The sequence below is a fragment of the Lupinus angustifolius genome, unplaced genomic scaffold (genome assembly GCF_001865875.1).
Source record: "Lupinus angustifolius cultivar Tanjil unplaced genomic scaffold, LupAngTanjil_v1.0 Scaffold_3_52, whole genome shotgun sequence".
NCBI classification, from domain to species: Eukaryota; Viridiplantae; Streptophyta; class Magnoliopsida; order Fabales; family Fabaceae; genus Lupinus; species Lupinus angustifolius.
The window spans coordinates 1-62,788 of NW_017716868.1; the positions used below are offsets into that span (position 1 = coordinate 1).

Consider the following 62,788-nt stretch of genomic DNA (forward strand, 5'->3'; position numbering starts at 1 on the left):
CATATGATTCATTCTATTAGGCAATTCTTTGTGGTTTGACATAACCCTATACTATACTAGAATTGAATCTTGAAAGAGGTGTAAATTGTAAAATAGTAAAGTGTTATCGATAAATTTATTTGTTGAAAACGCCTTTTAATATACAAAAGTGATGAAACTAACTTACTAACTTTTATTTATTGTTATTTACTTTCCGCATTTTATTTATTCTTTAATACCAACCTTCCTTAGGAAGAAGTTTGGTTTGTTAATAAAATGAACCCGAAAGGGAGTAAATAAATAAAAGGTCACTAAATTTATTATTCTTTTGTTCTTTATTTATTTATTTGTATCTAACAACTAACTATTCATCACTTTTATATATTAGAATACCATTAAAACCGATGTTGGAATTTATTCCACAAAATCGAGATGGTATTCAAAGGTACTTGATAATTATGTAAAAGGTAATTACTTCGATACCATTACCGGCGTCAGAATTTATTCTAACAAAGCCGAGATGGGGCAAAGAATGAATGACTTATTCATATGATTATTAAGAAAGTAAGTTGTAACTGGAATATTCTTGAAACCATTATATCAGCGTTAGAATTTATTTCAACAAAGCCGAGATGGCGAACAAAGAATAAAACTGAGTTCTCTGACTTACAAAGGGAACATAACGAAAATGAGAGTATTAACCTTTCAACAAATTGACATTGCTGTCAGGATGATTTGTTGAGAGAAGAAAACTCCCAACTAAAAAAAACATCGAACTACCCTTTCAACATAACGCTCACTTGAATGATTTATGTCTAACAGCGCATTTGATAGAAAGCGTTATTGATGTTAATATATGCAACAACGCGTACTTAAGGAAGCGTTGTTGAAGATGACATAGTAATCATGCTTACTTAATTATGCGTTGTTGATGTTTTACGACTTTTTAAGCGTCCACGATATTAATGGAGGAGTGGTTATGTGTCTCTTTGTTTGTTGAAATATCAATGGTTGAGTGGTTATGCGTCTCTTGACTGTTGAAATATTAATGGTTGAGTGGTTATGCGTCTCTTCGTTTGTTGAAATATTAAAAGTTGCTCATATATAAATATTGTGGTTCACTCAATGTTCTATTTCATCAGTAAGAGTATATGTCTCTATAAGAATATGTTCATGAAGATATGAGGAAGAAAATACAAAGTAGTAAAAAAAGGGCAATACTGCAGAGAGTGAAAAAAATAAAATGTGATTAATTAACATTATGTTTTTTCCTGATTTGTCAATTTGCCCTAATAGAAAAGGAGGCAAACCAGGATAGTCGCATAATACTTGACAAGGCACTGAGACTGCCTATCTACCCTGGTCGTATCCGAGGTGCAGAATTTGGGGTTAGCCAGCAAACATTTGTACCCATCCAAAGTGTGCAACCAAAGCTCAAATGAGTCAGGTTCAAAATCAACTAGATGGCCTCATGCAATGGTTCAACGAATTTGAGCAATCGATGAAGGTGAAGGAAGCTGAGTGGCAACGACTAGCTAGTAATGTTGGCACTGTTCCTTCAACCGTCAATTAGAGTTGCACACCTGCATCTTACGATATTCTCATTCTGATTCTCATTCCTGAGGTAATTTAGTTAACTTATTTTAATGTAGTTAACTTATTTTAATTTAGTCGTTAACTAATTACATGTTTTAACTTACATACAAGGAATCAGTTCTTGCAAACTTTTCCTGAATACCCTAACGATCTGAGTAGTGGGTGTTGGGAAAGTGCACAAGTCGGCCGATGCTAGGCTGCATAATGCATGTATCCCACGCCATCATGTGAAGGTTTCGATTGACATTGCAATCGGTGATAATGTGTTGCTGCCATTTCCTCTCGATGAGCATATCTTCACAGTTGGATGGGCTATAGGCACTTTTGTGGCTTGGCCACTAGATCTTGTTCAAGTAAATCCTCCTAAGTTATAATTTTTCACCTTATACTCACTCATATTATATATATATTGATCTATAATTGATTTTTTTTATTGAATATTTCAGGAAAATGTACATTTCACCCCTAGTAGCACCCAAAAGTCTAAGCCATCTTCGGGGAATGTGAGCTCAAAGCCATCTACCCGGGATGTGAGCTCCAAGAAAACTACCAACTACTATACTCAGTTGTTGGAGCATGTACACAAGTTGGGAGATGATATGATAATTATATCAATTCCAAACGAAGTCTTTGGGGATAATATTGATTAATACGTAGGCATCAATGAAGTCCAGGATGTATATAAACGTGATTGTATAGGTGCAACTGCTGTATGTATATATGAGGTAAATTATGTTTTCTTAACTTCTCACTTTTGCATGGCGGTGTGTTATAATTAACTAACATTTGTGTTACATATATTAGGTACTTGTATGAAAATTTTATTAAGGTAAATAAAAAAGGTTATGTTCATATCCCCACACCTTACCGCTTTCGTGTCGGGTGACAAAAATGAGATTGGGGCAAAACAGAACAAATTGTAGATAATCTCCTCCATCATAAAGAAGATGCAGATTTATTTCTTGCACATTTTAATATCGGGTGAGCATTTTTTAATTGTCTTTTATATTTCTTTCTTTAGTATGTTTGTTGTGTTTAACATTTCCTAACCATGTATATATGTTTTGTTAGGCATCATTGGGTTTTGGTTATCATCAATCGGGTCAATGAAGAAATATACTATTTTGACTCATTGGCACACGGTGATATGAACAACTATCCCACTATGAAAGAGATGTTTTCCAGGTAAATGGACTACTTATTTAAACTTTTAGTTACACTTTCACTTTCCTAGTTGTTTACTAATTAAGTACATTTTCTATTGTTTAGTGCGATGAGAGTTTACGGAAACTGTAATCGTGCCAGAAACAAGTTACCAAATCCCAAAATCAAGTGGACTCGTATAAAGGTATTGGCACAAATCATCTCAAACAATTTTATGTGTAATGACCAACTAATGTTATACTTATACGTTTGCTTCATTTTAATTGTAAACCACGTATCAAACAAACGAGGTAGATTGCGGCTATTACGTGCTGAAATTCATGAAGGAGGTCATTCAGCAATGGCCAACTAATGCAATCAAGACTGTTAGAAAATCATATATAGATGACGAAGTCAACCAGATTAGAGAACAATGGTCAAACTTTGTACTTATTCATGTTGGCAAATCATAGCTAAATGTATAGTAAATTAGTTTTGCGCAGATTGTAGCTTAGGGAATTCAATGTAATGTATATGATTTGGTCTTATTATTATACATGTTTATGTAAACATTACAATGTAATTAATAATCAATATATAAATTCAGTTATGTTCATATATTCATTTTATTGTTATGTTTTGTTTATGTATGCATTTGGGTTATTTTCTGTTGTGTGCGTAACTGTGTAGAATTAGAAGTAATGGTCTTCAGCAGAGCTTTTTTTGTGAATGCGTGGTCGTTATAACCATACAACAGCGTTTTTTTAACAATGCGTTGTTGATTACGTTGCATTCAATAGCGCATTCACACAACAAAACGTTGTTGAATATTTATCTCTCATTTATTCTCTTTTAGCTATAGAACAGCGCATTTGGTAAGAAGCGTTGTCGATATGATCAACAAAACTATTTCCTCTACACTTAATCACTTAATACAATGCTTAATCGATTAATTGTTTGAATGTTATTTATTGTCATTATTAATTGTTCTATATATTTAATTAATTGTCATTAATCGAATGTCATAATGTAATTACTAATTTGAATTTCATTAAAAAAATGAATTAGTAAAAAAATTATTATATCTTCCACAGCGTTTCCTTAAGATTGCGCTTTGGAACACTTACCTTCTTTATATTTGAATGGGAAGTTCTTCCACCGCGTTTCCTTAAGGTTGCACTGTCGATTAGGTATCATTGACAGCGTCATCTTCTCTATGTGTTGTTGATTATGTATCATTGACAGTGTCATTGTCATTATGCGTTGTTTAAGATATTATTATACCCTAAAAAATTAAAATGTTCCCGCATTTTCACACATTCATCAGCAATCCCAACACTCATTCACTCAGTAGTGAAACACATTTACTCTCAAAATCGACCTTGAAAATCATTCAACCTCAAAATCATTCACTCATTCAACACCGAAAATCATTCACTCATTTTACCTCATTTAGCTTATATTATGAGTTAGGGTTCCAATCATAATAATGTATTTGCTCTGCTTTGTGAGCTTAACTCCAAGCTTTAGGGATTTATGTTCATTGCTTTTTTTTTGTTAATAGAAAATGGATCAAAAATGGATGAGTGTCAATCGATTAACGAAGGAGTATGAAGAAGGAGTGAAATCATTTGTTAGGTTTGCAATTGAGAATGTTTAAAACCCTAATATAATTGTATGGCATTGCTTAAGATATTGTTACTCAAACCGAATTACTTCAAATGGGTTAAAAGTTAATTTAGTGTGTCACGGTATTGATCAAAGTTACACATGTTGGACAAGACATGGTGAGACGAGAGACGTTATGGATTGTGATGATGAGATGCATATGAAAGACAACTATACAAATTCATATGAAGACGATCTTTTCGAGGGAATGACAAACGTTGTCGAAGAGGATCTTCAGGATTGTCTTGAGATGTTTTAGCGGTTGATAAGTGATGTTGTAATGCATCACGATATAAGAAGGAAGACTCAATTCCTAAAAAGCTTGTATACTATTTTCTCATCAAAGCAAAATTCAAGCGTATGTTTAGCAATGCCAAAGATGCAAAGAAGTTGACATGGCATGATGAAGAAAGGATTAAAGATGGCAAGCTTCGGCATCCTGCAGATTCTCCTCAATGGAGAAAAATTGATCACGACTATCCTAGTTTTGGTCAAGAATCAAGAAATTTACGCCTTGCATTGTCAACGGATGGAATTAACCCACATAGTATTCAAAGTTGCTCCCACAAAACATGACCACTAATGTTAGTGATATACAACCTACCTCCTTCTCCATGCATGAAGCGCAAATATGTGATGTTATCTCTGTTAATTTCTGGACCTTAAAAACTAGGAAATGACATAGACATATATTTGGCTCCATTAATTGAAGACTTGAAGCAAATGTGGGAGACATGCATAAATGTATATGATGTGTATATGGAAGAAAGCTTCAACTTGAGGGCTTTGTTGTTTGGCATAATTAGTGATTTCCCTGCATATGGTAATCTGTCTGGATATAGTACCAAAGGACATTTTGCATGTCCTATATGTGATGACAATAATCATTCAATGAGGTTGGAACACTATAAGAATAATGTCTTCCTTGGTCATCGTAGATTTTTGCCTTCAGATCATCACTATCAACAATGGAGAAATTTGATGGAAACAATGAAGAAGGTCATGCTCATTTGCCATTAATATGTGACCAATTATTTCAAAAGCTAAAGGGTTTGAATACTAATTTTGGTATGGAAGAAAGCTTCAACTTGAGGGCTTTGTTGTTTGGCATAATTAGTGATTTCCCTGCATATGGTAATCTGTCTGGATATAGTACCAAAGGACATTTTGCATGTCCTATATGTGATGACAATAATCATTCAATGAGGTTGGAACACTATAAGAATAATGTCTTCCTTGGTCATCGTAGATTTTTGCCTTCAGATCATCACTATCAACAATGGAGAAATTTGATGGAAACAATGAAGAAGGTCATGCTCATTTGCCATTAATATGTGACCAATTATTTCAAAAGCTAAAGGGTTTGAATACTAATTTTGGTAAACCTTTTGCAAAAGAAATTGTCACAAGTGGGTCAAATAAAAGTTCAATCTTCTTTGAATTGCCATATTGGAGTTTATTATATGTAAGATATTTCCTCAATGTTATGCATATTGGAAAAAAATGTGTTTGAAAATCTCCTTGGTACCTTACTCAATGTTCCTGGTGAGACCAAAGATGGCTTGAATGCAAGTTTGGACTTGGTTAGTATGGGAATAAGAAAGGAATTGAGGCCGATAATGAAGGGAAAATGTACATGTCTACCTCCACAAGCTTATACTTTGTCGAGGAAGGAGAAAATGGAATTTTGTAAATTTATTCATGGTGTTAAAGTTCCAGAAGGGTACTCTTCCAACATTCAAAACCTCGTATCAATGAAAGACCTAAAGTTAAAGGATCTTAAGTCTCATGATTGTCATGTACTTATGGAGCATTTCTTACCAATAGGAATATAGTCAATTCTACCTAAAAAAGTTTGAGGAACCATAACTAGGTTATGCTTCTTCTTCAAGGCAATTTGTTGCAAAGTGATTGACCCTAAGAAATTACCTGCATTGCAAAGACAAACTATTTTGACTTTGTGTGAGCTTGAAATGTATTTCACACCTTCTTTTTTTGACATTCATCTTGTTCGAGAGACACAACTATGTGGTCCTTCCTATATGAGATGGATGAACCCCTTTGAGCGTTATATGAAGACATTAAAATGGTATGTGAAGAACCGATCAAGATCAGAGGGTTGTATTGTCTATGTTGTTGAAGAAGCTCTTGATTTTTGTATCGGATACCTTACCGATGGTGATTTCATGGGCATTCCAAAGCCTCGATATGTGAATATGTCATACTTTGGAGTGATTGAACACCTATGGGAATTGGATTACACAATGTTTCATATACCGGTTTTTTATTGTACGTGGGTTGATAACAACAATGCCTTCTGAGTTGATCAGTTAGAGTTCATGCAAGTGGATCTTAATAGGCCACGATATAAAGATGAGCCATTTCTTCTAGCATCACAAGCTCAACAAGTATTCTATATTAGTGACCCAACTGATATGAAATGGTCCATTGTTCTTTTAACTAACAAAATAATCGTCAATAATATTGATGACCAAGAATATGAAGATAATGATGAAGATGATCCTTTTTTGGGACATATCAATCACGTGAGAGCGGGCCAACTACGGATGATGATTTATATACAAGAGATGATCACGATGAAGGGCATTGGGTAAATCAATATGCTCCTCCAAACAAGGATGACCCTACAAGACAAAAAAAATCAAAGAAAAGGAAAAAGTAAATGCAAGTAGTCTTTGTATAATTATAGCTTAATTTTGATTGTTTATAATTTGTATAATATTGTTTCTTTGTAATTTGTGTTATTTTTTTATTTATAATTATGTACTCTGTCAAAACATAATTGGCATGATATTCATTGTTTGTATTTTGTATTGTATTGATGTTTAATAAAACAAAATTTTGGCATGTATTAATGTGTATGTGTTATTCAGAATGTATAAATGTTTGTGCTGTTGAGAATGCATGTTCTGCTAATAAATGTATATGCAAGTATTAATTTATACAAATCAACAATGAATTCTAGAGGAAGCTCTAGCATGTTCTATTGTAAAGGATAACTACAACAACACTTTTTATAGAAAGCATTGTTGTACATTATTAATACAACACCGCTATGTGTGTGATGTATTGTTGTATTTAGGTATTGTTTGAGAAAATTTATGAATAATACAACAACGCTTTTCTATTATTGTGTTGTTAAATATATGAACTTCAATAGCGCAACAATAAGCATTGTTAATAAGACCTATCAAATGTGTTGTTTATGTAAGACCTATATGACATCGTTTTGTGGACGATGCGTTGTTGTATTGATGCACTATATGATAGCGCTTTTTGTGTGTTGCGTTGTTGTATATAATCAATACAACAGCGTTTGTGAAGCATTGTTAATGATGACCATATACTACTATGGTCAAACAGAAAGCGTTGTTATACATCTAAAATAAACGTTGTTGAATGGCAACTCTAGCATAGTGGATGTATGCTACAAGAAACATGGTTTTCCTCCCCATTATAAGATAAACAACACTATGAACAATGTTACTAACACCATTGAATTAGAACATCCATTGAACGAAGATAGCTTTGGATGTTTCACTGTTAATCAACATAAGGCCATATTGGCAATGATCAAAGAGTCAGCCAATCACCATGAGGACAATCACCAAATCAATCAATTAACTAACTAGATAACTAGTATGGAATCACTAAGTTCAGGTATTATCAATTCCTTCCATCTTATGACATAGATATTTTTCACTATTATTGATGACAAATCAAGACACACTTGGTTGTTCTTCATGAAGGCAAAATCGGAAGCATTTATGCTTGTTAAGTCATTTATGAGTATGGCAGAAACACAATTTGATACTAAAGTTAAATATATTAGATCTGATAATGGGCCTGGATTCAAAATGATTGATTGTTTTTAATTATAAAGGTATTATTCATCAAATTAGTTGTGTTGGAACTCCTCAACAAAATGGAATTGTTGAGAGGAAACATCAACACATCTTAGGGGTTACTAGAGCTTTAATGCATCAATCTACACTTCCCAAATGCTTCTGGAATTATGGAGCTACTCATGCAATCTACTTAATCAATAGACAACCCTCCATATATCTTGGTAATCAATCACCTTATCACATCATTTACAATCATGAACCTGATCTTTTGAATCTTAGTTTTTGGATGCCTATGTTTTGCTTCTAATTTAACTAATGATAGAAAGAAACTTGATCCAAGGGCCAGGAAATATGTATCTCTTGAATACAAGCATAGTGTCAAAGGATATATAATGTTTGATTGTTTGAATAAGAAAACCTTTTTATCAAGAAATGTCAACTTTTATTAAATTGTTTTTCCTTTTGCTAATCATGAGGGGATCACTAATGACAGTTCAAACATATCTCTTCCTAATTCTTCCTTCAATGTTAAGGATCACTATTTAGATTAAACTCTTGATCATAGTAGTCATCCTAATTTCAGTAGCAGAATCCCTAACATTATTGAAAATAATCAAGCAGACTCATCTGAGTCGAATAATGAATATTCTGATATAAATGAGCATGATGAGTCCATTGATTACAATAACAATACTCATGGAAATTTAAGAAGATCCACCATGGAAAGAAATGCTTCTAATTATCGTAAGGACTACCATTGTTCCTTGGGAGCAAATAGCTCATATAAGGGTAAGAAAAACATTAGATACCCCTTATCTCAAGTTTTATCTTATGAAAGGTTTTCCTGCAAACAGAAGAACTGTATTATTGTTGTTAGTACCAATATAGAGCCTAAAAGTTATAATGAGGCTATTCAGTATCAAAACAAGATTGATGACATTAATACTGAATTAAAGTCCCTTGAAAGGAACAATACTTGGACTCTTACAAACCTACCTAAAGACAAAAGGGTCATAGACTGCAAATGAGTTTTGAAAGTAAAACACCATGCAGATGGCAATGTAGAAAGACACAAAGCAAGGCTTGTGGCAAAAGGTTATAATCAAACTACGGGGATTGATTATTTAGATACTTTTAGCTCTTTAATCAAAATAGCTACTATTAAAATCATATTAGCCATTGCGTCCATAAAAGGATGGCATCTACATCAATTGGATGTTAATACAACCTTCCTACATGGTGATCTAATTGAAGAGGTCTATATGAAACCTCCCTCTATACTTGATATTTCTAATAAAAGCCTTGTATGCAAATTACAAAAATCTCTCTACGGTTTGAAATAGGCAGGTAGACAATGGAATGTCAAGCTAAGTGTTGTTCTAATCCAATCTAGTTAAACTAAATCTAAGGCTGAGTATTCTCTTTTTACTAAGATCAATAAAGATAGCTATATTGTTATTCTTGTATATGTGGATAATCTTGTTATTGCAAGCAATAATCTTGATGAGATACAGATCATTAAATCACTTCTTGATAGGAAATTCAGTATCAAAGATCTCGGTACACTTAAATGCTTTCTTGGTATTGAAGTTGCCAGAAACAAAGAAGGTATAAACTTTTGCCATAGGAAATATGCTCTCGACTTGCTACAAGACTCAAGGCTCTTAGGCTGTAAACCATGTTCTAGTCCTATGGATAGTAATGCCAAGCTTCATAGCAAATCTGGTAACTTATATTCTGATGTAACCTCCTATAGAAGACTAATTGGTAGGTTGGTTTATTTAACACATACTAGGCCAGATATATTCTTTTTTGTTGGTCATTTGAGCCAGTTCTTAGCTGCTCCAACCATTGATCATTTTAAGGCTACCTTGAGAGTTTTGAGATATGTAAAGGGATTTCATTCTAAAAATAATATAGTCTTAAAAGGTTTTAGTGATTCTAACTAAGCCTCTTGTGTTGACACAAGAAAATCAGTTATTGGCTTCTATTTCTTTCTTGGAGAATCCTTGATCTCTTAGAAAATTAAAAGGCAAAGAATTGTATCTAGATCCTCTATTAAGGCAGAATATAGAGCTTTGGCTCTAGCAAGTTGTGAGACTCAAGGGTTACTATATCTTTTTGATGATTTGCAACTAAGTCATGTTAATCATGTGGTTTTGTGTGACAATTAATATGCATTACACATAGCTGCTAATCTTGTTTTTCATGAAAGGACTAAACACATTAAAATGGAATGACACTATATCAGAGAGAATGTGGTAGAAGGAGTGGTGCATCTTCTGCCTATTCCTAGTAATCAACAAATTGCTGGCATTTTCATTAAAGCGCAAGCCCCTGGCACCTTCGTCAATAATGCATCCAAGCTTGGATTGTGTAGTATACACATTCCAGCTTGTGGGGGATGCTAAATTTAGTAAACTCTTATTCTAATAGTGTTCTTAATCATGGCACGTTAATGAATGAAGTTGTAGATGAAGATGCAGAGATTAAGTCATCTAATCATTTTGAGTCAGCAGCATTGGCCGTGGTTCAATGCACTCCTATTAGATCGGTTCAGCTAATTCACCAAGCCTCGGATAAATTGGTGTGGTCATTGCACCAAGTTACACCTTATGCATCTGTTAGAAGACCAAAGAATCAGACTCGGAATATAATACATCAAATGCACATACTTACCTCAATCAAAACTTCTTATCTAGGCCTTGATTTCACTAAGCCTTATGTCTGCATTGGGCTTATCTTCTCGGTCAACCAACTGGCATATTGATCCATATTTCCAAGCTTTGCCCAATTATCAATTACTTAAGTCTCAAGCAATGCTTTTGTACGTTATATTGTTACTGATTCTTTTTTGTAATCTTTCTATTCTTGTAATCTTCCATTATTAGTAATTAGTTAAGAATTAGTTAGGATTTAGTTTCCCTTTACTGCTATGTATAGCAGTGCCTTCTTTTGTAATGTATGAACTTACTTTACCCTTTCAATTGAATACAAAAGTTTCTCTTTTCAGATTCATCATTCTCTTTTCTCTTTCAATATCAAGAGTTCTAATTCATGGTGGTACCATTTCTAAGATACTCTTCACATTAGGTACGTAAAACATCTATTTTATTTAATATTTAATCATTCACTTACCATTTAATCATCACCTTCGTCCCTTGGCCTTTTGACTCACTGCCTTCACTCAACCACCATATCTACCACTTTTGGTGGAGGTGACAAATGGTATCGTCATATTGATCATTACCTCATTTTTTTTAAATGTTTTTTTTAAACTAATTGAGAAGTCGATTAGAACTACTAGTGGAATCAATCCATATTACTTGTCAAGAGTCTATTACTTGGCCAAAAAAACTTATGAAGCTTAATTGACAGATTTATTTAATTATATTATATATTAATATTTATATAATACTATTTTAATATAGCTAAATTATTATATGCAATTTTCATACATAATATATACAAAATATATTTAAATTGTTTGAGTTAGATATGTCTATTTAAAAGCTTTTAAATTGACTTACAAGTCATGCTAAACTTTTAAATAGGTTATGTTTAGTTCATAAATTCTTTTTAAACAAACAAAACTCTTATATATTATACAGATTGAGTATGCTTTAAGACACTTTTACTAAAAAGAAACTAATATCCATTTGGAAGCCAAATTGACTTTTAACACCCCTTTTAAAAATTAATAATGGCGATTATTTAAAACCCTTTTCAGAAGTCAATCAAAACTGACTCCTAAATGACTTATTTATTTTTAAACTTTTAAAAGAAACAATCTATTTTTTAAAACCTAGTTATGAAATCGGTTTTGGGTCAAACTGACTTCTAAATGAGCCATCTATTATTTTAAAACTAAGTTGAGAAGTCCATTTGTGCCGAATCAGCTTCTAATTGACCCATCTAGCTTTTCACAACAAAAAAAACCTGAAGTCATATTTTCTCGAGCAAAATATGTCTATTAATGTTATTTTAGCAATATTATGTATGATTTAAAGTCACCACTTATAACATGATGATTGGACTTGTGTGATCTGGTAACATAAATCTGCCAATGTGAAAGCTTCAGAGATATGGTAACATAAATCGTTTATTATGAGAATTTTGGAGACGACAAATTTTCTCAAAAGGGGATAATTGCACATGGAATGGTGGTTTGATAGTTTTGTATATCATGTTTGAGTGAAGACATTGTCTCATTAAAAGAGGAGTATGTATAGTAGTGATTGGTGGTGAACAAAGGATGAGGGTTGATGGATAGTAAAATTGGGGTTACGATCCTCTCCAGTAATTGAAAGATGAAAGATAGTATACCTATAAAATAATATGAAAAAATAGAATTATATGATATTTTTATCATTTAAATATAATGATATAACATTTTTACTCTTAAATACAAATATAAAATCAGTAACTTATTTCTCGAGAAGGTTATTTTCCATAGAAGTGGCAAAGGATTAAATTATCATTTGAATGACTAAAATGAAATGAGTTAGATAATGGCAATTTGATCTCTATCATTGATATTTTAAACAATAAATGGCTCTTAATCCTTTAACAATAACGATACTCTAAACTTAAATAAGAGTAAATTAGCTATAGCCCTATTTTTATTATTATCAAACTTAAACTTGGACCTTCCTAAAAGGAAACAAATTCTTATAACTTGTACTAGTTGTTATGTGAATAAGTATTGATCACCTAAAAAGGTTAAGAGCATTTTTAATAGCATATATGGTTGCTACATAATCAGTTTCCTTAACATATTTCTTTATCCAAGTCAATATATACTTTAATATTTGGTACATTTTATCACACGTTAAGATGAATCCGCAATCAATCACGATATTTATAATTTATTCAATAAAAAGTTTGATTATTAAAATATACAATATCTATATAATAAAGTTTTTTATACTCACAGTACATTATCTACTATTAGTTTGTATTACTTTTGTTTAAGAGTCAATAATAATTAATATATAAATAGTAAATAATATATCAATAATATAAACAACTGTTACATTGTTATGTTATGGTATATATTAGATCCGATTGAACTTATCTCTGACACACTATGCTAATATGCCAAGGTTTTAGCCCACCTTGCTTGCTACTGAGATAAAGGTGAAAGCCAATAAAATATAATGAAAAAACAATGTATGATCATTAATTTTTATTGCTTGTTATGGAGATCGTTAATTTTTATTGCTTTTTATGGAGATCATTAATTTTTAAGTTTTAAATACCATTATTTAATATTTCTTTGAACTTTTATCATTCAACATCATCTTCAATCATTATTAATTTTCAAATATAAATAAACATGGAATAATATAATATCTACATATAGATTTTCATGCTAACAGTGCACATTATTACCCTCAAATACAATGTCATACTTTTTAGAGAAAATAACATATGTATTGATATTATATGAGTCTTATAGATTATCATTGTTTCATTCAACATTATCTTTAATTATTATTAACTTTTCAGAAAAGATAAATAATATATTGAGTATGTATAAATCTTTAATGTGACATTGTATAGATATTAGATACATTTTTTTATTTGAAATGTCAATGTCCTTACTTTAAAATTTGGATTTAAAAAATTATGCTGAGCAGTTCTATATAGACACGTAGAAAACGTAATGATTTCGTTCACTTTTGTTCGTTTTCAGTTTAAAGGTAACAAGAATACAAAATGTTTATTTAAAAAGTTTGTATAGGAAAAAGGGCATTGATTTAATGGTGTAAGACTTTACTAAATTATTAAGATCGAGAGTTTGATTTCTGTAAGCGACATTTGTTTAGAGAAATAGCTAAAAATTCAAAAAAAATTAATTTCTTACCCAAAAAGATAATAGAATACAAGAATGGTTTACAACAAAAAGAGTTTGTATAAGCAACTAAACAATGGAAGTGAATCTTGAATCTTCATGGATTTAATTTTAAAAAAAAGAAGTCCTTATTTAAATAATAATAAAAATAAACTGAAATTTTTGAATTGGTAATCATATGCCAAACAAGTAATATTAATCTATACTTACTATTAATATGGGAGTACCAATTGGATAATGTATATTAGTGTATCTCTATTTCAAACATTATTAATAATTTATATTTTTAATCTATATATCTAAAATTAAATTTTATTATTTTTTAAGTTTTACTATATAATTTTTTATGAATGAAAATATATAATATTAAATTAGTTAATTAATTAAAAATTAGTGCTAACCAGCACAACAATAGATGTCAAAGTCCAAATAACAGTAATGATGATATTAATAAGTGTTATAAGAAATTGTTGAAGGAAGAAAAATTAAAGTTTATCTAAAAAATGATTTTTCATACTTTCATTATAAAATTAATCTATTTTGGAGTATGGTTGTTCTTCAATTAGGGATAGTAAAAACCTTGATCTTTGGATGAAAAATATCCACAATTAATATATGCAATAATAGTTTATGAGTTAGAATAAGTTTTATAATGTACCTATTGTGGATACATACATATTTTATAAATTTATTTTTAATTAAATATGTGATATATATTATAAAATTTATTATTATTTTAAGATTATATGTTCTCTACTTTATTATAAATTTTATTGATCGAATTATAATCATAAATTTATCATATGAAAATAAAGTATCTTTTGATACAACTAGATAAGTTATCTCCATCAGCCAATAAAATTATGACATGTATTTTATTTAATTATTTTCTACAAAAATATTTTAAAAACTAAATAAAGCATACACATGTCATACTTTTACTGACTGAAAGAAATAATTTATCTAATGATATGAAAATACTTTATTCACTTATCATTTCTGTATATCTTATTATTATTAATGTAATAATTATTTTTGTATATTGATTATTGCACAATATATAAATATATAATTGGTTTTCCAATACTAGTTTTTTCTTTAAATTTTTAATAGTGTAAAGATTTACGTTCAATAAATAATAAATAATATAATAATAATAATAATGTATAAACTTTTCTCTCACCAAATGTTACTTTTCTTACCCTAGCAGTAATCTAAAAGTTACCCTTTGAACATTTATTATTTTATATGTTGTCTTCTTTTTTTTGTTATTGTTGAAAAACAATAAATTCATAAATTTTAAAAAGGTTAAACAAATTAAAATAATAATATTATTAAAAAAAATCTAAAATCAACAAAAACAACCCGATTATACGTGGATAATATAAATTTAAAATATTTTCTAAAAGAATCAACAAGATGTTAGTCTAATTGTATAAGAGCCCACTAAATCCTAAGATCAAAAATTTGATCCCTAAAAATGATATTTATTAAGATAGATAACCAAAAATCTCTAAATAGATTAGCTTCTTACAAAATAAAAACAAAAAAAAACACTTTCTAAAAAAGGACGTGAATAGCACCAATTTTTTTGAAAGATAGAACAAACATAAACGTTGTTGTGAAAAAGAAGTTAAAGAAACAAAGACAAAGCTAAACGTGTCTCCGCATATCATTACCTCATTCTTCAACACCCCAACGTTTCTTCATTTCCATTTTCATTTTCATTTTCAATTGTTGATTATCATATATTTCCCAATTCTCCTTCTCCCTAAGCCTTGTCTTCTTTGGCAGGCTTAGAGGGAAGGTTTTCTTACCCCTTTCTATTCTTTTTCCTTTTCTGCAATCATATTCTATATAATATTCATATTCTAGTCTTACCCTTTTCATATGTTTCATCTGGGTCTCTAATCTTGTTGCAAAAAAAATTATCTTTTTCCGATTTGGAATAGAAGATTTGATTTGATTTCTGGGTCTTGATTCAAAATCTTGTCTTTTTCATTCCTTTCAGACGTTTGCACCATCTGGGTTTCGAGCTAAACCTTTTGATTTCAACACTTATATACTCCTATGTTGTTGTTGCTGTTTTGATTTAATTTCTCTTTAGTTTGGTCCTTGTTTTCTCAATTATTCATTAATTTATACATTTAAATTTGGAGTGAAACATATAACTATAAGTTATTCATTGTATGATATCTCACTGTAAATTCAATTCCTTTATATGATTTTATTTTAGTCTACAAGACTAACCCATTTGCCAAAAATCCATCTTTTCTTGTATTAAGTCTTGTAGATTACATAACCTCTTTTGAATTTTCACTTGTGAGAAGAGAAATATTTACTTTGTGTTTGATCAAGGCATGGATCATATAAGTAATGAGGCCCGTGTTGATCATTTTCCGATCGGCCCTTCAGGCATTCTTGGAAGAACAATTGCTTTCAGGGTTCTGTTTTGTAAGTCTATCTCACATTTGAGGCATCAGATATTTCTTGTGTTATTGGATATCTTGCATAAGTTTAAGAGAGTTTGGGCACCCGTTATATCATGGTTGAATCCAAGAAACCCGCAGGGGATATTAGCAATGATTACAATAGTTTTTTTCTTGTTGAAACGGTCCAAGGGTGTAAAGGTAAAGGCTGAGATGGCATATAGGAGGAAATTTTGGAGAAATTTGATGAGAAGTGCATTGACGTACGAGGAATGGGCTCATGCAGCTAAGATGCTTGATAAAGAGAGACCGAAGATGAACGAAGCAGACCTTTATGATGTGGAATTAGTGAGGAACAAACTTCAAGAGCTTCGCCACCGAAGGGAAGAGGGATCTATTAGAGATATAATATTTTGTATGCGTGCTGATCTTGTTCGAAATTTAGGTAATATGTGTAACCCTGAGCTTCACAAGGATAGGCTTCATGCTCCCAGGCTAATCAAGGAGTACATCGATGAGGTATCAACTCAGTTGAGAATGGTTTGTGACTCTGATTCAGAAGATCTTGCATTGGAAGAAAAACATGCTTTCATGCACGAAACTAGACATGCTTTTGGGAGAACAGCTTTGCTGTTAAGTGGGGGTGCTTCACTTGGAGCTTTTCATGTCGGTGTAGTTAAAACACTGGTAGAACATAAACTTCTGCCTAGGATAATTGCTGGTTCAAGTGTAGGATCTCTTATGTGCGCCATTGTTGCCACTAGGTCTTGGCCTGAGCTTCAAAGCTTTTTTGAGGATTCCTTGCAGTCGTTGCAGTTTTTCGATCAAATGGGTGGGATTTATACGGTTGTAAAGAGGGTCACAACGTTTGGTGCAGTTCACGAGATCAGACAGTTGCAAATGTTGTTGAGGCATCTAACAAGCAATCTTACATTTCAAGAAGCGTATGATATGACTGGCCGGATTCTTGGGATCACAGTTTGCTCCCCAAGAAAGCATGAACCTCCGAGATGCCTTAACTACTTGACTTCACCCCATGTTGTTATATGGAGTGCAGTCACTGCTTCTTGTGCTTTTCCTGGCCTTTTTGAGGCTCAGGAACTGATGGCTAAGAATAGAAGTGGAGAAATTGTTCCTTACCATCCTCCATTTAATTTGGGTCCTGAAGAAAGCTCTACACCGGTGCGCCGATGGAGGGATGGTAGCTTGGAGATGGATTTACCTATGATCCAGTTGAAGGAGCTGTTTAATGTCAATCACTTTATAGTTAGTCAGGCCAATCCTCATATTGCACCACTGTTGAGATTGAAAGAAATTATACGAGCTTACGGAGGTAACTTTGCTGCCAAGGTATGCCATGGGTTTGGACCTTTACTGAAGCACAATAATACATACATATGGATGTGCCTATTTACTTCCATTTTATGCATTTGTTTCTTAAATGAAGTTTCACATTTATATGTATTCATTTCCATTTCTTATATCTTCTTAAGCTTCTAGATTTCTATGATTACTGATGGATGTGATAATGTGTATAGTTGTATGTCTGCTTCTCTGAGTCATGAGATAGCATGCACTATATACTTATTATATGTTGGACAAAACTGTGTGGACGTTATTGCCTGTCATGTTCCACTCCCCACCAACTTCTAGAGTATATTCATGTCGCGAAATGTGGATGACTAAAAGAAAAGAGATCTTTGCCGTATTATTCGTATTAGCATACAACATAAACATGTCCTTGTTAGTGGTTTAATTCTATAGGCAGGTGGTTCTTTAGTTTCTTAGTGCCATTGCTTTTACTAGAATTAGTGGGTAGAGTAACAAGTTCACTCTTTGGAATAAGCTATGTGTTGCAATATTGGTAAGTTTTTCAGGAATATGCATTTGTTTGTAAACTAAGCATGGGCATGCCTTCCAATCTGAATATTAGCTGCATATAATACGTGTTACCTGTTGGATGTCGTAAGCTCCTGCCATCATGTTCTTAATATGCAATGATATTACGATAATATTTAATGTGGTATTTGATCCTGTAGCTTGCTCATCTTGTGGAGATGGAGGTCAAGCATAGATGTAATCAAGTACTCGAACTCGGCTTTCCATTAGGTGGACTTGCCAAGCTGTTTGCTCAAGACTGGGAGGGTGATGTAACAGTTGTTATGCCTGCAACTCTTGCTCAGGTATGAGCCGAATCACGTTTAGATAAACTAGTTTTTATTTGTAGAAAAAAACTTCAACTAGATATTAATTTGAAGAAAAAAGTGTTGGTGATTATTGAAAGTTTCAGTGTACCTCACAAACAAATTGGAACAATTTGATATGTTCTATATCTTAAAATCGGAAAAAAAGTTTCGGAGAAAAAAATGTTACGAAAGGGTTAGGAATATATTTATGCATCACTTATTCATTTATTTGGGATGATTGAGTAGAATAGTGATTAACTTGTGTATATTGTCTTTTCTTCCTGTATCGTGCACCAGTACTCAAGAATTATACAGAACCCTTCTTATGTAGAGCTGCAAAAGGCGACTAACCAAGGGAGAAGATGCACCTGGGAGAAGCTTTCGGCCATAAAAGCAAATTGTGGAATTGAGATTGTTCTTGATGAGTGTGTTGCAATTCTCAATCATAGGAGGAGACTTAAAAGAAGTTCCGAAAGAGCTGTGGCTGCCACTTCTCATGGTCTGCCCAGTGCTGTTAAATTCAGTGCTATAAGAAGAATACCTTCGTGGAATGTCATTGCTCGAGAGAATTCGTCAGGCTCCCTTGATGACTTCATTGCGGATGCTTCTTCCACATTGCATCAAAGTGTCAATGGTTACGGAGCCGCAAGTAAAAACTGGAAGTCCCACCGTAGCGTACACGATGTAAGTGACAGTGAATCCGAAAGTGCAGAGTTGAATAATTGGACCAGATCGGGTGGGCCTTTGATGAGGACTGCTTCCGCAGATACATTCATTGACTTTGTCCATAACTTGCAACTTGATACTGAACTAAATACTGGCACGGTGGATGATGCTAACCCTCATGATTTTCAGTACCGTAATCCCAGGCTCACAACACCAGATAGGAGATCCGAGAGCGCAGAATCTGTTAATAAGGAAAATGGCAACAGTGTTGTGACGAATGGATCTAGCATAATGTTAACCGAAGGTGACCTTTTGCAGCCCGAAATGATCCATAATGGAATTGTGTTTAATGTTGTCAAGAAAGAAGAATTGACATCTTCATATAGGAGTAATGATTATGATAGTTATAACAATGAAGTTGCTGAGTCTGTCCAAATTGACTGTCCAGGGAAGGAGTTCGACGCAGCTAGCTCAGCTTCTGAAACTGGAGATGACGATTCCACAACGGCTAAGTCCTTAACTGAAACATCCGACTATAATGCCACAGATCATCATAGCGAATAATCGGATAAGGGTCAGAGCCTTTCTGAGAGTTAGCTCCAAACTCGAAAGATCTTTTTCCCCCTTGGTAACTTCAATACTTGGTGCTATAGCTATCCAGATTGTTAATAGTATGAAATATTGTATTGTTCTCTGTACATTTTCTGTGGGAATATAACCCATAATTTGGGTTACTCAGAAATGGAAGGATTAAAAAGAGGGTTCATTTACATGCATTACACTACTAATGGACTATTGCAGCAACCATACCATTGCATCGAGACCTACCTTTAACCGTAATAATCGATTAATACAGGAAAATGTAGCCGGAATTGTAGTCACAATACTATTGCCTAGACTATCAAAAGCAATTGCGGACCCATCATCATCTTCTTCTATAAGTTACAATTACCTCGCTTATAAAATAGAAAATTACAATTACCTCATTTTTCTAGGAAATTAGTGTGATTCATATCATTCTTTAAAAATAGATAAGTAAAATGATAATATAAACCTTAAAGAAAGTATGTATAATTTTTATAAAAAAGAGAGGTGACGAATATAATTAATCAAAATTTTAAAGGGGTGTCGCTAGATCTTTTTCCCTTCATAAATCAATGATTTTAGTAACATGACATGGGAAGGGTTAGTTTTTGGCTAACAATGTATGAACAAAATAAATAATTGATATATGGTACTCATTAATCTTTGGAGTGACCAAGCAACACTAGTATTTTACTTCAACATAATCACCTTCAGAACATCATGCACTTTTGGTGCTATAAATTTAATGTTAGAAAGAGATGTTTCTTAAATAAGTCATGGAGAGTAAATAATAATTAAATATAAATGATAGATGATACAATAACAGTATATAGAACTTAAACATTATCAGTAAATATATGTTTTTCTCAAAAACAATTCCATTTGCAGCATGGTCTCATCTTATACCTTAGTATACACTCCAATTTCATTTTTCTTAACAAATCACCAATCTCTTGTTAAAGAGGAGAAATTACAAATCACCAATTCCATTTTTCTTTTCCACCGAAGGTTACGTCCAGTACTCTTGCAACACAAGAGATTTTCCACTAAATATTATGAGTAGTAATTACAAAGTCTCACCCGAGATCTCTAAGTACCTTATCCACTCATTAATATTTATATCATTGGAAAATACTTTTCCAAGTTACTCTATCCCCTTTCTATTCACACCTTGTGAAAGAAAGTTTATTGCAATGAATGAAGAATTTCAATAATGACTTTGGATTGCCTTTACAAGTATGAAATATTATAACACTTGCAATCCAATCAACTCTCTTTTTATACTTAGTAATAATGTTCAATAGATTTGTAAAACTTTGAATCAATTACTTTAAGTAACTCAGAAAAATTCTCTTTTTGAAATTTTAAAAACTTAGTGCAAAAGTGCAAAAAAATAGTGAGAGAATTTTTCAGAGCAGTATGAGTGTTATAAAAAAGTTGTGTATTTATGTTGTGAGAGTTAGAGTCTTTATATAGACTTTCCAAACTCCCATGGTGCCTTTCTAAAAGTGTAGGAGTTGTTTGAAGTGAAGAGATTTCATTTGGAGTGAAAACATTTCGTTTTGAAATCTGAAATCTCATGTAACAATCTTCAGTAATCGATTACTTACATTGGGTAATCGATTACCCAAACATATTATTTAAAAACGAATTAGAGTAATCGATTACACCATTTGGGTAATTGGTTACTCAACTTTTGTAAAACTGGTAATCTGTTACTCAAAGGCAGTAATGGATTACTTTGAACAGTTTTAAGTTGGATAACTCTTTTTCTCTCACATGTAATTTGTTACTTGAATGAAGTAACCTGTTACACATTATTTCAAAAAATGTTTCAAGTATTTTTAAAGTGTTTCATTATTCTTTAAAAATGGTTTGAGCATTGCTACTTTGCATAACAAGAAGTTTTAGGATAGAAGTACCTATAGAGATTTAATCTAATTTTTCTTGAAGCTTTATTCTTCTTTGTCTTCATAAGTATTCTTCCTTTTCTTCTTTTTGGTGATGTTGATGTCTTCATTAAAACCGTGTCAAGGTCAGGAACAAAGATCTTCTTCACATAGGTCTCTCTCTTTAAGATGTTTCATGCCATTGCCCAAAATATGCAAGTAGACTATCAATCACTCCGTCTCTAGGATAAAGAACTCAATTCTATATTATCGAATACTTACTGCACTATAAGAATCGATCTGAATACACTTACCACAATATGACTAATAATGTCAATTCTCGAAATACTCAAAGTATAACTACTCGTGTCAATTCTCGAAATGCCCATGGTATGGCTGTCTGTGTCAATTCTATTTTCTCACAATCTGACTACTAGTGTCAGTTCTTGAAATTCTCATAATTTGGTTGCATGTGCCAATTCTTAGTGTCATGGAAAGAAAAATATAGAGGTTTGCCAGAACTGAGTCGACAAAGTTTATGAGGGACAAAGAAGAAGTAGAGTAAAACTGTACTCAACTTGGGACAACAAATTATGAAGGGAGAAGACCTAGATTTATAGCATAAGGCCTCTAGCGACCACCTTCATCTGATGACCTAGATGGGAGATGCATCTCCAACAACCACATGATCCACATCACCAACGGTCATGTCCCCAACGAGAATATCCTTTACTCTCCATAACTCCTACAACTAATGTGAGACTTCGATAATTTTTCATTTTACACCCCTCAAAGCTCTCAATTAATGGCCACATTAATATGCATTAAAACCATGAAATTTCCAACAATTTGTTTGTGTGTGCCATAATGTGAGGTACTAACTTATGGTTTTACACTGTCATGAAATGTTATTCAATAATTATATTTGTATGCATGTAAGTACTTGCAATAAATTGTTAACTGTTTTATGTGCTCAATGTTTGTGGTAAGATTGTAATTTGGAAATATCTCAATTGTAATAGTCATACGGGTGATTGTTGTATTGATATGGAAAATACATAAGTTGATTGTTATATTGAGATGAGAAATATATAAGTTTGAAATTGGGGTTTGAGTGGACTTGAGAAAGTCATAAGTTAGTTTTGAGAGAGGTATGATAAACTTTATATAGAGATTAATAATAAATATTAAGTGTGAGAATGAAAAATCAATTAATATATAGGATTAAGAAAATTAGTGACTAGTATGTGAGGAGTACAAAGAAGAGCAGAGTGAGAGTTAGTATTTTGAGAAAATAAGAAACTATATTCTTGTGTTTGTGTGTAACTAGAGATAAGAGCTCTAAAACATTTTGCTAGATAAAAGATAAATGTCCTTAAGTTCTCTTGGTAGTTAATGATGGACAATGGAGTTGGTTGAGAGTCTATGTCTAATCACACACTTAAAAGTAAAGTAATATTTGGGGCTTCGCCTCTTGATATTGGATCACTAAGTTAGTGTCTTGAGCTTGTCCTAAGGACATGACCTAGTAAAAATGCATTGGGACTGAGACAACTAACTTAGGTGATGTTCTTTGAAATATTGGACTTGTTGAGAGCTTATAGCTAATCACTCACTTGAAAATGTAGTGATATTTGAGGCTTTGCCCATTTATTTTGGATCACTAAGTAGCGTATTGAGCTCGTCCTGAGGACATGGCACAATAAAAATGCATTAGGGCTGAGACGACTAACTTAGGTGATATTTTTTGAAATAAAATAAGAGAGAAAACTTTGACTAAAGTACTTAATATTCTAACTTTGGTTAGCGTACATACATTGCATTCCTGTAGTTGGAGTTAGAGAACATGAAGAGATAAGATGATAGAAATATCATTGTAGATTTGGATAGTGGCGATAACACCAATGATTCGTCAAGAAGCCTTGAAGGAATTCTTAGGTGGAATGGTCCACCGAGGGTGTAGTCTTATAAACCATATGATCAAGATAGTTCTACATACAAACTAAGCGATTTCTTATACCCTTGCGCGTTTCATGATTGTTAGAGAGGATTCTTGAAATGGACCGAGATTGTATTGAAAACAATTAATATTGTTACTTGTTATTGTTAAGAAAATATGTATTCTTGGTTGCTTCCCTCTCGGATCTTTGTCTTCGGACATTATGATGGAGATTGGTTGGTTGACTTGCATAAGCATTGCATTAAAGACTTATTAATTAGGATTTGAATATCCTATCATATAAGACATCATTTCATGTATCATTTGCATATATTTGACATTGGTTGATTATATTTGTGTTATATGTTGTCTTACTTTAATGTTATTATCTACCTAATTCCACGATACGAACACTGTAGTTGCTTATTGGTTATACTTTCATAATTTAAAAAACATAATTAGTAAACATACCACTTCATCCTATGGTAATGAATTAATATCTTTTAAGGTGTATATTGTTAATCGTAGGGATCGAACATCCACTTTTATTTTCATAGGGACCAACTCCCTATTGATGAATAATTTTCATTTAATAATTTTAGACTATAAATGGAGGAAAACAATAGCCATGATATATAATTTATAGTTTTGTAATCTTTAAATGACCATAATTACTGAAATAAAGGTTTGATTATTGTTGTTATATAATCCTTATATGACTCATTTAAAGTTATGTTTTTTACATGGAGAAAAAATAGTTTCAACTTTATTTAATAATTAAGAAGTTAAATTCATCAATTTATAATTTCTTCGTATGTTATCGATTTATATTAGCCCAAAAAATGAGGGGTGTGGAATTAAAATTAACTATTTGGAGAAATCATGTAATTAAATTAGATAAAATGATATATAAGTAAAAGCAATAAAAATATATGATTATGAGTTTAATATCTATGAAATATTGGTGTAAGTTTTTCACACAATTAATATATCGTTGGAAATAACTATAGAACCAGATCATATACACTTATCTTACAATTGACATCATTTTTATTGTCATATTTCAAAACACTACCCCATCATGTAAACAAATCCCCCTTGTCATCCTTCCATCACCATTTTCACATAATAAAGATTAAACCAAATTCCAATGGAGAAAAATTGTCTTTACCAACTTCAAAAAAACCAAAACTAAACCTCTTGACCTCCCTCCAAACTCCATAGCCACCACCAAACAACATGAACACCATAACTTTCCATGTACCACCATTCCAGAGTCATTAGCCTTAGGCCTCTGTCACTAATAATTGTACTTGTTGATGTCACTCCACCTCCTTCATCCATGTGCGCAATTGCACATGCTTCCTTCTCAGTTCGTGATCGTGTCATAGTCAACCTTCTTAAGCATCATGGACCTAGATATGTTGCCTTCAAGTAGCTTGCCATCGTGTGACTAGTGACATTGTATTTCTGTGGTCGAAGTTTCTTCTCCTTCCACATGGACTTGTCTAATATTAAATTGGTTGTCAAAATTAACTTACATAGGCGGTGAAAGGAGTATTTGAATATTTGTTTAATGAAATTTGTAGAAAAGTACATATGAAATAATAATGAATATAATGACATTAATCTTAAGATTAGACTTGAATATTCACCCTTTAAAAATCCTATATTTTCTAACTTTTAAGAAAATGACTAAACATATGAATTTCTTAAAACTGGTTCTATCTGTTGGGTCCTACAGGGCTCTATAACTCATCACCTAGAGGGGATGAATAGGTGATACGGTACACAATTAATGTTGCTCGATAAACAAATAGATTATGCAAATTCACTCACTATTTGATCGATTAATACTAGCTATAATCGATTAACTAGTTCTGTAGATAATCAATTAACTAAACAACCTAATCGACTATTTAGTTCTTGTTCTAAGAAAAATAGTTTTCTTTGATTTCTAAGATTATCAAGATTCAACTAAACTTATATGCGCTTCTTATAGATGATTAAGAACAGTAAATGCATAGAACAAAATATGCAAATAACTCAAAATGATATGCATGTCAAGTTAAGTAAATCATGTAATACGAAAATATAAAGAGTTAAGGGTTGAGAAGAATGAGACACGACTTTTATCATGGTTCATTTGTGGGTCCACTCGTAAACTACATTCAGGCCTCCCTTATGATCTTGGGAGATTTTTCTTCACTATGAAAATTATTTGTTCTTTTACAAATAAACTTCCAATACAAGAAAAGAACACATTGAAAATTTCTTCACTTTGGTTTGACTACTCAACTTGCTTACTCAGATACTCACACATTTCGTGACACTAGCCCCAACCTCTGTTTCGCTTGAACCAAGACCTCTCACTCCCGTGAATGCACCTACCTAACTACAACTAGGATTTTCCCAAACCAATTCTCTTTCAATGCTGATACTAAACACACCAAGATAATGTGTTGTTGCCTTGCCTAAAATCTTTCAAGTTATTGATGCACCTATATGTGCAGAATAATCACTCTTCTAGAATCTAAGAACACCTCTACAAATCTCACAAAACAGATTATAGAAAACGTGAGATGCAAGGTTTCTTTTTACAAAAGATTTTACAATGAAGCTCTTTGGAGATCTTTCTAAAGACTCTCCATTTTCTCTTTTTCAAAAGAACACTTTGAAAATCTCTCTAAAGATATGAAAGTGAAAGAGCAATGATTTTCAGAATAATGTGAAATTTGTTTGTCGTGTGTGTTCTAACTTCTATGAATGCATGTTCATGTATATTATGAAGCAATATGAAAAACTTGGGTTAATATACAATTCTGTTTTCTTCAGCAGTTAATCGATTATCACTAAATTTAATCGATTAATGACTCTTTAAAATACAAGAAACCAGAAATTGTAACAACTTTTAATCAATTAAACTCATACTTAATCGATTAACAGGTTCCCAAGAATTTAATGCTTAATCGATTAGAATATCTCTTAATCGGTTATTGGTTTTACAAAAAGATTTTTCAATGTTATATGAACATCCTACATGATTTGTAAAAGTATGACGCATGACTTTGAATGATGTATGATTTAAAACTCTTTTTAAATGCATCAAAAACATATGATCATGTATGTATGCATGTGCATGTAAATCATGTATATATGCATGTAAGTATCATTTTGGTTATAATTGATTTTATCTTGTGAGTCTTCCATTTGGGGTTCCTCCTAGCCTAGACTATTTCTAAACAAGCATCTTAAGACCTAATAAAGATAAAAAAACACTTAGCCTCTAGATCTTCTTGAATAATTTATATTGTGTGAATCTTGAGTCTTGACTTTGTTGTTTGTTGAATTATTCATCCCTTGAAGCTTGTCCTTGATATACAATCTTGATTGTCGAACATTGTCTTTATCAAAACCTTTATCAACTTTTATCTTTTTCAAAATCTATATAATACATACTTGCATACACAATCTGCCCATTCATACATGCTTGCATCTTCACTATCTATCAATGACTAAATAAAGAGATCAACAACATAGCTAATTACTATCAATGCCTTGAATTATTAATCATTAAATCATAATAAATTTAGCTATTTAAGACTAGTTCAACTAACTCTATTCTTAGAATTAATATCCCCGGAACCAATTCATTCAACTCATTAAAATTGTTATATTGAATTAATATTATCAATGCCTTAAACCAATCTGTTACGCATTCAAACTTAAAATCATAATTTAGTTGATTATTATAAACAAGCGCTAAATAAAATAGCAATCATGAAAACAATGAAATAACAATGAATTTATATAAAATAGTTATATTGGATTCATCATGTTCAAATAGTTACATTTAATATCAAAGATAAAGAATTTAGCTCATTATCCTCATGGGAACCAATGGGTTGAACATGAAGATATTAATGAGACAATAACAATGAAAACTCTAACAGAATATATACAGTGGATAATAATTGCTCAAACTTGCTAAAATTTATGAGGAGCAATAACAAAAATGTAATAACTAAGAATACATAAGGGACACCAAATTTTCTAACGTGAAAAACCTTCCCAATGTGAGAAGTAAAAACCATGAGCACAAATCAGTTAATCAAACCCCACTATGATCAAAATAAGAATACAAGTGTATCTCCAAAGTACAACACAAAACGTGCTTAAAAATAGGGCATATAACAAAACAACAAGCTTGAAAATGAGAACACAAAGTTGCAGAAAAAACTAGAAAACAACCACTATTATAGCTCATTTTCTATCACCTCAAATGACTTCTCACCGATCCACCGTTCAGAATGAAGTACCAGAAGATGTGAACATGCTGTCCAAATTTCAGCCCGATCCAACAGTGATCCGAGACGAAGTCACAAATTTTGCACAATTGCTATGAGTTCTTGTAGATTGAGTTCTTTCCTCTTCTCTCTCACTTTTCTATTGTCTCCTTTTGCCTAAATTAATTTCACACACTTACCTTATCTGACCCATATCCATTAGATTAAGTGAACAAGTGAGCTTTGCCCAATTGGGTCTTTCTCCACATAGGAAGGGAGCCCAAACCCAACATATACTTCTTCTCATCTCTTGTGCCATATAAAGAAGATTGTTTTGATTTTCCAACATATACTTTTAGATGTCATATCTATAACGATTCAGCTTTAATTGACTTTGGATTTTTGTTTTGAGTTTGAATTTTTCACTCATCTTAGTGAGCCTAGTTATTGAATTGTTAGTTGTATTTGAAATGACTTATAAACAATATAATAAGGATTATTCAACTATTTAAAATAATATGAATAAGTCATAAAATACTTAATTAACTCCATGATTTAAGTTTAATTCCACATTTAACACATTATAAGAATCATTCATGACAAAGTTGAATAAGACAAACATTGATAAGTAAAGTGAAATTTTCATAATTAAAGAGTAACTAACATATCCCTACAAAGTCATTGAACTACTTATTTAATAATGATTTTGTCTTCTTGTAGCAAAGCCAACGCAACAAGCACATAGCCCTAATTTTATTTGTGACATAAGGCGGGAAAATTCAAATTGAACAGAACCTCACCAACAACAATGAAATCTCACTCCAATTTTCCAACAATACTTTGATTCACGTTTTCTCTGTTCTTTGATGGAGAGGATTCACGTAACCGTTCGTGCAAGGCCACTTTCTCTAGAAGATGCTAAGACTAGTCCATGGAGGATCTCATCCAATTCCATTTCCATTCCAAATCATTCTTCTAAGTTTGAATTTGGTATCTATTCTTACTTTCTTTCGATATTCGCTTTGTTTTTTCTCTTTCTTTTTTCTTATTAGTTTGGAATTTATGTTACGCAGATAAAATATTCAGTGAGAATTGTAAGACCGCGGAAGTCTATGAAGCTCGCACTAAAATTATTGTCTCCGCCGCAGTTCGCGGATTCAACGGTTAGTTTTGTGCTGCTTTGATTTAGTGAAATTCAATTCAGTCTCTGAGATATTAAAAGTCACAATTTTATGTCTGTGGATCTGTCTGTTTGCTGGCCGAGTTTTAGAGGTTAAGGAATGAAAATGGAAAACTTCATAGCTATATCACAAATGTATTGCATAGCTTCTGAATCTTTCCATTCTCTCAATTACTCTCTAAAAATCAACTCGCAAACGGATCTGTAATGGTAGTTCATTGTGAGCCCTTTAAGTTTGTTATTCCAGAGAAAGGAAATGCACGAGTCAAAAAAATATCTATATGACTCTCAAGCCTTCCATTTTCCTTATTTCCCCTCTAAAAATTAACTTGCACGCAAAATTCTATTTGCAAGTTGAATTTTGGAGGAGAAAGAAAGAAAACAGAGGACTTCAAAGTCATCTCATAAGTGTATTTCATGTCTCTCAAGCTTTTCCATTCCTTCCATTACCCTTGAAATACCAACTGACAAACAGACCCTAAAGGATGGATTTGGGTATTGACTCTTTATGTTTTGTGAACTGAAGGTACTGTTTTTGCTTACGGGCAGACTAATAGTGGGAAGACTCATACAATGCGAGGCTCAAAATCGGAGCCGGGAATAATTCCTCGTGCAGTGCATGATTTGTTTCAAATTATTCAACAAGTAAGCATTCTATCCTTAATCTTGTGTAGTGTGGTTGGCTAGGATATTTTAAACATGATGATGATATTAGTGACTGTTTTCAGTGCTGTAATGATGTAAAGTGTAAGCTATGTGAATTTTCAAGCTTTGATGCTTGGTATGATATTTCATATATTGGACTGAGGCTGAATTTGATGAATTGTTGGATATTGGTTAACTTAGTTGTAGAACCTTGCCTTAAATGATTCAGGCATGTGTGGAGAAGACATGCGGAAATTCTTGTAAAGAGAGTAGATCATATGAAAGCTAAACCAATCACTAGAACTATAGGCGAAACCATTGAGAAGAATTTAAATGTACATTGATTGTTTATAGACATGATGCATAATAGAACATTGTGCTGCTATTTGATACATGTAGGAAATCAAACCTAGTGGGAAAATGCTTGGTTGTTGCAGTTGTTGTAGTAGTGGTAATTGTTCTTAACTGCGTTTTATTTTAGTGTTAATCAAACAAACAAACATCCTTATAATTGAAACCTTCTGTAGTTTTCGGGCATGTACCTTGACTTGCAACAACTAGTTGGAGAATGATTGGCTTTCATAACTATGTTCTACTTATGAATAAAAGCAGCCTAGTGCATGAGGCTACAAGCTAATGGGGGATAACTATATTTTACTCAAGAATAGAAACAAACACTATATTTAATCTTAATGCCGCCGGGTTGTTTGAGTATCTGGAGATGATTCTGAAATCTATGCTCCTAAGTTGTTACATCATGATATTCCCAAATTTAATGAATTTTTCAATGTCTGTCTTCCTTATTGAGTATCGACTCTCATAATACCTATAATATTGTCATTCTTTTAATGTTAGGATGTGGACAGAGAGTTTCTTCTCAGAATGTCATACATGGAGATTTATAATGAAGAGATAAATGATTTATTGGCTCCTGAACATCGAAAACTGCAGATTCATGAAAGTCCAGAGGTTATTCATTTTTAACATTCTTATATTCATATACACACATTTATATATATTTATATACTTGTGAAGTCTGCTCATGTCTGGTATTATATATGTATTCCCTGATATTTCATATCATTTTTTCTAATCTCACAGCGGGGAATATATGTGGCGGGGTTGCGAGAAGAAATTGTTGCTTCTCCTGAGCAAGTCCTTGATCTCATGGAGTTTGGAGAATGTAATTTATTCTTTGCACTTTTCTTATGGTTATTCTATACCCCTTTATGAGTTTTTTCCGTGGCTTACATATATCCATTCATGTATAATTGGAGTGCAATCACGGCATACTGAAAGTTGAAATGAAAATGAGTACCAATCTGAAGTTGATTTCTGTATCCTTCTGTTTGTCTAGTTAGTATCTGTATATTTACATTTGTGACGTATTCTTTAGCCTATTACTTCATTCCCCTCTCCCGAACTGAGCATACTCGCCTGCAAGTTGATTGCTTCTAAGAACAGTACTGTGATGCATTTAATACTAGTTTTATCTGCCAACTAATATTTTCCTATGTCTCTGCATGTGAATCAGCTCATAGACATATTGGAGAGACAAATATGAATTTGTACAGTAGTAGGTCCCACACTATTTTTCGAATGGTAATCACTTTTCTTTTTCCTGTTTACTTTCTTTAAGGTAAAAAGTTATTATGCTTGTCTCTCCATTAATACCTTTGATTGAATAGATAATTGAGAGTAGGGATAGAAGTGAAGATGAAGGCAATGACAACTCTATTGATGCTGTGCGTGTATCAGTTCTAGTATGTCACTACTCTGCATAACAACTAATCTCTTCTGTATCACTAATTTTGTGTATGGGCATCCACACAAATGTATCTTCTCTTTTAGAAATGAATACCTTGGTGTAAATTTTCAAATTTGTAATAATATTTTCTTATTTACAGAATTTGGTGGATCTTGCTGGTTCAGAACGCGCTGCAAAAACTGGAGCAGAAGGTGTTCGGCTCAAAGAGGGTTCTCACATAAACAAAAGCTTAATGACTTTGGGAACTGTGATTAAAAAATTGAGTGAAGATGCTGAGAATCAAGGGTAAGTATAAATTATTATATTTAGCTTTTCAGTTTTCAATGTTCAAAATGAAAATGTAATATTTCATGCAGAGGTCATGTTCCTTATCGAGATAGCAAGCTTACACGAATTTTGCAGCCTGCATTAGGAGGAAATGCTAACACAGCTATAATATGTAACATAACCCTTGCACAGGTGAGATATCCCTTCAATGTTTTATGCCTTGTCACAAAGTTTATCATCAACTTGTGAATTACTTTCTACTTATTTGCAAAATCTCTTTTTTTTGGGTAATAAATTATATCATTTTAGATTACTGAATATAACGTACTAGTTGGTGTCCCCTTTATCTACCATGAGTTTGGTCTTGGTAGTACCAATTGCCCAAAAGATATCCTCTCATGACACCTTGAAAATATAAAAAGTGCTAATTTCAAACATTAAGCTATCCCTATTCTATACATCCCAGTTTAAAATGGTTGGTTGTTTCACAGGCTTGGAGCTATCATTGGTCATACAAGATCAATTTCTTTTCCAAATCACAGTCAACTTCATGATTGCTATTTTTGTGAATGAATCTCATAGTTCTTCACTAATATTCTTTGTTGTTATGTTGCAGATTCATGCAGATGAAACTAAAAGTAGCCTCCAATTTGCAAGTAGAGCTTTGCGTGTCACAAATTGTGCTCAAGTGAATGAGGTTTCTTCTAATCTGTTCCCTATGTTTGAGACCTCCTTTGCTTTTATTTCATTCTTCTTTTCTTTGGGTTGGGTGGATATGGATATCTCATGCCTTTTACTTGAATGTGAAAAAATTGAATACTTTTTGTGTATGAATAAAATTGTATATGATTTCATTACAATATATCAATGTCATTAAAACTGGACAGGAAAACTAGGAACAAGCCTCCTGTCCAGTCCTGGTTAACCCTTGGAACCATTTATATGGTTGGACTGGTCTAAATCAGTCAAAATCGGTTAAAAACTGGGTTTAACTGGTTAAAAAAACAAAATTAAAAGCTTTCTCCATGTTGCATGCATCGCATTACTGTTTCCTTTTTCTTGCTCCTAGCCCAATTGCAAGTCTCTCTCCTTTCTATATTTATTGTTGCCTGCCTCTGGAATTCCAATGACCAATTTTATTTTCATTATTGTTTTAACCAATTAAGTCAGCTTATATCAATTTAATTAGTCATTACTTATGATAATGATGCTTGATTAGATGCAAAATTGTGATCAGTGAATTGCATTGTTATATTGATTCTTGAAAGTTGTCTCTTGACTTATAATTACAGGACTTTAATCATAGTATTTTACTATGTATATTTATTAATAGTACATATTATAACTGGTTAGACCATCCTACCTAACCAACTGAACTTCAACTGGAACATTTTTGGCTTCCTCTCCAATCCAGCTTTAACAACAATGCAATATATAAACTTGGAAAATAACTACTTCCCGGAAACAGGGCTAAAATCTAAGACAACTAATAATCTGTCCTTATGACACCCCCCCTTAAGTTGATGAATGCATATCTATCATTATCAGCTTACTATCAAGGTTTTGATTGAAACCTCCTTGCAGGTAGCCCTTTAATTAACACATCTGCAAACTGCAAACTGCAAACTTGAGGGAAAATATGATGTGATGATTAGTCCACTATCCAATTTCTCCTTGATAAATTGGTGGTCTATTTTGATATCTGTTCTCCTGTCATGCCAAATGAGATTATGAGCCATGCTAAGGGTAGATTTGTTGCCATAAAACAGCTACATATGAGCATTAAGTTTTATTCTAACATCACACAATATAATCCTCTTCCACAGTAACTTGCGAACTGCTTGTGCCACACTTGATCAAGCAACCACGTTTTCTTTCTTAGTCCACATTACTGAAGTTCCATCGAAAAATATAATGTAACAACTGCTTACCTCTTGTCAATGGCGGATCCTGCATAATCAGCATTTGTGTACACCCTGATAGATTCTTGCATCTTTTGAATAATAATTTTTTTAGGTGTAGTTTAAGAAACTGCAGAATTTATCCACAGCCTTCAAGTGTCTCACCCACAAGTGATGCATGAACTGGCTAACAGTATTGGCATGTAAAGCAGTGAAGGCGGTTTTGTGGTGAAGGCAGGCTAGGATTGATTTAAGAAGTAGAATGTCCCAAATCAGGAGCTTTGATACCATCTTGAATTGAACGTTGGAAAAACTGAATATTACTACTGAATGAATACAACTGTACATCGTTTGATTACAACATATATACCTAGCAAAATAACTACTTGCCTGATAAAATCGGACAAAATACATGATAACTAATAAAATGTCCTTAGAATCATATAGTTTGCACATGAGACTGTTACAACACTTATTCCTGAAAAGTTTTACTTTCATTGCACCATTCCATGCAGGCAGGTTTAGTTATTGATGTAAAGATGTGCTTATTATATATTTTTGTCTTATGTTGTATGATTTAGTTCTGATTTGCATTGAAGTGTATGTCTTCTTTCGGTGTAACTTCTTCCACTTTGTTTTTGCTCCAGATTTTGACAGATGCTGCTCTGTTAAAGCGTCAAAAGAAAGAGATTGAAGAGCTTCGTGCCAAATTGATGGTTGATCTGGTTTCCTGTTGCTATTTTTGTTTTTTATTTGATGCACACTTTCTTTTTGCTGGTTGAAAATGAACATAATTTTTTTTTTGTTTTCTCAAGTGTTGATGTAATTATATTTTTTATTTGTTCTTCAGGGTTCTCATTCGGAGCATTCAGCAGAGGAGATTCTGAACCTTCGGAATTCATTACTACAGGTATATAAATCTTTATTTGTTAATTATTAAGACATGATTGTACACTCTGTATGTTACAATGCTTTTCTTGCCAGATTGAACTGGAAAGGGAACGCATAGCTTTGGAATTAGAAGAGGAAAAGAAAACTCAGGCTGAATGGGAAAAGAGAGTAAAGGAGCAAGCCAAGAAAATCGAGAATTTGAGTTCAATGGTTTTGTTTTCAAATAGGGATGAGACTCGTGAACATATTAAAAAGGTATCATTAACGCATATACATGCTAGTATTTTGAGTGAAGGTGTGCAAGTTTTTTTCCCTCAGTCACTAAACCTAACTTTGCTATGTTTGGGATACATCCTACAAATAAAACGTGCAAATGTTTTAAAACAGAGGATTTTGTTGCTCAATGAATTTTAATGCATGTGCTTAATGAATATTTTAGAGGGTAAGACTAGATGCATGTACCTTCGTGCACTAAACCACCCTTTTTTATGCTTAATGAATAATGGTTTCTTTTGTTTTCAATGGAAATGAATATTCATCTTTTCCATGATCAATTGCCAAGGGATCATCCTGCGAAATCCTTATCTGAAGGATTTGGTGTTGCATGCTTATAGCTATTATGTGCTTAAAATACATAGTTGTTCATTGTAGTTCAAATGTCTTCAATGTTGCATCAAGCATTTTAGAACAGCCCATGGCCACACAATGCTCTGTATTCTTCTGTTTTGCTTTTGCCATTTAATAACAAAAATATTAAGGAAAGATAGAAGAACTATTTTCACAAGTTGGACATGATTTCTTGCTTTGTGATAGACTAAACATCGAACCAGCACAATTAAATATATATTTTTTATCATAGAATTCAGGAGTTTTAGGTAAAAGAAGCTTTGAAAATGATGGAGAATGACAAAGCAGTTGGATCAGATGGTATACCTATCAAGGCCTAGAAGGTTCTAGGAGAGTAGTACATTAGATGACTCACAAAGTTGTTTAATGAGATCATAAGGTATAAAAAGATGTTAGATATGTAAACTATAGGGAGATTAAACTCCTGAGCCATACTATGAAGCTATGAGACAAGAGAACTGAGTGAAGAATTAGATTGAGATAATAGACATATGTCACTGAAAGTCAATTTGGTTTTGTGATGGGGAGGTTGACCATGAAGGCTAAATACTTGCTATGACATTTGATGATTAGATAAGGAATAAATCAAAATACTTGCACATTGTCTTTATTGATTTGGAGAAGGCGTATGATAAGGTGCCTAAAGAGGTTTTGTGGAAAGCTCTAAAAAAGGAAAGTGTTTGAATTGCCTACTTTAAGTAATCAAGGATATGTATGATCGAGTCAAGACCAACATGAGAACATAAGACAAAGTCTCAGAAGATTTTTCTATTGTCCTAAGACTACATCAAGGGTCAACGTTGAATCCCTATTTGTTTAGATTGTTCTTGCATATCTTACTGAGCATATACAAGAACCAATGCCACAATGCATGTTTTTTGCTGATGATATTTTCTTAGTGGGAGACTCAAGAGAGGAATTAAATGGGAAACTAGAAATGTGGAGACAAACTTTAGAAACACATATATTTCATATAAGTCGAAGTAAGGTAGAGTATATGGAGTGTAAGTTTAAAAAGATGCGGACAAGCTCTACTATAGAGCTAAAGATTGAGGATCATATCTTACCACGAATTACTAGATTTAGGTATCTTAGGTTAATCATACAATACAATAGGAAAATTGACAGAGATGTGAACCATAAGATTCAAGCAAGTTGGATAAAATGACGAAGTGTTTTAGGTGTAATGTGATAAAATGGTACCACTCAAGCTTAAGGAAAAGTTTTACCGCACGGCTATAAGGCATGTAATGTTATATGAGACTAAATATTGGACAGAAAATATCAATAAGAGAATTGACTCCATGTAGTAAAGATGAGATGTTGCTTTGGACGAGTGGACACACTAGACAAGATAAAATTAGAAATGAATGCATTATGGAGAAAGTTGGAGTAACTCCTATTATAGAAAAGATTGTAGAATCACGCCTTATGTGGTTTGAACATGTGTGGAGGAGATCAGTAGAAACCCCATAAGGATAGTAGAGCAAATGAGAGTTAATCCAATTTCTTGAGGAAGAGAAAGACCGAGAAAAATCATAGGTAAAATGATTAGGAATGGTTGATTTGGGAATTAAAGGATATCAAATTAGACAGGGCTGGGTATCACGAGAAAAGTATTTTTAGATTTGCTTTGTGCACTTTTTAAACTTCACTTATAGAAGAAACATAAAACTGGAAATGTGAATTCCTATAATTCTATTGTCAATCTCACACTACTCAATCTGGAATAACTCTAGTCCCGATTCATGCAGAACTTGGCACTTACAGCCCTAGACATAAAATAAAAAAGACAAATATAACTGTAGAGCTGGACCATAGTTACCTGGTAGGTAGTATGGCAAATTCAGTATGTGAACATGCAGTATGGCAAATTCAGTATGTGGTACACAGGGCAAATCATTGAACCGGATAACTATGTTAAACCCTGCATGCAGCCTAATTCATGGAAATCTAAAATTCTGGTAATCATAATTAATGTCGAAACTGACAGTTGCGTCTAAAGTAATAATTTCAAATTCTACGCATGAATTATAAATAATGATGTTCTGCGTTAAGAACTGGTTTTCCTAATTATTTCTTCAGTCCTGATTTGTTCTGTTATTTTCACAAGGTAGCCTGCAAAAGCATGTTTATTTACTTTTCTTTCTTTTGGCCAACACTAACTTCTAGAAACTGATACGCTTTTGTCTAATATTTTTTATACATTCTCTTGTCCTCTTCCTCTCTCACTTCCATTTGTTGATCAAGTTTTCATGCATGCTCTGCAGGATAAGAGGCGGGATACATGGTGTCCAGGAAATGTTTTGAGGGAGCAACTCAGAGATGTAATATGTTTTCTCCTTGCTATTAGTTCTTTTGAATAGTTCTAATGGGTCTTATTTTATATGTATTATGCATTGGCGTCTGCATATGGCGTCTGCATATGGCGTCTTTAAAATGATTTTTATTGTTAATAATCACATTCTTTATCTTTTACTGGGATAAAATACACAAACTTGTAAGATCCTTTATTGAGGCACACTACACTATCTTCTACCAATACAATCTCATGCTGTAGCAAAAGATACAATTTATGAACTACTAAGGAGCATCTCTTTGCTTAGAATTTTTTTGTATGCAACCTGGTTTAATGATGACTTGATTCTGGATCATTCCAGATCTGGTTGATCTATGTTTGACTCAATACTCATAGATTTCCATATCTCTATTCCTGTGAGTTTGAGATTGAATGAGTGAACTTCCATTCATCTAGAGCAGGCAATTTTAAGGGCATAACTTCAGTCCATCAAAATTCAGTCATCCCTAGGGACGGATCCAGAAATTTTAGGTAGTTAGGGCATAGATATCATACATGTGTAAAAACTGCCTATGAGTGTTCATGTTATACATAGTCCTAAGTCCGAATAAATGATAAAGGTTGTGTTAGGCAGTCGACAATCAATGTAAAACTTTATTGAGTCTCTATGATATGGTATATGATAAAGGGCAATAGGGGCACAAATAATATAAAAGTTCAAATGTATAGAGTAGAAATGATAAAATAATTATCATATATAGTAAAATTTCACAAGTTAGTGGGGCATTTGCCTTCACTACCATGTGAGTAGGTTCGTCCCAGGTTATGCCAATGATTCATTCTCAGTCTTACTGACTGATGCCTAGAATCATCTCTCGAAAGCACAATAACGCAAGAAGGAATATATTAGAAAGAAGAAGAGCAAGTCACTCAAAGTTAGCAAATGGAGTGGGGTATGTATATATGATATTGGTGTCTTGGTGGAGTTGTGGCTGATCATTATGATCTTTGAAGAACAGCATTATTCCATCTGATTTTTGCATTTGACTATCTGGTTGTAGAGAGCAATCAGGTCATTCCTTAGACTACCTGGGGGAAAAGAGAGTGGGAGCAGGGCATCGAATTGAACTGCTTCAACTTTCTGTGCTACAACTTAATGACCTTTGGGCATGTGAGATTTAGCTCTTCATCTCATTACACATACATTTTAAGGAATTCATTAGACATACTTTTCATTCCATGACTTTCTTCTGTAGGTATATATAGTTTTCTTATGCTAAATTATGACTTGCTTGAAACTCGATAATCAGAACTTAGAAATGGGAATTATATCTGGTATTACTGTTTTTATAGCATAATACATTATGAATTTCATCATACCATGATAGTTATCTTGTTGCTTGTATCATATTTGTAATTATAATTCATTTGTTTTCTGCACCAAAGGTATACTCTAATATCCAACCAAATGCTTCTACTATAAAACCCACGAGACATAAGCGAGAAGACATAGGACCACTTCTTCCTTTCGAAGAACTTGTAAATGAAGATGACTTTGTGGATCAGTCCCTTAAGCAAGAAGATGATAATAAAGGTGATGCTAATGAGAGCTGCAAACTACCAGACCCTCGTGCTTTATTTCATGTGACAAACAGGAAAAAAGTTCCACTGCGGAAGAAAAGTTTATCCATGGTTCGTCATATGGCTTACCAATATTTCCTCATCTTCAACTTTCAGTAGTTTGTATACTAAAATCTTGCGAATATAGCAGGAGGAGTTTCTCGAATTGCAGGAAGAATATGAGAATTTGCTTCTAAAATTTGAAACTCAGGTTTTATTTTTCATTCTTCATTCACTTCCAGCAAGCCAGAAGCTGCTAGACTTTGAACATGACCATGTTTAGCTTATTGCAGAGAACAACAAATGAGATACAAATTGAAGCATTGAGAAAAAAGCTGCTTGAGGCGAACTCTCTTCCATCTACAGAGGCTGACTTTTCAAATTATGCCAATGATGTTAACTTGAATGGGGATAAAACTGTGAGTTTTAGAGATTCAGAGGCTATTCTTGTTATCAAGAGACTTCAAGAACAGGTTTTATTTCTTTTTCATGTTTCCTTTTCTGTCTTTAGTTCCAAATATTTATTTATTACATTCCCTACTTTGTGCTGCATTAAAATGTATCTATTTATTTTTATATTTTATAAATTTTCAATGGCTCTTATATTTTTTGTCCTTATATCTTGAAGATTAAGGTTCTGGAAATTGAAAAGATATCAAGCCAACAAAACCTGGATGATGTTGTTGATCTTGCAACTGAGCAGAACATATGTGCCCGGGAGAAATTTGAAGAGGTGACCATTGTTTAAGTCAATAATGTTTCTTTCAAGTGCCATGTAATTATATTAATGTTTACTCATAAAATATTATTGAGCTTGCCCTGGTTGAACTTTTAGAGTGAGGAAAATATAATTTTAATTTCATTGGACTAACATGAACAGGTGATTCTTGTTGAGACCATCTGGAATCCCAGATTCACAAGCTGTCTGCTCTACTCGTTGAACTCCACTCATAGAGAAAAGCTTTGTTTTCATTTTTCCTTGATATACTGAAATCAATTCAAGTATCAAGGTTAAATTGAGTAGATACAACAACCTCAGCTGTTTATGTAATTATGTGGCCATTAACTTCCCCACTTGGTAGCTGAACCTTGTTATCTAAAAAAATATTTGTCTTTGCTACCCTCTTTTAAAATCCAAATCACAACTTCACATATGAAAAAAATATAAAATTAAAATAAAGGTTAAAAACATAGAACAATAAAAATTACGTGCCTATTTATAAGTTGTATCTTAGTTTATTTTTAATATGGTAGTATGATAGGTAGATAGGTTACTCCAAGAGTTCAATTGATCATGGTTCCGTATAACATTTCTGTGCAACAATTTGAAATTTTTCACTGTTTCAGATGATCCCAATACATAATCTTTCAATTATTGGAAAGCATATTTGATAATTGGATGCCTAAACCTATGAGTATTTGTCAATATTCCACACTCTTTCCCCGCTTCACATTTCTAATTCCTGAATTTTATTTCATTTGCTTAGCTCTATGAAGATCTTATAAATGCACAGGATGCAGCTCGAGTGGCTAATGAACAACTTACTTCCAGTGAAACTGTGAGTGATGTTAGTGTTGTTTTTATGCTCTGTATACAAATTTAGATTTTTCCTTATGGCTTCAAAGATGGTTTTAAAATTGTGCAAAAGAGTATTTCATGTTGTACATATTTTATGTAAAGCAAAAGTTATTTTGTATGTGTTTGGTAACATTTATAAAAAGCACTTTTTACTATGAAGGAACATTTCAATGCAAACTTCTCATGGGTAAGACTTGTCATTTTAACATTTTGTAAGGATATTTCTGCCTGGAAAGCTATAATGACTTCTCCATGTTTCTTTACCACTTACATAGCTTCCTATCCTGTAAAACTGATTCTTGAAACTTTATGTAGGATGGAAATTTTGAATTTTTGGTTAATGTTTCTACTGAAGTTCAAGAAATAATGTCAGAAGTACAAAACTCAAAAGAAGATGTTCAAAGTGTTATTTTAATAGTGGATGATGCCGTTAAAAGTTTCTCTGCTCTCTGTGAGATGTTCTGTGTAAGTACTACTACTAAGGAACTGTAGGATAAATTTAGGCAAAACTACTAGATTCATCCTCTAAGTTATTTTCTGTTTTCAAGTTGGTCCTATAAGTTTTTTTTTCTTTCAGATAAGTCCTCTATTTTATTTTCTATTTTCAAATTGGTCTTTGTTATTTTTGTTTCAAGTTGGCTTTACAAGTGTTTTTTGTTAAATTTTTAGCCTTAAATCCATTTTATGGTGCAGTTTCAGAAAACAAATAGATGGATGCCGTAGATCTTGAAATTCTGAACTGAATGATACAAAAATTGTGAATTTTATTAGAAAATTGAAAGAGTTATGAGAAAAACCTATTGATAGGACCGAAGTGAAAATAATAAATAAGTTAGAGGACCAATCCAATAGTTTTGCCTTATGTAATTAAACAAAATTACAGTGTTTTTTATATAATGCCTTGAGATGCTATCTTTGGTTTGTTAACTAATATTTCTATGCAGGTATTTGTATTGTCTTATGATTGTTAATTTAATATTTCAAGGTTTAATGCAGGATTTTAAAGCTTCAATATCTCAGGATGCTGCAGAACAAAATTTAATATTGAGTAACCATCAGAAGTTGAATTCTTGCTTACTACAAAAAATATCCGAGCTTCAGAATGAGAAGGTAACGTTGCCTTTTCTATGTATACTCTATTTCTAGTTGTATTTGGTCTGATATTTGTGCTGCAGATTCTTCTTGACGGCCAAGTAGATGATCTTCAAAAGCAGCTTCAGGAGGCCAAACTAGATGCTCAGAATTCTAAAAACTCTTTGATGGTGTGCCTTTCTTTGATAATATATTATCTATGTTATCTTATATTTTGTTTGAATATGCAATGCAGTAAATTGGGGCCATTAACTTTTTATTGTTGCAACAGGAGTGCTCAGAACAGAAAGAAATTGAAAATTCAGAGCTTATTTCATATATTCAAACTCTTGAAAAAGATATATCATCTTTAACATCATCTTCATTGGCCAAGGAAAGGGAAGTTTTAAGAAAAGATCTTGAGAAGACAAAAACCAAGTTGAAAGAAACTGAGTCCAAGCTTAAGATTGCCATACAAGAGAGAACAAAACTTGAGGTTTTCCTCTTCAAACAATATTTTCTTGGTTTCCTTGTACGCTATTGGTTTGTGAAAGTGATATCCTTTTTTCCCTAACATATCATGTATACTTTAGGGTGAGAAAGCTTATGCTGAACGAGAGATTAAACGATTGCACGGTCAGAACTCTCTTCTTGAACGTGATATTAACAAACGTGATTCAGTTGCTGGTAGAAGACGTGATTCAATTGTTGAAAGGAGTTCAAAGGTGTTTGATCCTAAAATACCAAAGGGTCCTTCTCTGCAAGAAACATTACAGGTTTTGACATTGGGAGCAAGCTAGTAATTCCTTTTATAAATAAATAGTTGTAGCAATAAATATGTATGTTTAATTGGTGCTTTCCCATATGGTGAGAGGGGGTTGACTTTATTGGAATTTGGCACATTCTTCTTCTTGTTATTATTATATGTTTAAATGTGTGTAAAAACACCCTTCACTAATTCATGCTTTTTGGCAACAATAGCTTATTTGTAGTTACTCTAATTGAAGGTGGCACTATAGAATTATATTTCACTGTAAACTTAAAATATTATTTATATAATGAATTATATCATACACTGTAAAATTAGATAGTTCCATCTTGTAGTAGTTACGCACTTGTACGGTTGATAGTGCTTGTAGTATTTCTGTATTTAATCATCACCATCTTCATTTGCTTCATAAATGCCTTTTTTTGTTAACTGAAGGATATGCTATTCCCTTCTCTGGTCAAACTCATGCTTTGTAATCTTCAATCCACAGTCTTTACACATATTCATCTGTTGTTTTCTGGAATCTTATTATACCATTCCTGAGTTCTTGCATTGTAATTGCATCCTGATGCCTTTATATAAACATATTTGCCTCTTCTCTGATGTCAAAGGTTTCTTCATCATAATGAGAATTAATTTGATGCTTGATTATTCATCTTTTACTTTTAAAAAATTAAGTCGGATAAGTGACATGTTTTCAGGAAGAGTACCAAAAGCTTGAAGTTTTTGCATTTGAATTAGAAACAAGAATAACATCTTTGGAAGAAGAACTAGCAGCTGCCTTGAAGGAGAAAGAAGAAGCCATTTCTATTAACGAAGGTTTGACATCAGAGCTGGATGACTTGACTGAAAAGCTGAACACATCAACCTCTGAGCTGTATAATTTGAAGGAGGATATTTCAGCTCTTGTAAGAATTTCTGTGAAAGTTCTTCCTAGGTTTCTCCTTTTGACCAAGTTGTTAGGTGATGTGTTTAATATCTGGTATGCTTTCTCAATGAAACCATCAAATCTGCCATCTTATTCTTGTGCAGAGACAAATATTGGAAGATTCTGATCTAGTCCAAGAAAAATTGAAAAGCTCTATCAAAGTATTGGAGGAAGAGAAGGAGGAGTTGTCAATGGTAATATAAATGCAACTTTTCTTTTCTGCCTGTTGATTGTGAATCTTCCCTTTTCTTTTTATTATAATATATGACTATCATTTTAGAAAGTATCTAGAGGATACTTAGATATAGAGAGAATATATCATATTATGATTATATCTTAGATTTTTAGAGTATCTTAAAAGATTTCATAGGATTGAGATTACTTTATCTTATCTTTTATGATTTGTTTCATTATTTAATCAAGAGTCTATTATTAGTATAAATAGGGTTAAGATTATGTCATCATATTACATCATCATTCACAATAATATCAATACAATTTACTATTTTGAGCATTCCTTTATCTCCTTCCATATCTAAACCCTCTAATTTCTAATTTCTAATTTCAATACTGTATATCAAGTTAGAGCTATTTCATGAGTCTCCTTGATCTTGCAGCAACTTACAGATTCTCTTTTGGCAATAGAGGAGGAAAGGGCAATTTCGTCTGCCAAAGAGAAGGCTTCAATTGTAGCCATAGAAGAACAGTTAGTAACAAAAAATGTACAAATTACATCATTATCAACAGAATTATCAGAAGTAAGATTCACGGCTCTACTATTTTTGAAAGTTTCATTTGTTTTTTTTTTCTTGTTTTATAAATTTACATGGGTCCTTGAAGCATATTTGTTTAGACTGCAGTGTCGCCTTCATTTACTGGAATGTGATACCCCTTCTTTCTTTTCTTTAAGGTTTATAGATAGACCTTAAATGTTCTTTATAGTTTTAATGTTAGCACGTGCACAAATAAATTCATGTAAGCTCAAGTTTCAACAATGACCTAGTCTAAGTTTTTCCCCGTTTAGTTGAGTTTCCACATTATAGTCAATCAGAGAATAACTCTTACCATTATTAATTATTTTGGTATATTCTTTTACAATATAACCCTCTAGTAAATAATACTTCCATGCATCATCCCATTCTCAAAAAATAAAATCATTTAATGGGATAACCTATGCTGTGGTACAAGTAGTTAAGTGATTGTGTATATGACAGTAGAAAAAAAGTGAAATTAAGTATGAAAAATATATAAAGTCATGCAATGTTTTCCATACTGCTGTTTTCAAGTTGTTTGTTGCATATAGTTTCTTTCTAATTTTCATGGCATCATATTGATAGAATTTGTTTATGAATTTAAGGTACGAAATGAATTGGAATTCTGTAGAGAAGAGTGTCGGACCCTCCAAAAAAATTTGACTATTTCAGATGAAAACTCACATCTCAAGGAAAAATTCAGGTTTGATTTAATTTATTATAATACTTTACTTATGTCTTTCTCTTCTCTATCACTTATTACTCTTATTTGCCATGATTGTTTTCTTGCTATATGTAATTTTTACCTTCCAAAACATTTTTGAATGTTAACTGAATTTGGCTGGCCAGTTTGAGATAAACCTTTCTGAAAAATATTTATCCTTGTGCACAGTTGATTTTGGTCTTACATACTATACTAGGAGTCTAGGAACTAAGTTAAGCCCATCATATCACTCTAGCATTGGTCTTTCAAGTATCATGTTGTAACTTGTACTTGGTCAGAATGGTTTAACTGGGCCAACTTTATGTGTTTTGAGTCCTTTACAGGAGATGATCTGTGTTCACTGATATGCTGTTAAATGTTTGTTCATTAATCATGTCAACATGTGGAAATATGAAGCCTTTTGCTGATCTATGCTATCTTTGACTGGATAGTTGATTGTAAGGGTGACTCAGTGCTTACAAAAGATGTATACCCTACAATTTATGTTGTGGAAAGTTTCTTATACACCTCGTTGGTTTCTTATGATGAACTGCAATGATTTAAAACAGGCATAGTTGGGTTACAATGTAGCTATGTTCCTCTTTTTGTTTACCTTTTCCTTATCTAAAATTTTACATGCAACACATCTCACCTTTTATGGTTGTTTTGCTTTTGGGTCAACCTCATATTTTACTTAGGTTGTTTTCACATGTTGCTTCCAAATTAGAGATGCTTGAGAGTTGAGAGCATCGCGTCTACCGTTTCCAGTTTTTGTTTTTCAAAAATGGTCTACCAGCTTTAACTATCAAAGAAAGTAAATCATTATTGCAATGATGCTATTTTATGGCTGCAGAGAAAAAGCATTGGAGATAGATCAATGGGAGAATCACCTTGAAACAGTCGATGCTGAGAGCAAACAACTACATGTTCTAAATAAAGGAGATGATTTATCAACTCTAAGAGAGTTGGATACTGCTTCAGAATTGTCCCAAGAGTTTCAGGTTTCTCCTTCACTGCCACTACTTGTAGGAGATCTGTCATTATAAAACTGTCAATATATACAACTTGGGACTTAGGAACAAAGATCTATCTGTTAGAATCCTCAAACAATTACTTTTTCTTTTCAAATCTGGTTTCCTTGACAGAATCTCAAGAATGAACTTTCCATTGTGACAAAAGAAAGGGACAAATTGATGACTCAGTTGGAGGATCAACAGAAACATGTTATGGAAGTGGAACTTCTGCAAAAGCATTGCCACAATGAGGTAAGACTAAAAAGTTTATTTTCTGGTATTTACCTTGTAAATCACTGTAACCACGTTATGGTCTATTTTACTCATTTTCAGTTATCAAAGGCAAAGGTCGAAGTCGATGAACTGAGTAGGAAAATTTCCTGTACTGAAACCAAAATGCACGCTGTAAGTGCCATATTTTTTAATTTATCTGGTTTAGGTTGGACATTTTCTATGCTTTTATTACATGTGCCAAATTCCACCTCCTTGAACTATACAAAGAGGGAGGGAAACTAATTTACAAAATAGTGAGTGTGCAATCCCTTAATTTACTTGGGAGTTATAAACCCACCTTAATGTTACAAAAAAATGTAACTTTTTCTTAGGTAACTAAAACGAGATAAGTGTTTTTCCTGTTTAGGACATAAATGTGTTTGAATCCACCTTTAGCCTAGGCTCATGCTCGAAAATGAGATAATGTTTTTGCCTTATTTGTTTGCAGGATGGAGTAGCAAACAGCAAAGATATGGCTAAGCTTAAAATGCGACTCCGTGGAACACAGGCAAGACTAGATGCTTTTCGTGGCAGAACTGAGGAAGCAATCAATGAATTAGATTTAATGAATAGGAAGTATGTTGCCGCTTCGGCGAAGCTGAAAGAACGATTGGCTTCACAAGGAATAGAGATCCTCAACCTAAAGAAACAGTTAGCTGCTGTGAAAGAGAAATAGAATTTGCATGGTTGTGCTTTAAGGTTTTAATCTCATCTTTTGTAGCAATTTGTATACATCTATTTATATCTTCTCACATTTTCTTTCCCAACAGTTCAAAAACAGTTAATTTATAACTGAACAATGAACTTGAAAAAGGGGGAAAATAATCCCTAACATGGGTAGCTAAGTTTTGGCTGTATAAAAGAATCAAATGATTCTGACCAAGATTTAGCTTGAACCTTGTTTTGTATCTTCTAGCCAAATGCTTTTATATTAAAAGCATGGAAGGAATGTGTATCCAAATTCAACATTGTAAGTTCAATATTTTAACAGAGGCACTCTGGTCCAAGATATTGGCTCATGCAAAAACCTCAAATAATTTATTAATTTGTATTTGCTTAATTGTACTATTAATTGTTACATAAACTGCTTCTGTAAAATTGAATTAGTAAATTGTAGTTCAGGAATGAAGTGGAGAAGCTTAATCACATTATCTTCCAATACTGTAAGCAACAATTACAGGATATTCAGAAACTGCAATCATGAAACTAGAAAATAAACCAACAGTAGTGCATGCTAATTAATTGTTTGAAGCAAAAATTATTCTGCATAATTGCAATTTGTTTATACAACAGATTTTAAAGAAACCGGTAAATTATCCAAAGTGAGGTTAGAAGCTTTTCCTAAGAGCAATTTGTAGAGACTCAGCTTGAGGAAACTCTTTATTTCACCTATAACAATGAAACCCCTTTGGAAAATCATGTAATCATGAAATCATTAGAAAAGAATGATTTCATGGGTACAGGGTTTTCTTTTGTGAAAAAAGGTTTCTCATGCTTTCTGACAGTGGGTATGCGTAACTTTTGAAGCAATTCCGCTGCAATGTAGCAAAAGTTAGCAATAAAAGAGAGTTAGATCATTTTCCTCCCAAAGAATGAAAGCATAATTGACATGGTAGCTTAGGGATTAAAATAACTAAAAATGAGTATTTTAAATTGCAATCCACACAAAAGATAATTCTAGATATTGTGGTTTTGAGAATCCAACAACTGCTATCATTCAATGATTGTAAGAATACTTGAGGGGGAGAGGGTAATGCTACATAACAATAGTCCTTATGTAAGTCCAGTAGTGCTAGCGGTAAGAAGGATGACTCTTGGAGACTTTGTGTAGACGACATAAAGCTTAATAAAGGGACAGTTAAAGGTAGGTTTTCAATTCCTTTAGTTGTGGACCTCATGGATGAATTGAATTTGTCAAGTTTGTTTTCTAAAATAGATTTAATGTCCTATTACCATTAAGTTAGAATGGAACCTCCTGATGTTCATAAAACAATTTTCAAGACTCATGGAAGCATTATGAGTATTTAGTGATGTCATTTGGGTTCACCAATGCACATGCCACCTTCCAGAGTCTTATGAATTTAGTATTAAGGATTTTGGAAGGAAATTTTTGTTAGATTTTTTGGTGATATTTTGATACATCATTGTTGTATGGAGGACCATGAAATACACCATGAGAAAATACTCAAGGTGATGAGACAACAAAGACTTTTTGCCAAGCGATCAACGTGTTACTTTGGGGTACTAAAGGTCAAGTATTTGGGCCATTTCATTTACAAGGAGGGTGTGTCAACTGACCCTTCAAAGATCAATGTTGTAGCATACTACTCATTCCCTCAAAATATTAAGCAATTGAGATGATTCTTAAGATTAACAAGATATTATAGAAGATTTGTGAAGAAATATGTGGAATAGCTAAACCCTTGACTGCCATACTTACGAAGGACAACTTTAGTTGGACTTTAGAAGCCAAGTTAGCTTTCCAAAAGTTATAGGACTTACTCATTCGAGTTCCTGTGTTAGCACTACCAGATTTCTCTAAAACCTTCATCATTGAAGCTGATGCTTTAGGGCGGGGAATATGATTAGTCTCTATGCAAGACCACTATCCCATAGCTTTTATTAATAGATCTTTGAATCAACATCAAGAGGCATTGTCCACCTATGAAAAAGAGTTGTTGACAATAGTTTTTGCAGTACAAAAATGGATACACTACCTCCTAAATAGACATTTCATAATCAAAACTAATCATAGAAGGTAGAAGTATATCCTAGATAAAAAACTGACTAGTAATTTTCAGCAAAAGTGGTTGGTGAAGTTAATGGAACTTGATTTCTCAATTGAGTATAAGCAAGGAAAATGAAAATGTAGTAGTTGATGCTTTATCTAGGATGGAGAGAGTGAAACTCAACAATATTTAGGTGCATACAATGGAATCAAGTTCAATGGAAAGAATTAGATAAATTTGGGTGACTGACAAAAACATTTAGAAGCTTTTTCAACAACTTTAGAATGATCCTACTTCTCATAAGAATCATTATTGGGATGGGAATGAACATAGAAGAAAAAGGAAACTTGTGATGGCAAGACATTCTCAATTTCATAGAGATTCAGAGTGAATGTATATTGCAGCCCAAGGAAGAATGCAACACTACATATGGTTAAGTCGATTGTGTATTAGAATGGATTAACCAAAGAGGTGCAAGATTTTATCAAGAAATGTTCAACTTGCAAAAGATAAAAATATGATACACCACTCTATTGAGGGTTATTCCAACCCTTGCCAATTCTTGAACATGTATGACAACATATTATCAGGGATTTTGTTAAAGGGTTGCCTACTTCTCATGGAAAACTATAATTTTTGCAGTAGTTGATAAACTCAGCAAGGCTACCCATTTCATGAGCCTTTCTCACCCTTATACTGCTAGTTCAGTGACTCAATCTTTATTACACAATCTATTCAAAGTATGTGGCTTCCCAGAATCCATTACAAGTGATAGATATGCAATTTTTATCAACAAATTATGACATGAATTTGAGTTTGGAGACCTTCCTCAAGTGCATGAGTTATGATACTCCACAAAATTAGTCAAAACGACTTTCGTTAATTGAGTGGTGATATAATACTACCTTCTTACTTATCTTCCTTACTTGTCAAGTGTGTCTAAAATTGAATTAATAGACATAAGTTTTGCAAGGAAAGAAGAAATGTTGAAAGTCTTAAAGTTTCATTTGAGAAGAGAAAAACATAGGAAGAAACAAGTGATAGATAGGCGTAGAAAAGACAGACATTTTCATATAAGATACTGAAACTATAAAGCTTTGGTTAAGAACACAACCCTATAGAAGAAGACAACCCCAAAGAAGAAGAAGACAACCCCCAAAGATGTAGCATATGGACATGAATATGTAACATATTTTGAGGAAGATGGTTATCAGTCAAACTTAGAATATATGCATTCTCATGTTTCTATAAATGATGAAGGAAACAAATTCAATGATTATCCCAATTTGAATGAACACATTGGCTTTGGTTATGTGCATCTTGAGATTTGTCAACCTGAGATTGCTTAGGAGTGTAGTGAAGGACTACAACATGTTACTTTAAATAGAAATAAATTGAAAGAAGAATGACTTAAGGAGGGAAAGGAGAGTATGTGCAAATCCTAAATGTAGTTGGCTAGCTTACAATGCATAGGAAATTAAGGTTAACACTTATTAGCGAAAAACATTTAACCCAATATAAATTTGAGGATAGGTTGGTCACACAACTTGTCTCAAAGAGGAAGCAAACAATCAATTTTATGAAGGTGAACTTCATGGTTCATTTAGAGACAAAAAGGTGATCATGGCGTTGAAGATGGTTAGAAAGTTTATTGTGAGTTCATAAAGGAAGCAATATGATCAACTATGAGATTACTTGAAGAACTGCACAAGAAATGCCCTAAATTAATCGCTATACTGGAAGTACATCATATTCTTAATTCACCACTTTTATTTAACATATTGTCCACTTGCCACGCTAGAACTCATATAAGTGCTCACAACATGAATAGAGGTGAAATTTGAATCCTACCCATCATAACTTTTCATCACATACTCATTATCCATTTAGGGGTTCAAAGATTGTTTTGGGGAAACAATTAAGTTGGGGGAATTCATTTAAGGGCTACAATTGAGTTGTGGAATGATACGCAAGAATCAAAGGGAATTCAATTAGGATTAAAATTTTCAACTTAAATAAGAATTGATGTGAATTAGGGGTGGAGATTTAGGAATAAGTTTCAAATTGTAAATTTTCAACTTGGCTTGTTTCTTATTCTCTTTTACCAACTTTTGTCAAGATGTTGTCTTGTTTTCTTGAAGCCTAAGTGATGTCAATCTTAAGGCTCAACAAAATTATTGATCTCAATAAAATGAAACATCTAGGTGAGTTTTCTTTACCTCAATAAAATTAAAGCTCAAACCACAATTAGTTTGTTACTCAATAAGCAACAAATAAATAGAAAATACCTAATTTTATTCGACCTATATATAAAAGATAAAAACTGAAAAAAAAAAGAGAAAAAATATGCTAAGAAGAAAAGAGAATTATATTCACTATTAAGTTTTGACATGTGAATAAAATAAGAAAATTTATGAAGATAAAAAGAAAATGTAAACAATTAATATTTTTGAGGTTAGATACATGCAAATTATTTATAACATCTCATTAAATCCAAGAACTTATTATTTTATGACTTTTCATAAACCAATTAAAATAATGACAATGGATTTGAAAATATATCTCACATAAATTTTATTTGATTTGGTAAATGTTTTAACAACAATCATTCAACAATGTTTCCTAGCACAATATTGTTAAATACAAGACGAAATATAATCAACAATGCTCTTTTAAACAAACGCTTTTAAATTTGATAGGTGGATATAGCTTCAAGAACGCTTGCTTCAACGAGCATTATTGTATGTCTGCCTAAGATATTCAACAACATTCTTTTAAGCAAACACTTTTGGATTGAATCTATTCAAAAAACGTTTGCTTAAATGAGTGTTGTTAAATGTGACATATCAATAATACTCATTACAATGAGCATCGTTAAAAGTCACACATTTAAGAGCGCTTGCTTTAATGAGCACTGTTAAAAGTCATTTATCGAAACAACATTTGTTTTAGTTATTACATAATATGTATTTATGAAATTATTTAATTTTATTTTGAAAGATACAATTAGAGTAAATATTACATGAAAATAATTCAAATTGTTAATAGAAACTCATATGTTAGTTTTTCATATATAACACAACTTGGTCATACATATACGAAAAATGCAATTAGTTATTACTTTAAAAAATATTTGAAATCACCAACTAGTAGTATTCAAATAGAATATTAAGGTGGGTAACTTGACACAACAAAAACTCATTTAGTAAGTAAATTATTTGCTATTTCATTCTCAAAAGTTGAACATAATATGACAATTAAATAATTTTAAAGAATTTTGATATTCAATAACGTTCTTTTAAGCAAGTGTTATTGATTTGAATCTATTCAACATCATTTGCTTAAATGAGTGCTGTTAAATGTGATATATCAACAACACTCATTACAATGAGTGTTGTTAAAAGTCATACATTCAAATAGCACACTTGTTTTCGTGAGCGTGAATCTTTGCAGATTTAAAAACAAAACCCACACACAATAATACACATATAATTCAATATTATATTTCTCTTACTCTTCTTCTTCTCTTAGTTTCTTTCTTCAAACATATTATTAGCTTTTGGTTTCTCTCTTCGAGCATAAGGTGAATCGTTATCTTATTTTATCTCATTTATTTCTCTTTGATTCATTCTTGTTGCTTGCACTTACATATACGTTAACGACTTGTTTTATAATATAGTAAATGTCAATGTTGAATCTAGGTGGAGCTGTTGGTGGTTTACAAACTTGAAATATCTATATGTATTTCTTGAATTTGACTATTATTTTTTCATCCATATTTTCTATGTAAATTTTGATATGATTTTTATTATATTGAATTTGAACTATGTCTTTCTGTTCTCTTGATTCTTCAGTTAAGGGAGTGAAGAAATTCATGGATTTGTCCTCTACATTTTCATCACCTTCGTCCCTTTCATTACTACGTATAATCTTTTGGGTTAAGGGAGTTAAACTAAGGATAACTGCATACAATGGTTTATGAATTGAATTTTCAGAATCATGTTTCTATTGTCAAATCTCTTATAAATATGGTGGAATTGGATATGCTTGTTATGTGTTTGATATAATGTCTGAGAGAGATTTTGCCTTATTTAAAAAGTAGATATTTAACAGCTCTCACTTCAGTGAGCACATTTAAATATTTACTTTCTAAAGCGCCCAAAAAGCGTTAAATGACAATTTTAAGTGTTGTTGTTTTGCTATTTTGACGTAGTGTGTGTGGGAGACATCCATGACACTATATATGTGCAACAAAACTAGGTGATTGCTCCATATAAACCTCAACATGCAACTCCTTATGAAAAACAACAATATTAATGTCTAATTGATACAAGGGTGATGTACAAATAGCCACCATAGACAAGAAGAGACGAGCAAAAGACACAATTGAACTTGTAAACGATCATCCTGACAATCTAAGCCTACTTCGATAGTAAGACCCATTGACAACTCACTATAAATTTATTTTATCGAAGATGGATACTAATCAAAGTGTGATTGGATATTAAAGTTGTCATCTCATTAATTATAGTCTCACGCCATCTTTAATGGGATAGTTCCTAACCATTGCCTTTAAGAATCTCAAAGTGTGCATATTATAAATGCAAGCATGCATAACATGAGGAGATTGTAAATGCAAGCATGCATCACATGAGGAGATTGTAAATGTAAGCATGCATTACATGGATTTGATGAAGACAAAGTTTAAAGACAAGCTTGAAGACATGGGCAATTCACAAACAACAAAGCCAATGCTCAAGTTCACTCAAAGTTCAAGCATCCAAAAAGATCTAGGGGCTAAGTGTTTTTCTATTATCTTAGATCTTAAGATGTTTGATTGGGTAGAGTCTAGGTTAGGTGAACTTAACAGAAGTTTCACAACCTAAAATATGATCATAACTAAAATGATACTTATATGCATACATACATAATTCACATGCACATTTATAAATACATGATCACATTATTTTGGTGCATTAAACAAAGTTTAAATCATACTTCATTCAAAATCATGTATCATACTTTTACAAATCATGTAGGAGACTCATATCACATCAAAGTAGTTTTTTCAGAAAAAACTTTAATCAATTAAGGTATAGTTAATCTATTAAGCTGTGAAAATGAGAACCCATTAATCGATTAGCGGAAGTTACAGTTTTCGAAATCTTGATTTTTAAAGAGTTGTTAATCGAATAAGTAGACTGTTAATCGATTAACTATATTAGAAAACAAAATTGTATTTTAAACCAACTTTTTTCATTTGCATCAAATGATTCATAACACAAAGTTCATATTGATTTTCACTTTCATATCAAAAGATAGATTTTCCAAAGTGTTTTTGAAAAAGAAAGAAAACTGTTCTGATACAGAGAGAGATAAGAGAAGATGTCATGAATCTTTAGAGAAGTATTTCAAGATTTTCATAGTCAAATCAAGTTTGCAAAACCTTGCATCTCACATCTTAATTTTGGGTTGTGTGAGACTTTAAAGAGGTTTTAGGTCTTGGAAGTGTGTGTATATTCAACATGTTTAGGTACATTTACTCATTTGTACACATTGTACACGTTGGTATTAACATTTCTCTTTGGTATGTGGTATCACCAGGAAGAAGAGAAAAGGTTTGGGAAACCCTGGTTAGAAGTGGTGAGGAACCATTAGAAGCTAGGTTCACTGCACAAGATTAGAAGGGGAGGCATGAATGTTGTTTGCATGTGACAAACAAATAAACTAGGATAAAATCATCGCCTCATTCTTCTTATCACTTTTCTCTTTATGTTTTCACGTTGTTTGATTTATTATACTTGACATTCTAAGATTTTTGTGTTAATTGTATATTATGTTCTGTGCCATTAACTGCATATTATCATATGGTAGATTGCATACAAGTTTAGTCAAATCTTTGCATCTTGGTGTATAAAGAAAACAAGTTTTCAAAAAACAAGAACTGGTTAATTAATTAAGTTTATGGTTAATCGATTATATGCACAAGTAGTTAATCGATTAAGGCATCTATTAATCGATTAAATAGTGAGGAAAATCATAGAATATATTTTTAATCTAGAAACATTAATGGAGTACCGAACCACCTACTCACCCTCCCTCTAGGTGAAGTTTAGAGCCCTTGTGTACGAACAAGTGGTATCAGAGCCAGTTCTAACATACTAGCTTAATCGCTAATTCGTGTGATCATAGTGATATACACTATGGGCTATAAAAATCCTTTCGATGGTGAAGGGTCCTCCATCAACCGCCTTCCCGTCTTTAGTGGAGAGGGCTATGCCTAATAGAATGTCAAAATGAAGATCTTTATTGAGGCCATAGATACGAATATTTGGGATGCTGTACGTAATGGTCCTTTTATTCCACTACACTTGGTGGAAGGTGAAACTGAAGAAAACCCCAAAAATCTCTTGACCAATGAGGAAAAGGGAAGAGTGCAACATGATTTGGAAGATAAAAACATTATTACTACTACATTTTCATATGTTGAGTTCTTCAGAGTTTCACAATGCAAGAGGGTCAAAGAAATGTGGGATACGTTATGAGTAACCCATGAAAGTACTAGTGAGGTCAAATGGGCTAGATTAAATGCATTAACACATGAATATGATTTATTTCACATGTTTCTATATGAATCTATTAGTGATATGCAAAAGTGGTTTACTCACATTGTTAACCATCTTGTTGTATTAGATAAAGTGTTTGCTAATGGTGAGTTGACTAACAAAGTTTTAAGATGTCTTGTTATGATATGACAACCAAAGGTGGCAGCTATAGTGTAATCAAAAGGCTTGGATTCGATATCACTCGTAACACTTTTAGGAAAACTTCAAGAACACGATATGGAGCTAGGACGCTTGACACTTCATGAGCAAACATACAAGAACAACAAGGGAATCTCCATGAGTCCGATTCCGACATCAATGACGAAACTATGTCCCTCCTTGTCAACAAATTCATAAAGTTCTCAAGAAAGAAGGGAGGATTCAGAAAGTTTCAGCAAGAAGATGCAAAAGAAACAACCAAGAATAGCAAATATCCCAAAGACAAAGTAACTTTCCATGAGTGTGGGAAAGTAGGGCATATGGGGTACTCATGTCCTACTTATCTCAAGAAGATTGAGCATGACAAGAAAGACTCTCGAGACATCAAGACGAAGAAGGCATACATTGTTTGGTATGTATCTAAAGAGGACACAATATCAAGCACCTGGGAAGATGAAGAATTGACCAAGCTATGCCTTATGGTGCAAAATAATAATTCTTGTCGAATTAGTGAGCAAGATGAATTTTGTGAGGTAAGCTCATCCGATTCTTGTTCTAATTCTGATGATTCCACCATGTATGATATATGCTTCATGGTGCTTATGTGAAAATGTATGAAGAACTAAAAAAGTTAGCAAAAAAGTATGCGGATATGAAAAGGCTGATTTTGGAACATGAAAAGAAAATTGCAAAATTTTATTAATGAGCTTAAACTAGAAAATGAAACTTTGGATCTTATCTATGCTAGCTCTTCGTGTGACGCCTACTTGTGAAAAATGCACTTTCTTGGAAAAAGGAATAAAATTTTTGAAAGATAAAGTTGAAAATTTCACAATGATAGGGCAAATCACAAGTGCCCGATTATATCGTCAAGTAATAAATTATTGATTCCACGAGGACTAGAAAATCCCTTTAATTATAACAATTAATTTATCCTTAACTCAAATAAGAATTAAAAGTGAATTTAGAACAATTGAATAATTGACAAGAATAATTATTAGAATAGTAAAAAGAGATTGAAATCTAAATTAGGAAGAGTTCCTAGAATAAGGGTTACCACATTTACACTCACAAATCCTTGTTTTGCTCATTTTCATAAACTTTAAGTTGTGAGGGTGAATTGCTCTTTGATATGTGTCATCTTCTCTCGAGCTCCGATACATGTACTAAACTAAAGTCGTACCTACTCTCGTGGTACGGTTATCAAGTAAATCCTTTACTTGGATCTTTCTATCTAATCGCTTTGCCGCAGCCCAATGTGAATTCCAGAAACCCCCGAAAATACTAAGACTACTCTTGTAAATTAATATTCTAGTTTGAATAACTGAATTGTCAGATAGTTGGGTTCACCTCTCGGTCCTTCCCCGTTGTATCTAAGAGGTGTAATTTGTTGGTCATACAACTCACATGAATAAAATCCACTTTAATGATTCAAATCACAACACTCGATGAAATAAAAGTACGAACAAGTATTTATTAAATGTAAAAGGGCATAGCCCCAATACTAGGAACAAAGGGAATTACTCACTCATGGTGGAGAATAGAATACCAAATTCTAAATTAGAGATTGTAATGTAAAGAGTTAAGTGTTTCATTCTTGAGGGAAAATCATCATTTATCCTAATTACAAAATATTGGGCTAAGCCCAACAAAACAAATCTAAAAAATATGAATAGAATATAACATTCATGACTTCTTTTGGCCCTTCAATTGGTCTTTGCATAGCCTCAATACCGAATTCCATCTTCTTGCACCCATTCTATACTCTTTTTGGCTTTATTCCATCCAAACTGCACAACATAGTCAAAAACACTCGCTCAACTCGAACAAAGAGAAATAAAAGCTAAAAACAATCCTAAAGTCATAATTATGTCCTAAAATGCAAGTTAAATGTAATGCAAATGTAACATAATTTCACACTTATAAAATCCCCTCAAGCTTATCTCTTGATTGTCTTCAAGCAAGTATTATGTCTAACTTTTAGAATCATGTATGAGTGACAATATTGAAACCATGACCCAAAATAACTAGCAATCTCATGATAAATAAATTTAATTCAAGCTAAGTCTTTAAGTCATAATAACTACATGAATCAGGGTCACTCTTCTCCCATCACTCTCATGTGTTTAAAGGTCATTATCCTTCGCTCAAATTTTCATGAAAGTAAATTACCATAGGTTTGATTATACACCAAATCGCTAGTGACTGTATTTGAATGCATGGAAAAATCAAGAGGTCTTTAAGTGGTTGTAATGGGGCCAAGGTGAACGATTTAAGGTGAGATAAACAAAGAAAGGATAATTCAAAAGGCTCACAATTGTTTCCCAAAATACTTAAACTTTTTAGACATCCGATTGAAGCATTGAGGTTATCTTAATATGCCTTACTTTGTCATATGATTCTTTTTGGCTCAACACTTCTCTTTACAACATACTTTTTCAATCCTTTCTCTTTTAGTATACTTTGTATTATATATTTTTTGATTCATTCTTATTATTTTTCTAAAAGAGAAATGATGAATTTATTTTTCTTTTTCACCTTTTTATGATTTCTTTCACTACACGTGGCCTTTTTACCTTTCTCATTGCTTCAACCAAACATCACAAATTACCTCAAACCCTCATTTGAGTAGCTTTGAAAAATCAGTAAACTTCAAGATCAAAAGTGGGCAACTAATTGATTTTCAATGTTTATAGCAAGCGGCTGAAGGTCAAAAGAAAAAGTCCTAATTGCCTCTATCTTTTTAATGCATATAGACAAACTTCAATCTTGAAACAGTCACAAATCAAGTTCTAGAATGTATAATCATAGACAGGTATACACTTATAAAAGAAAAGGTTTTTATGCAATTTTCAATTCAATTACTCTGCTAGGGTTTCTCCCATCTTCTTGGAGGGTCTCTTTAAATTTCTTGGAATGTTTAAATCATGGCAAGATCTGTGCCTTTAATTCCTTGGGGATTTCTGGTAGAATCATCATTCAATACAGATAAGGTGAAGCAACCAGAACAGAAAAAATCATTTGCCCAAGCTCTAAAGAACTCTTGTGATGTTTCAATCTCACAACTTCCTCAACCCTGCATAAAAGGTGACGCCATTGCAATCAAGATCCATGAGGAGGAATATCAAGTTGGATTGCAACGTTGCAAGACACATCTCCATGGCAGACTTATCCTTTCAAAAGGAGATACACCAATAAAGTTCATAGAGCTTAAAGCTAAACTCTCTGCTTTGTGGAGCAAGCTGGGAAAATGGATCAAGATATCTCTTGGTAGAGGCTTTTATGAGTTTTCATTCTCATCCATTGATGACATGAGAAGCGTAGGTACAGTTGGCTCGTGGAACCTCAAACCTGGTTTGATTTGGTTATTCCTATGGACTCCTGATTTCACCCTAAGTATTCAGAAATTATCTCATGCTCAATGTTGGGTTAAGCTGGTGGGTCTTCCATAGGAATATTGGAGCCCAAGGATCATCTTTTTCATTGTATGAGGGATAGGAACTCCTATTTCATTGGATGAAGCAACAACTAATATGAGCTTTGGTCACTTTGCAAAGGTGCTGGTGGATATCAATCTCAAAGCAACTCTATCTGACCAAATTTTGGTGGAAAGTGAAGGATTTGCTTTTTTTGTAACAATAGAATATGAGAACTTACCAGATCTCTGCACTGGATGCCATTCAATTGGTCATATGGTTTCTAACTGCAGAAAAATGGTTAAAAAGGATGGAGTAGAAGAGGTTTCTAAAAACAAAAAACCCTCCTACCGTAAAGCCATCACAGGTTGTCAAAGATAATGACCTCTTCATTCTTCTTGAAATAGATAGAGAAGGTAATATTCCTGAGGGCATCGAAAAAGTGACTTCTAGGGCTAATAGGGTCATCATCTGAGGAGGACAACTTGGAAACATGAGTTAAGGAATCTACCTTATCCCCTATTACTTATGATAATAGAAATCAGGTTGAAGGGGCTAAAAATCAGTCTGAGGGGTTGGTGCAACCTATTGATGAAAATGAAGATTCTATTCAACCTGTGGAGGAAATGATGAATCCAAATAAATCAGATTTAATTTTCATCTCGGAACCTATGATATCCATTGATGACATAGATCCAACTTTTTGGAATGTTCTAAACCTTAAGTTGTTTGTTACTAATAGCAGAGGGTCCCTGAGATCTAACCTTTGGGGGATTTGTAGAGTTGATTTAGATCCTACTATAATAGCAAATTCTACTCAGCAAATTTCCATGTCTATTTTAATAGAAAACCACCAGGTAAATGTTTGTGTTGTGTATGCTCATACCAATATGATTCACAGAATAAATCTTTGGTTTGAAGTTCAGAGTATTATGAACAACCATGGTGGGCCTTGGTGCTGTCTTGGAGATTTTAATGCTGTCTTGGGAGCTAATGAATGCAGAGGGGGGAGATTGCCTTGTAGAGTTGCCTCTAATGATTTTAGGAACTTCTCTGATAATGCTATCCTAATGCACTTAATCACTAGAGGTGCTGAGTATACTTGGTCCAACAAAATAAGGGGCTCTACACTAACTGAAAGAAGGTTGGATAGAACCTTTTATAATGATCAATGGCTTGAAGTCTGGGATCAGGTCAACTGTTGCACCTTGCCTAAAGTGTCCTCTGATCATCATCCTATTCTACTCTGTGCTACCAAGGACTACAATACTAGAAAATCTCAATTTAGGTTCCACAAAATGTGGTTGCATCATCCTGATTGTAAAAGAATTATAGCTGAAACTTGGTAGGTGGAAGTGGTGGGGTGCCCTATGTTTATTATGGCTCAAAAGCTAAAGAATTTAAGAAAGAGCTTAAAATCTGGAATCTTCATGTGTTTGCCAACATTCACCATAATGTGAAAGTAGCCTCAGATGCTGTAACAACAATTCAAAACTGCATTTCTGAATATGGTCATAACTTTGAGCTTCTTAAGCAGGAAGAAACAACTCAGAATCAACTGCTGCAGGCCCTCAATATAGAGGGGGAATTCTGGAGGGAGAAGGCTAGACTTAATTGGCAAGTGAAGGGGGATAGAAACACAAGTTTCTTCCATAAGGTCACGAAAGTCAAACAAGTCACCAGATCCATGTCAATGTTGAGAGATGGTGAAAATATTCTTAGTGATAATCAGGAGATTGCCAATCACGTTCTTGCTTACTTTTCTGACCTGTTTGGGTCTCATAATAATGCAATTCCTAATGACTTAATCAACTCTATCATTTCTAGCATGGTATCTGTTGAGGAGAATGACATGTTAATTGCTCTTCCTTCTACAAATGAGATCAAGGCTGTTGTTTTTAATATGAATGGAGAGGGTGCTCCTGGCCCTGATGGCTTTGGTGGAGTCTTTTACCAGAATTTTTGGGATGTAATTGAAAAAGAAGTCTGCAATTCAATTCAGCAATTTTTCAACAACAATTGGTTGATGCCTAATCTAAACTCAAATAATGTGGTGCTCATTCCTAAATTTGTTGGTGCTGATAGAATAGAAAACTTCAAACCAATTGCTTTAGCTAATTTCCATTTCAAAATTATTATTAAGGTCATTGCGGATAGATTGGATATAATAGCTCCTAGGATCATATCTCCTCAACAAAGGGGCTTCATAAAAGACAGGCAAATTCTAGACTGCATATGCTTGCCATCTGAAGCAATCAAATTGCTAGATCACAAAGTTTTTGGTGGAAATCTTGCAATCAAGCTGGATATCAAAAATGCTTTTGATACTTTGGATTGGAAATTCCTTATTGATACAATTAAAGCTTTTGGTTTCAATGAAAAGTTTCAGAGTTGGATTAAAACCATTATGGAATCTACTAAGCTATCAATTAGTGTCAATGGTCAGATGGTGGGTTTCTTCAATCGTTCTAGGCGAGTGAGGCAAGGTGATCCTCTATCCCCTCTTCTTTTTGGTCTAGCAGAAGATGTCTTGAGTAGAGGAATCTCTAAGCTGGTGTTGGATGGCAAGGTTAACACAATTGCAGAGCCTAAAGGGCTAAAAACCCCTAGCCATGTTTTGTATGCAGATGATATCTTGATCTTTTGCAAAGGAATCAAGAGAGAAATCCTTCACTTAAGACAAATTTTCACTGATTATTCTTAGGCTTCAGGGCAAAAATTTAATCATGATAAGTGCAAATTCTACACTTAAGGTGCTTCTTCAAGGAAAATTGCAAATCTGTCTTCTTACTTGGGTTTCTCTGTAGGGAGTCTTCCTTTCAACTACTTGGAGGTGCTCTTCTGTTGAAAGAGTTTTTTAGAGGTTTTCCGCCTCAAGAAATTGCCCCCGGCAACGCCACCAATTTGTTGAAAGGCGAAGTTTCTCTCTTCGGTGTGTGTTTTCTTTATTTGGTTAAGTAAGTGAACTCGGTTTTATTCTTTGTTCGCCATCTCGGCTTTGTTGAAATAAATTCCAACGTCGGTATAATGGTTTCAAGAATATTCCAGTTACATCTTACTTCTAATAATCATGTGAATAAGTTATTCCTTCTTTGCCGCATCTCGGCTTTGTTAAGTGACCTTTATTTATTTATTCTCTTTCGTGTTCCTTTTATTAACAAACCAAACTTCTTCCTTAAGGAAGGTTGGTATTAAAGAATAAATAAATTGCGGAATGTAAATAACAATAAATAAAAGTTAGTTAGTTAGCTTCATCACTTTTGTATATTAAAAGGTGTTTCAACAAATAAATTTATTGATAACACTTTACTATTTTACAATTTACACCTCTTTCAAGATTCAATTGTAGTATAGTATAGGGTTATGTCGAACCACAAGGAATTGCCTAATAGAATGAATCATACGAATATGTCAATGCACAAATAATGAGTTAAACATATTTTGATGGCTTTTGGTCTGATTTGCACATAATCAATTAACAAGAAATATAAACTAAGTATT

General features: G+C 32.8%; 2 protein-coding genes across 4 annotated transcripts; both read left to right on the forward strand.

The window, feature by feature from the left end:
- The first annotated feature begins 15,754 nt into the window (after nt 1-15,754).
- LOC109337240 (triacylglycerol lipase SDP1-like) lies at nt 15,755-20,160 on the forward strand. The gene is made up of 3 exons (XM_019574165.1): nt 15,755-17,891; nt 18,581-18,724; nt 19,025-20,160. The coding sequence occupies exons 1-3, from the start codon at nt 16,473-16,475 to the stop codon at nt 19,955-19,957; spliced, it is 2,496 nt and encodes an 831-aa protein (XP_019429710.1). The 5' UTR covers nt 15,755-16,472; the 3' UTR covers nt 19,958-20,160.
- Nucleotides 20,161-28,812: 8,652 nt separating this feature from the next.
- On the forward strand, nt 28,813-47,226 carry LOC109337241 (kinesin-like protein KIN-7O). Of its 3 annotated transcripts, none has more exons than XM_019574166.1 (32): nt 28,813-29,082; nt 29,166-29,255; nt 29,799-29,917; nt 30,773-30,886; nt 31,019-31,100; nt 31,452-31,519; nt 31,606-31,680; nt 31,825-31,970; nt 32,042-32,144; nt 32,569-32,649; nt 34,501-34,569; nt 34,704-34,763; nt 34,838-34,999; nt 37,642-37,698; nt 39,117-39,362; nt 39,439-39,501; nt 39,584-39,763; nt 39,919-40,023; nt 40,778-40,849; nt 41,185-41,334; nt 41,866-41,979; nt 42,045-42,131; nt 42,233-42,436; nt 42,534-42,716; nt 43,411-43,617; nt 43,742-43,831; nt 44,255-44,395; nt 44,995-45,092; nt 45,946-46,093; nt 46,238-46,357; nt 46,439-46,510; nt 46,827-47,226. In XM_019574166.1, the coding sequence occupies exons 1-32, from the start codon at nt 28,959-28,961 to the stop codon at nt 47,052-47,054; spliced, it is 3,858 nt and encodes a 1,285-aa protein (XP_019429711.1). In that variant the 5' UTR covers nt 28,813-28,958; the 3' UTR covers nt 47,055-47,226. The 3 variants fall into 3 exon arrangements, with proteins under 3 accessions (XP_019429711.1, XP_019429712.1, XP_019429713.1); XM_019574167.1 differs by having other exon boundaries at nt 39,442-39,501; XM_019574168.1 differs by having other exon boundaries at nt 39,445-39,501.
- Nucleotides 47,227-62,788: the final 15,562 nt, after the last annotated feature.

What these genes read in the sequence shown, in the direction of transcription:
- LOC109337240 (XM_019574165.1), top strand. Translation starts at nt 16,473, where the DNA reads ATGGATCATATAAGTAATGAGGCCCGTGTTGATCATTTTCCGATCGGC. An exon ending in GAGGTAACTTTGCTGCCAAG is followed by an intron (nt 17,892 to 18,580) that starts GTATGCCATGGG and finishes TTGATCCTGTAG; the next exon opens with CTTGCTCATCTTGTGGAGAT. An exon ending in TGCCTGCAACTCTTGCTCAG is followed by an intron (nt 18,725 to 19,024) that starts GTATGAGCCGAA and finishes ATCGTGCACCAG; the next exon opens with TACTCAAGAATTATACAGAA.
- LOC109337241 (XM_019574166.1), top strand. Translation starts at nt 28,959, where the DNA reads ATGGAGAGGATTCACGTAACCGTTCGTGCAAGGCCACTTTCTCTAGAA. An exon ending in CCCACACTATTTTTCGAATG is followed by an intron (nt 31,520 to 31,605) that starts GTAATCACTTTT and finishes TTGATTGAATAG; the next exon opens with ATAATTGAGAGTAGGGATAG. An exon ending in CTCGTGAACATATTAAAAAG is followed by an intron (nt 35,000 to 37,641) that starts GTATCATTAACG and finishes CATGCTCTGCAG; the next exon opens with GATAAGAGGCGGGATACATG.